A 72,089-nucleotide genomic window follows, 5' to 3' on the forward strand; every position below is an offset into this window, starting at 1 on the left:
GAATCTAAAATCATTAAGGTCAGAAGTGATCATGGAGGAGAATTTCAGAATCATCTCTTTGAGAAGTTCTTCAAAGAAAATGGAATCTCTCACAACTTCTCCTGTCCTAGAACACCTCAGCAGAATGGGGTTGTTGAACGTAAAAATAGAACATTACAAGAAATGGCTAGGACAATGATCAATGAAGCCAATATGGCTAAGAACTTCTGGGCAGAAGCAGTAAACACTGAATGCTATATTCAAAATAGAGTGTCCATAAGACCTATTCTTGATAAAACCCCTTATGAACTATGGAAGAATAGAAAACCTAATATTTCATATTTTCACCCATTTGGTTGTACTTGTTTTATTCTTAACACTAAATAACGTCTGAACAAGTTTGATTCTAAGGCTCAAAAGTGTTTTCTGCTTGGATATTCTGAACGCTCAAAAGGCTACATAGTATATAACACAAAAACATTAATAATTGAGGAATCAATCAATATCAGATTTGATGATAAGCTTGGCCATCAAAAGCCAAAGTAGACTGAAAATCTTGCAGATACAGAAGAACAACCTTTGATTCCTGATGACCCAGAAGACAAAGAAACATCATAAACCACAGAAAACATGAGAACTTCTGTAGAAAATTCATAGAAAAGATTTTCAAGACTAACTACACATCATTCAGAAGATGTCATTCTGGGCAAGAAAGATGATCCTATCAAAACTAGAGCATACTTAAGGAATAATGAAAATTCATTCTTTGAATTAGTATCAATGATAGAGCCAACTTCGGTAGACGAAGCACTCCAAGACACAGATTGGATCATTGCTATGCAAGAAGAGCTAAATAAATTCACCAGGAATGATGTATGGGATCTAGTTCCAAGACCTGAAGGATTCTACATCATTGGAACAAAGTGGGTGTTCAGAAACAAAATGAATGAGCAAGGAGAAGTCATCAGAAACAAGACACGACTGGTTGCTCAAGGGTATAGTCAGCAAGAAGGCATTGACTATAATGAAACCTTTGCTCCATTTCCCAGGTTAGAGTAAATTAGATTATTATTTGCTTATGCTACTCAATTTAACATAACTCTTTATCAAATGGATGTTAAAAGTGAATTTTTAAATGGTTACATCGAAGAAGAAGTGTATGTTCATCAACCCCCTAGTTTTGAAGATCCTAGTTACCCTGAACATGTTTTCAAATTAAAGAAATCTTTATATGGTTTAAAACAAGCTCCCAGAGCTTGGTATGAATGACTTAGTTCATTTCTCCTAGAGAAAGGTTTCACAAGAGGGAAAGTTGATACAACACTCTTTCGAAAATCATTCAAAAATGATATCTTAATCTGTCAAATATATGTGGATACTATTATCTTTGGAACTTCTAATATCTCTCTTGAAAAAGAATTTGCTAAGTCTATGCGGGAAGAATTTGAAATGAGCATGATGGGTGAGTTGAAATTCTTTCTCGGAATTCAAATAAACCAAACTTCTGAAGGCACTTACATTCATCAAGAAAAATATGTCAAAGAACTTCTGAAGAAATTCAAATTATCAGAAAGTAAAGAAGCAAAAACCCCAATGCATCCTACTTGTATTTTAGGCAAGGATGAGGTAAGTAAAAAGGTATATCAGAAGCTCTACAGAGGTATGATTGGATCATTGCTCTATCTAACTGCATCTAGGCCTGATATTCTGTTTAGTGTGTGTTTATGTGCAAGATTCCAATCAGATCCCAGAGAATCACACTTGACTGCTGTCAAGAGGATTCTAAGGCATCTGAAAGGTACTATTAATGTTGGATTATGTTACAGAAAATCCAAAGAGTTCAACTTAGTAGGTTATTATGATGCTGATTTTGCAGGAGATAGAATTGAACGTAAAAGTACATCTGGAAGCTGTCAGTTTCTAGGAAATAATTTGATCTCCTGGTATAGCAAAAAGCAAGCCACCATTGCACTATCAACCACATAAGCAAAATATATTGCTGATGCAGGATGTAGCACTCAAATGCTTTGGATGAGGAGTTAGTTAGAAGATTATCACATCTATGAGCGTAAGATCCCCATTTTCTATGATAACACTTCTGCAATATGCCTTCCAAAAATCCTATTCTTCACTCTAAAGCTAAACACATAGAAATTAAGCATCATTTCATCAGAGACTATATTCACAAAAGGGATATTAAGCTTAAAATTTACTGAAACAGACCATCAGTGGGCTGATATTTTCACAAAACCTCTTTCTGAAGATAGATTCAAGTTCATTCTAAAGAACATTAGTATGGATTTGTGCCCTGAATGAAATCATGGTTAAATTCTGAAGTGCAAGTTGATCATCTAGAAATATCTGACCCCTTGGATCGGAAGTTTGTTTTCTAAGATGAATCAGAAGTTCAACATATAAAACTGCAAATTCACGTATACCTGAGACTGTTGAGCACATGTTTAAAATCTGAAAGGGCGCGCGTGTAAGGCAAAATGAGTAATAAGTCTTGGTAACTGTTGCATTAATTCTTGACGTTATCCCTAACATGTTTTTAATCATAACGCTACTATTTTCTTGGTCATTCCAATATTTCTCTCCTTCTCTTCATTCCATAATGCATGCGAGTTCATACATTGATTATCTTGTCCAAACATTTTATCTTCTCATTAAACTCTATAAAAAGCCTTCCTTCTCTAACATCCATTCATTCAATTCGTATCAGTTTTCTGTTCTCTCTTAACTATTCTTTTTACGGTAAAAAGGAATTCAAAATTGGAAAATATTATGAACTCGTGTTTTACTGCTTGGTTTTGAAGAAATAGGGACTTATAAGTTATAATTATACGAATTATTTTTCAATTAAATTCATTAAAAATAAATACACTATATACACCTAAATACACTATTTACTCAGGAAAGTTCTAGACCCTTCTATCTATTTTACTTATGAGTCTTTTTAAAAGTTAAAGTTAAAATAAAAGCAAATTTTTATTTTTTATTTATAAACACCACTAATTGAAACTAATAGTTTACTATGGTTTATAAATATTTGAAATTCGGTTAATTTTTGTGGTAATAAATATTTGAAGTCTGAATTCTGTTATAACAAACAAAGCGTAACCGTTTTGTTTCTCTTTGTAAGCTTTTTTATTCCTTGGATAAATAGGAACGTCACACTATTCAACAGAAGAAACTTCAAGAAGAATCAGAAAGAGAGAGAGGGAGAGAGAGAGAGAGAGAGAAATCATGAGGAGGTGAAAATTAGGTTGGTTTTGATTCATCTTGTTCTTCTTTCGTGTGCTCTTCTTATGCTTTTTCTGGAAAATAATACAATGCATGTTCATTGATTCATCTCCGTCTTCGCATTTTCTTATGTTTTCTGATTTTTAGTATAAGTTTGTATGCTCTTTTTATGCTATTTTGAAATCCGAATTCTGTTGTAACAAAGTGTAACTCGTTTCTCTTTGTAAGCTACGTGAGGCAGATATTGAAGAAATTTCAAGAATAAAAAAGAGAGAGAGAAATCACGAGGAGGTGAAAATCAGGTTAGTTTGATTCATGTTCTTCTTCTTTTATATTATGTTCTTAGACTATTTTTTGAAAAAATCCAGTGCATGTTGATTGATTCTTGTTCTTGTTCTTCCGTATGCTCTTTTTTTGCTATTTTGAGTTCGGAGTTCTGTTATAACCATTTAGTTTCTCTTTTTATACTGTTTTGTGAGTTTTAGTATGTTCGTTGCTATGCTCTAATTCATGTTGACTGATTCTTGTTGTTCTTCTTCTTTCGTATGTTCATTTTTTGCTATTTTGAATTCCAAATTCTGTTATAACAAGTTTAATTTCTCTTTTTATGTTGTTTTGTGATTTTTAGTATGTTCGTTGATGTGCTCTAATGCATGTTGATTGATTCTTGTTCTTCTTCTTTCGTATGCTCTTTTTTTGCTATTTTGATTTCCAAATTCTGTTATAACAAGTAAAGTTTCTCTTTTTATGTTGTTTTGTTAGTTTTAGTATGTTCATTGTTGTGCTCTAATGCATGTTGATTGATTCTTGTTCTTCTTCTTTCGTATGCTCTTTTTTTGCTATTTTGAATTCCGAATTATGTTATAACAAGTTTAGTTTCTCTTTTTATGTTGTTTTGTGAGTTTTAGTATGTTCGTTGTTGTGCTCTTATGCATGTTGATTGATTCTTGTTCTTCTTCTTTCGTATGCTCATTTTTTGCTATTTTGAATTCTGAATTCTGTTATAACAAGTTTAGTTTCTCTTTTTACGTTGTTTTGTGGGTTTTAGTATGTTCGTTGTTGTGCTCTTATGCATGTTGATTGATTCTTGTTATTCTTCTTTCGTATGCTTTTTTTTTTTGCTATTTTGAATTCCGAATTCTGTTATAACAAGTTCAGTTTCTCTTTTTATGTTGTTCTATGGGTTTTAGTATGTTCGTTTCTGTGCTCTAATGGATGCTGATTGATTCCTGTTGTTCTTCTTTCGTAAGTTCTTTTTTTGCTATTTTGAAATTACGAATTCTTTTATAACCGTTTAGTTTCTCTTTTTATGTTGTTTCGTGGGTTTTAGTATGTTATTGTTGTGCTCTAATGCATGTTGATTGTTTCTTAATCTTCTTCTTTCGTATGCTCTCTTTTTGCTATTTTGAACTCCAAATTCTGTTATAACAAGTTTAGTTTCTCTTTTTATGCTGTTTTGTAAGTTTTAGTGTGTTCATTGTGCTATAGTGCATGTTGATTGATTCTTGTTCTTCTTCTTTCGTATGCTCTTTTTTTTCTATTTTGAATTTTGAATTCTGTTATAACAAGTTTAGTTTCTCTTTTTATGCTATTTTGTGAATTTTAGTATGTTCATTGTTGTACTCTTATGCATGTTGATTGATTATTGTTCTTCTTCTTTCTAATGTTCTTTTTTTTCTATTTTGAAATTCCAAATTATGTTATAACTGTTTAAGTTTATCTTTTTATGCTGTTTTGTGGGTTTTAGTATGTTCGTTGGTGTGCCCTAATGCATGATGATTAATTCTTGTTCTTCTTCTTACGTATGCTTTTTTTTTGTTATTTTGAATTCCGAATTTTTTTGTAACAAGTTTAGTTTCTCTTTTTATGTTGTTCTGTGGGTTTTAGTATGTTCTTTGTTGTGCTCTTATGCATGTTGATTGATTCTTGTTCTTCTTCTTTTGTATGTTCCTTTTTTGCTATTTTGAAATTCTGAATTCTGTTATAAGCGTTTAGTTTCTCTTTTTATGATGTTTTGTGGGTTTTAGAATGATATTGCTGTGCTCTAATGCATGTTGATTGATTCATGTTCTTCTTCTTTCGTACGCTCCTTGTTTGCTATTTTGAATTCCAAATTCTGTTATAACAAGTTTAGTTTCTCTTTTTATGTTGTTTTGTGAGTTTTAGTGTGTTCATTGTTGTGCTATAATGCATGTTGTTTGATTCTTGTTCCTCTTCTTTCGTATGCTCTTTTTTTGCTATTTTGAATTCTGAATAATGTTATAACAAGTTTAGTTTCTCTTTTTATGATGTTTTATGGGTTTTAGTATATTTGTTGTTGTGCTCTTATGCATGTTGATTGATTCTTGTACTTCTTCTTTCGTATGCTCTTTTTTTGCTATTTTGAATTTCGAATTCTGTTATACCAAATTTAGTTTCTCTTTTTATGTTGTTTTGTGGGTTTTAGTATGTTCGTTGTTGTGCTCTTATGCATGTTGATTGTTTCTTGTTCTTCTTCTTTTATATGGTCTTTTTTTCTATTTTGAAATTCCGAATTATGTTATTAACCGTTTAGTTTCTCTTTTTATGTTGTTTTGTGGGTTTTAGTATGTTCGTTGTTTTTCTTTTATGCATGTTGATTGATTCTTGTTCTTCTTCTTTCGTACGCTTTTTTTTTTGCTATTTTGAATTCCGAACTATGTTATAACAAGTTTAGTTTCTCTTTTTATGATGTTCTTTGGGTTTTAGTATGTTCGTTGCTGTGCTCTTATACATGTTGATTTATTCTTGTTCTTCTTTCGAATGTTCTTTTTTTTCTATTTTGAAATTCCGAATTATGTTATAACCGTTTAGTTTCTTTTTTATGCTATTTTGTGGATTTTAGTATGTTATTGCTGTGCTCTAATGCATGTTGATTGATTCTTGTTCTTCTTCTTTCGTATGCTCTTTTTTTGCCATTTTGAATTCCAAATTCTGTTATAACAAGTTTAGTTTCTCTTTTTATGCTGTTTTGTGAGTTTTAGTATGTTTACTGTTGTGCTCTAATGCATGTTGATTAATTCTTGTTCTTCTTCTTCTTCCGTATGCTCTTTTTTTGCTATTTGGAATTCCGAATTATGTTATAACAAGTTTAGTTTCTCTTTTTATGTTGTTTTGTGGGTTTTAGTATGTTCGTTGTTGTGCCCTTATGCATGTTGATTGATTATTGTTCTTCTTCTTTCGTTTGCTTTTTTTTTTGCTATTTTGAATTCCGAATTCTGTTATAACAAGTTCAGTTTCTCTTTTTATGTTGTTCTGGGGGTTTTAGTATATTCGTTGTTGTGCTCTAATGCATGTTGATTGATTCTTGTTCTTCTTCTTTCGTATGTTCTTTTTTTGCTATTTTGAAATTACGAATTCTTTTATAACCGTTTAGTTTCTCATTTTATGTTGTTTTGTAGGTTTTAGTATGTTATTGTTGTGCTCTAATGCATGTTGATTGATTCTTAATCTTGTTTTTTTCGTATGCTCTTTTTTTGCTATTTTGAATTCCAAATTCTTTTATAACATGTTTAGTTTCTCTTTTTATGTTTTTTTGTGAGTTTTAGTGTGTTCATTGTTATGCTCCAATGCATATTGATTTATTCTTGTTCTTCTTCTTTCGTATGCTCTTTTTTTCCTCTTTTGAATTCTGAATTCTGTTATAACAATTTTAGTTTCTCTTTTTATGTTGTTCTGTGGGTATTAGTATGTTTGTTGCAGCGCTCTTATGCATGTTGATTGATTCTTGTTTTTCTTCTTTTGAATGTTCTTTTTTTTCTATTTTGAAATTCTGAATTATGTTATAACCGTTTAGTTTCTCTTTTTATGCTATTTTGTGGGTTTAGTATGTTCGTTGATGTGCTCTTATGCATGTTGATTTATTCTTGTTCTTCTTCTTTCGAATGTTCTTTTTTTTCTTTCTATTTTGAAATTCCGAATTATGTTATAACCGTTTAGTTTCTCTTTTTATGGTGTTTTGTGGGTTTTAGTATGTTCGTTGTTGTGCCCATATGCATGTTGATTGATTCTTGTTCTTCTTTCGTATGCTTTTTTTTTGTTATTTTGAATTCCGAATTTTGTTAGAACAAGTTTAGTTTCTCTTTTTATGTTGTTTTGTGGGTATTAGTATGTTCGTTGTTGTGCCCTTATGCATGTTGATTGATTCTTGTTCTTCTTCTTTCGTATGCTTTTCTTTTTGTTATTTTGAATTCCGAATTTTGTTATAACAAGTTTAGTTTCTCTATTTATGTTGTTCTATGAGTTTTAGTATGTTCTTTGATGTGCTTTTATGCATGTTGATTGATTCTTGTTCTTCTTCTTTCGTATGTTCTTTTTTAGCTATTTTGAAATTCGGAATTCTGTTATAACCGTTTAGTTTCTCTTTTTATGCTGTTTTGTGGGTTTTAGTATGTTATTGTTGTGCTCTAATGCAGGTTGATTGATTCTTGTTCTTCTTCTTTCGTACGCTCTTTGTTTTCTATTTTGAATTCCAAATTCTGTTATAACAAGTTTAGTTTCTCTTTTTATGCTGTTTTATGAGTTTTAATATGTTCATCGTTGTGCTCTAATGCATTTTGATTGATTCTTGTTCTTCTTCTTTCGTATGCTCTTTTTTTACTATTTTGAATTCTGAAATATGTTATAACAAGTTTAGTTTCTCTTTTTATGATGTTTTATGAGTTTTAATATGTTCGTTGTTGTGCTCTTATGCATGTTGATTGATTCTTGTTCTTCTTCTTTCGTATGCTCTTTTTTTGCTATTTTGAATTCCGAATTCTGTTATAATAAATTTAGTTTCTCTTTTTATGTTGTTTTGTGGGTTTTAGTATGTTCGTTGCTGTGCTCTTATGCATGTTGATTGATTCTTGTTTTTCTTCTTTCGTATGTTTTTTTTCTATTTTGAAATTCCGAATTAAGTTATAACCGTTTAGTTTCTCTTTTTATGTTGCATTGTGGGTTTTAGTATGTTCGTTGTTTTGCGCTTATGCATGTTGATTAATTCTTGTTCTTCTTGTTTTGTATGCTTTTTTTGTGCTATTTTGAATTCCGAACTCTGTTATAACAAGTTTAGTTTCTCTTTTTATGTTGTTCTGTAGGTTTTAGTATGTTCGTTGTTGTGCTCTTATGCATGCTGATTTATTCTTGTTCTTCTTCTTTGGAATGTTCTTTTTTTTCTATTTTGAAATTCCGAATTATGATATAACCGTTTAATTTCTCTTTTTATGCTGTATTGTGGGTTATAGTATGTTATTGTTGTGCTCTAATGCATGTTGATTGATTCTTGTTCTTCTTCTTTCGTATGCTCTTTTTTTGCTATTTTGAATTCCAAATTCTGTTATAACAAGTTTAGTTTCTCTTTTTATGTTGTTTTGTGAGTTTTACTATGTTCATTGTTGTGCTCTAATGCATGTTGATTGATTCTTGTTCTTCTTATTTCGTATGCTCTTTTTTTGCTATTTTGAATTCCGAATTATGTTATAACAAGTTTAGTTTCTCTTTTTATGCTGTTTTATGGGTTTTAGTATGTTCGTTGTTGTGCCCTTATGCATGTTGATTGATTCTTGTTCTTCTTCTTTCATATGCTTTTTTTTTGCTATTTTGAATTCCGAATTCTGTTATAACAAGTTTAGTTTCTCTTTTTATGTTGTTCTGTGGGTTTTAGTATGTTTGTTGCTGTGCTCTAATGCATGTTGATTGATTCTTGTTCTTCTTCTTTCGTATGTTCTTTTTTTGATATTTTGAAATTACAAATTCTTTTATAACCGTTTAGTTACTCTTTTTATGCTTTTCTGTGGGTTTTAGAATGTTTGTTGTCGTGCTCTTATGCATGTTGACTTATTCTTGTTCTTCTTTTTTAGTATGTTCTTTTTTTGCTATTTTGAAATTCTGAATTTTGTTATAACCGTTTAGTTTCTCTTTTTATGTTGTTTTGTGGGTTTTACTATGTTCATTAATGTTCTCTTATGCATGTTGATTGATTCTTGTTCTTCTTCTTTCGTATGCTTTTTTTTTTGCTATTTTGAATTCAGAATTCTGTTATAACAAGTTTAGTTTCTCTTTTTATGTTGTTCTGTGGGTTTTAGTATGTTCGTTGTTGTGCTCTTATGCATGTTGATTGATTCTTGTTCTTCTTCTTTCGTATGCTCTTTTTTTTTTAATTCCAAATTCTGTTATAACAAGTTTAGTTTCTCTTTTTATGTTGTTTTGTGAGTTTTAGTATGTTCGTTGCTATGCTCTAATGCATGTTGATTGATTCTTGTTCTTCTTCTTTCGTATGCTTTATTTTGCTATTTTGAATTCTGAATTCTGTTATTACAAGTTTAGTTCCTCTTTTTATGTTGTTTTGTGAGTTTTAGTATGTTCGTTGTTGTGCTCTTATTCATGTTGATTGATTCTTGTTCTTCTTCTTTCGTATGTTTTTTTTGTTGCTATTTTGAATTTCGAATTCTGTTATAACAAGTTTTGTTTCTCTTTTTTTGCTGTTTTGTGATTTTTAGTATGTTATTGTTGTGCTCTAATGCATGTTCATTGATTCTTGTTCTTCTTCTTTCGTATGCTCTTTTTTTGCCATTTTGAATTCCAAATTCTGTTATAACAAGTTTAGTTTCTCTTTTTATGCTGTTTTGTGAGTTTTAGTATGTTCACTGTTGTGCTCTAATGCATGTTGATTAATTCTTGTTCTTCTTCTTCTTCCGTATGCTCTTTTTTTGCTATTTGGAATTCCGAATTATGTTATAACAAGTTTAGTTTCTCTTTTTATGTTGTTTTGTGGGTTTTAGTATGTTCGTTGTTGTGCCCTTATGCATGTTGATTGATTATTGTTCTTCTTCTTTCGTTTGCTTTTTTTTTTGCTATTTTGAATTCCGAATTCTGTTATAACAAGTTCAGTTTCTCTTTTTATGTTGTTCTGGGGGTTTTAGTATATTTGTTGTTGTGCTCTAATGCATGTTGATTGATTCTTGTTCTTCTTCTTTCGTATGTTCTTTTTTTGCTATTTTGAAATTACGAATTCTTTTATAACCGTTTAGTTTCTCATTTTATGTTGTTTTGTAGGTTTTAGTATGTTATTGTTGTGCTCTAATGCATGTTGATTGATTCTTAATCTTGTTTTTTTCGTATGCTCTTTTTTTGCTATTTTGAATTCCAAATTCTTTATAACATGTTTAGTTTCTCTTTTTATGTTTTTTTGTGAGTTTTAGTGTGTTCATTGTTATGCTCCAATGCATATTGATTTATTCTTGTTCTTCTTCTTTCGTATGCTCTTTTTTTCCTCTTTTGAATTCTGAATTCTGTTATAACAATTTTAGTTTCTCTTTTTATGTTGTTTTGTGGGTATTAGTATGTTTGTTGCAGCGCTCTTATGCATGTTGATTGATTCTTGTTTTTCTTCTTTTGAATGTTCTTTTTTTTCTATTTTGAAATTCTGAATTATGTTATAACCGTTTAGTTTCTCTTTTTATGCTATTTTGTGGGTTTAGTATGTTCGTTGATGTGCTCTTATGCATGTTGATTTATTCTTGTTCTTCTTCTTTCGAATGTTCTTTTTTTTCTTTCTATTTTGAAATTCCGAATTATGTTATAACCGTTTAGTTTCTCTTTTTATGGTGTTTTGTGGGTTTTAGTATGTTCGTTGTTGTGCCCATATGCATGTTGATTGATTCTTGTTCTTCTTTCGTATGCTTTTTTTTTGTTATTTTGAATTCAGAATTTTGTTAGAACAAGTTTAGTTTCTCTTTTTATGTTGTTTTGTGGGTTTTAGTATGTTCGTTGTTGTGCCCTTATGCATGTTGATTGATTCTTGTTCTTCTTCTTTCGTATGCTTTTCTTTTTGTTATTTTGAATTCCGAATTTTGTTATAACAAGTTTAGTTTCTCTATTTATGTTGTTCTATGAGTTTTAGTATGTTCTTTGATGTGCTTTTATGCATGTTGATTGATTCTTGTTCTTCTTCTTTCGTATGTTCTTTTTTAGCTATTTTGAAATTCGGAATTCTGTTATAACCGTTTAGTTTCTCTTTTTATGCTGTTTTGTGGGTTTTAGTATGTTATTGTTGTGCTCTAATGCAGGTTGATTGATTCTTGTTCTTCTTCTTTCGTACGCTCTTTGTTTTCTATTTTGAATTCCAAATTCTGTTATAACAAGTTTAGTTTCTCTTTTTATGCTGTTTTATGAGTTTTAATATGTTCATCGTTGTGCTCTAATGCATTTTGATTGATTCTTGTTCTTCTTCTTTCGTATGCTCTTTTTTTACTATTTTGAATTCTGAAATATGTTATAACAAGTTTAGTTTCTCTTTTTATGATGTTTTATGAGTTTTAATATGTTCGTTGTTGTGCTCTTATGCATGTTGATTGATTCTTGTTCTTCTTCTTTCGTATGCTCTTTTTTTGCTATTTTGAATTCCGAATTCTGTTATAATAAATTTAGTTTCTCTTTTTATGTTGTTTTGTGGGTTTTAGTATGTTCGTTGCTGTGCTCTTATGCATGTTGATTGATTCTTGTTTTTCTTCTTTCGTATGTTTTTTTTCTATTTTGAAATTCCGAATTAAGTTATAACCGTTTAGTTTCTCTTTTTATGTTGCATTGTGGGTTTTAGTATGTTCGTTGTTTTGCGCTTATGCATGTTGATTAATTCTTGTTCTTCTTGTTTTGTATGCTTTTCTTGTGCTATTTTGAATTCCGAACTCTGTTATAACAAGTTTAGTTTCTCTTTTTATGTTGTTCTGTAGGTTTTAGTATGTTCGTTGTTGTGCTCTTATGCATGCTGATTTATTCTTGTTCTTCTTCTTTGGAATGTTCTTTTTTTTCTATTTTGAAATTCCGAATTATGATATAACCGTTTAATTTCTCTTTTTATGCTGTATTGTGGGTTATAGTATGTTATTGTTGTGCTCTAATGCATGTTGATTGATTCTTGTTCTTCTTCTTTCGTATGCTCTTTTTTTGCTATTTTGAATTCCAAATTCTGTTATAACAAGTTTAGTTTCTCTTTTTATGTTGTTTTGTGAGTTTTACTATGTTCATTGTTGTGCTCTAATGCATGTTGATTGATTCTTGTTCTTCTTATTTCGTATGCTCTTTTTTTGCTATTTTGAATTCCGAATTATGTTATAACAAGTTTAGTTTCTCTTTTTATGCTGTTTTATGGGTTTTAGTATGTTCGTTGTTGTGCCCTTATGCATGTTGATTGATTCTTGTTCTTCTTCTTTCATATGCTTTTTTTTTGCTATTTTGAATTCCGAATTCTGTTATAACAAGTTTAGTTTCTCTTTTTATGTTGTTCTGTGGGTTTTAGTATGTTTGTTGCTGTGCTCTAATGCATGTTGATTGATTCTTGTTCTTCTTCTTTCGTATGTTCTTTTTTTGATATTTTGAAATTACAAATTCTTTTATAACCGTTTAGTTACTCTTTTTATGCTTTTCTGTGGGTTTTAGAATGTTTGTTGTCGTGCTCTTATGCATGTTGACTTATTCTTGTTCTTCTTTTTTAGTATGTTCTTTTTTTGCTATTTTGAAATTCTGAATTTTGTTATAACCGTTTAGTTTCTCTTTTTATGTTGTTTTGTGGGTTTTACTATGTTCATTAATGTTCTCTTATGCATGTTGATTGATTCTTGTTCTTCTTCTTTCGTATGCTTTTTTTTTTGCTATTTTGAATTCAGAATTCTGTTATAACAAGTTTAGTTTCTCTTTTTATGTTGTTCTGTGGGTTTTAGTATGTTCGTTGTTGTGCTCTTATGCATGTTGATTGATTCTTGTTCTTCTTCTTTCGTATGCTCTTTTTTTTTTAATTCCAAATTCTGTTATAACAAGTTTAGTTTCTCTTTTTATGTTGTTTTGTGAGTTTTAGTATGTTCGTTGCTATGCTCTAATGCATGTTGATTGATTCTTGTTCTTCTTCTTTCCTATGCTTTATTTTGCTATTTTGAATTCTGAATTCTGTTATTACAAGTTTAGTTCCTCTTTTTATGTTGTTTTGTGAGTTTTAGTATGTTCGTTGTTGTGCTCTTATTCATGTTGATTGATTCTTGTTCTTCTTCTTTCGTATGTTTTTTTTGTTGCTATTTTGAATTTCGAATTCTGTTATAACAAGTTTTGTTTCTCTTTTTTTGCTGTTTTGTGATTTTTAGTATGTTATTGTTGTGCTCTAATGCATGTTCATTGATTCTTGTTCTTCTTCTTTCGTATGCTCTTTTTTTGTTATTTTGAATTCTAAATTCTGTTATAACAAGTTTAGTTTCTCTTTTTATGCTGTTTTGTGAGTTTTAGTATGTTCGTTGTTGTGCTCTAATGCATGTTGATTGATTCTTGTTCTTTTTCTTTTGTTTGCTCATTTTTTGCTGTTTTGAATTCCGAATTTTGTTATAACAAGTTTAGTTTCTCTTTTTTATGTTGTTTTGTGGGTTTTAGTATGTTTGTTGTTGTGCGCTTATGCATGTTGATTGATTATTGTTCTTCTTCTTTCGTATGTTCTATTTTTGCTATTTTGAAATTCTAAATTCTGTTATAACCGTTTAGTTTCTCTTTTTATGTTGTTTTGTGGGTTTTAGTATGTTCGTTGTTATGCTCTTATGCATGTTGATTGATTCTTATTCTTCTTCTTTCATATGCTTTTTTTTGCTATTTTGAATTCTGAATTTTGTTATAACAAGTTTAGTTTCTCTTTTTATATTGTTCTGTGGGTTTTAGTATGTTCGTTGATGTGCTCTTATGCATGTTGATTGATTCTTTTTCTTCTTCTTTCGTATGCTCTTTTTTTGCTATTTTGAATTCCGAATTCTATTATAACCGTTTAGTTTCTCTCTTTATGCTTTTTTTTATAGTTTTAATATGTTGATTGTTGTGCTCTTATGCATGTTGATTGTTTCTTCTTCGTATATGTTTTAGTAGGTTGGTTACCAACAAAATTCCATGTAGAACTAGTTTGAACACACAACCCTAACTTTTTCTTCTTGAATTAAGAAAAGGAGTACTAGGGGTACTCCAAGTCCAACCCTTACAAGAATAACAAGATAATCCTAGGCACTTGAATGATCAAACACATAACCCTAACTGATTTTGATTTGGATTATATCTCGTGCATGATGATTAGGTTTATTGTTTCTAGTTTACATGATCACATTTTCTTTAATTTTTGGCTAAATGCAATCTGTTTTAAAGTTTTGACAGTCACCTCATATGTAATTCTCATTTTTCTCTCGATTTTTTCTTTTGCTGAAAAAGTAAGCTATTGCTATATATGATTCTGTTATTAATTATTTTTGTTTACTACTTTTTCAAGTTTTCAAATGGACTTTTCTACTGGAAACACTATTGAAAACCCTGGAAATTACACTGATGGAAACCCTGGAAACACTGTTGGAAATCCTGCTGGAAACCCTGGAAACACTAATGGGAACTCTGCTGGAAACCCTGGAAACACTGATGGGAACCCTGGAAACATTGTTGGAAACCCTGAGAGGAATACTACTATGATGCTGATAAGGAAAATGGAGGCAAAGATGGTGGAGACGATGTTGAAAATTCCATGCCTATTGAATATGACTTTGCCGAGCCACGCCAAAAAGTTCCTGTTCCAACTGAAATCGACTATACTGCGATATTTGAGAAAGTTGAGGAAAATAGAGACTTCAGCTTAGACAAATATGTTCCTGAACCTGATATGGATGCTGCACCTGAACATGAAAGTATGTTGGAGTACGATGCACGAGTTCTTGATCGTGAAATTAAGCATTTGAATATGAAAAGGGAATTCATTGAAGAAGAACTCGAGCCTCGGTTGTATGCTGAAAGAGAAGAAGTTCTACAACAACTAGAAGACTTACATTGATATTGTTGGTATTAATTCTTGTTTTGGAATTAGACAGCATTTACTTTCCCACTATCTCTTCCCCCTGGACTACACAGTACTTGCATGCATTTGGCAATGCTTTTTTTCCTTTTTTCTGCTACTAATGTGAACTCCTAGTGATTGTATTACATTGAGTTACATTTTCTAGTGGTACAAATGGCCGTACAGATAATGTTTGCAATTAATATCGGTTGCTTTGAAAAAGTGCTTCGTTGGTAGTTTTGTGATCAACATATGGATGGTGGTCCTGTGTTAGGAGACCATGATTCACAATATTGGTGACAACATTGGATTTCTATTCAATATTTACTGCTTCATTTCAAGTTTTATTTTATGTTAAGTTACAACTTTGAATATAACATGTTGGACATAATTGCTAGTTGAGGATTATGAACAATTTTGGAAGACTCTAGAATCATAACATCTTTGTGTTTGATAAACTAATATTAAACTTTAGAAGTATCTAAGAAAAGAAAGACAATGGAATAACATAGGGGAAAAAAGCAGTCCAAGCTACCCACCAAAGACATGATTTTAAAGTAAGCAGAAATCATTTCATTAAAACATATATCATATATCTCGCTTTATAGGATCCCAACAAGTCAATGCAAGGTTTAAAAAAATATAAGTTTACATATTATTTATCTCAAGACCATTTGAACCTATTCAACTTCAAATCCCTATATAATAATAAATTCAAACTAATTTACTAGAATGAGTACTCCAACTCCATATTCTCAAATGAAATAACCCTTTAATTGCATTGACTCGAAACCATGGTTATATTAACTTAAAGAGATAAGGTATGTCTACATTCGGCACATGAGAGTCTCATTGTCTTCCACATTACACCCTCCATGATGTTGATATCAGTAGTACTGAAAACTAAAGGGTTGAATAACTCATTGTTACAGAAAGTTGTTGGCGATATTGAGAAGCCATTACAATATCTAAAATTCAAAAGTAGTCTATATTAGGATTATATGTTCCAGCAATAAATAATTCCAATTGTCTAAGATTTTGATATTGATCCATATATTCCTTCATTAACTTGGATATCTGTTTACACATGTGAAAGGCTCGTATGCATAGTGAAATTTTCAAGCTGATTTAATCTTGCAATTGTAGCAAAGCTATATGATCTTACCGAGCAGATCAGATGGCCGGCAACAATGAAGGCTTGAAGTTCGGGATGACAAATATGGAGAAAAAGGTGTTGTACCTGCAAGGCACTCCGATGCCAAAGTAAGTACGTATTCCACAAGGTACAATAGTGTAATGGGGTTTTAGTAGTAAGAAAAAGATTACCCTGCCCTCTGTATGTAGAGGGGTATTTATAGGATGTTTGGAACGGATTAGACGCCTCCTTTTACGGCGGATATTCAGGAGACGTGTGGACTGGTTGTTTACCGAGCACGAGGGGTCCTCGTGGTCGGTTACTTGGCACGTTTGCCCAGTCCGGTCGGATGGAAACCACTACGTGCGTTCTGAAGCATTTTGGGCCGAAGGCGAGAATGGCCCAATTGTTGGATTGGGCCGGTCCAGAACACTATATATATTTATCTTGTTAAAACCTGCATCCCAAAAAACCTTCAATAACTCTGGAGCCTCAAGAGAGATTATGCTCCTCATGAGCTTGTGACCTCTATATTCAAAGGATAGTATATTCGAAGCATGAATATCCATCTTACAAGAACGGTAATTCCCATGGCGACAATGAACTATGCTCAAATGACACAACTTTGCACTGATAATTTTTAAATCACATGTGAACCGACACATGCTAATGGAGACATCTTCCCGTTGGAGACATTTTGAAAACAAATGAGTTAAAACATCATCATCTTCACGGAGTCCATCCAACACAATTGTTGTAATAAAACTCAAGATTAAATATTTTAGCACATCTGTAGGTAAGGTTGGATAGCGTATGAGAGTTAATGTTCACATTGTGTAATAGATGAATGTAAAACTTTGAAGAATATTCAATGGATAAGAGATTTGATGCAATGATATCAATATTCCTCCTTTTTGTCCTGATACGACCTTAGTTAATGTTCAAATGAAGCAATGATGTACTAGTTATATTTAAGTCAGATAGGAACAAACATTGATTAAGAGTCAAGTTCTCAAGATGGAAGCAGTTAAAACACAGATGTTGAATCATATTCTGCGACACAGGAACTAGATGCAACACAAGAGTTGTCAAATTTTTTAATCCAGAAAATTCCATAGTTGCTGCAATATGGCAGTTCTGTAGGTGTAGATATGTGAGAGAATTAGGGCCAGACAAGAAAGGAAATGAGAATTTGTATGGCTTTATTTTATAATCAGTTTTATATGCGAAGAGAAGCTCAATACGATTGGCACCCTTAAAAACTCCTTTGTGAATCAATCCATCAATGGCATAAGTATGATCGACACCTAATGGAAAATTTATTCGAATTGAACTGATCATGTCACCGGGATATTTCTGCATGAATGTATCCAAACTTGCGGCAAATTGAGATTGAAGTTGTTGAAAGTGTGGAAGGGTTATTGGTAATTCTGGAACTGTATTATAATCAAAGATGTTATGGAGATCAAAAGTGAGGTCCTTCCTTAATCCCCATTCGTGATACCATTGTTTAGACAAAGTACTAGTTTTCACCAAATTCTTCAAACTTAACTTGGAAAAATATGCGACATAACACAATAAGGCAACTCAGTTAACTCACTCTTGAGTTTTTTAACCCTCGTCATTGTTGCTGCAAAAAAGAACGAACAAACTTTAGAATTTGCATAAACAACATGTTGTAATTATTATTGTTAAACCGGAAATTAAATTTCATATTCCAATTAGAAGCTGGAAAAGACAATTGAGTTACAGGAATGATCACGACCTACCTCAGAAGTCAGAAGTGGTGGTCAAATCTACAAGGCTGTTGTTGATGGTGATTATTTAAGAGTAATTCAATATTCAGAAGATGAGCATCAGAAGTTCTGATGTGGGCTGATCTTCTGATGGTTACTCAGAAGATAGTGTTGACCAGAAGATGTTACCTTCTGGGTCCCATTAGCTTAGTTGTTTAGTAGTAAGGGTACTTTAGTATTTCTTAGTATTGTATTGTTTGTACCTTAAACTTGTTCACTAAGTTTATGCTGTTAAGGCTGATGTGGCGAAAATTTTCTTTTGTATAAATAACCTTGTAGTAGCTATCATTTATTATCAACAACTTTATTCTCTCTCATTAATCTTTGCGCCGTTATTTTTTTTGTCATCATCTTTATTCTTTGTGCACCAACAACAATGATGTTTTGCGCTCTGCATAGACAAGTATTAGGATTTGTATCGGTCTACAGTTAGGGTTTATTTCTTTCAGATTAAATTTGTACTGGGTAAATTACTAGTGAAAAAGTAATGACATATAATATAGTTCGGTTCTCAACTACTCACTCACTATATTATTAATGTAAACTTTTAATTAATAAATTAATTTAGTTAAATTTTTTATCAACGGTTATTTTCATATTATTTTTTTAAAAGATTTTTTTTCACAACTATCACTTTTTTCATATTCTTTAACTTTTACTCAAAAAAACATGTGAATATGGTGAGTAGGGATGTTAATGGGGCGGGGCGGAGGCGAAGAATTCATTCTTATTATAATCTCCGCTCTCGAATCTATTCTCCGTCCGTCTCTGCTACGGGGAGATCTTGTCCCCCATCCCCGTCCCCGCGGATCTCTGTGGGTTCCCACAGATCCCCAAGATTCACGCGGAGATCCATAGACATGATTTTTTATTTTTTATTTTAAACCAAATTAATAGTAAAAGTTTAAAAAACTAACTATGAGAAATTTAAAAGTTATTCATTTATGATAAATATATTGTTTTAATAATATTTAATCTATAATATTGAGTGTCATGGGCACCAAAATTTCAAACTTAAAAAAAAACTTGAAATAATCATTTAGATCTCATTTAGATCCCCGCTAATAGAGGCAAGTTGACATCCCTACTCGTGAGTGCTTGAGAACATGTGAAGAGAGAGAAACTCTCTTCTCTCCTCTCTCTAATTTTTTCAAAATCATTAAATTTCTAGCAACGAAAATGGCAATAGGCAAACAGGTGGTAATAAATAATGATGATTGGTACAAAGTTTCTACTAAGCAAACAACAAGGAGAAGAGGTAGGTTGGAAGCATAAAGAGGAAGTCATGGAAGGGGAGATATGAATACAACAATTTTCTTCGTCATTGAGTTCTCGGAGAAGATGAGGGCGAAATATTTGTACAAGTACCTCAAGAATTTTAGGGAGACTGATGAAGTGGTGATTCCGACAAAAAAAGATAAAAGAGGGAAGAAGTATGGATTCGTTTGTTATTTTTACGTGGTAGACGAAAGTAGGATGGCGACGAAACTAGATAATATATTCATAGAGAGGAGGAAGTTGTTCGCGAAACTCCCTAGGTTTCTAAGGAAAGTGTTGAAAGGGGATCAAAGGGAGATCTAAGGAGGCAAGGGAGGAATAAGGAGGACGAGGTAGAGTATATTCAAAATACAACGGTTAACAGGTTGCAGGGAGATTATCATGGAACACATAAAATATCATATGCAGAGGTAACAAAGGAAAGAGTCATGGTTGGTATTATAGGGGAGGGTCAATTCACAAACCATCCAAAAGAATATTTAGGCTTTGTTTGCGATTTTGGAGTGAAATGAATGGAAGGGCCTTGGAAAATAGGAAGAATTGAGTGAAAAAAATAGAAATTTTTTGGATAGGAGGGTTTGATTTTATTCATAAAACAAAAAACCCCCTGTTAGTTGGCATTTTCGACACCACATTATTGTTGAATAAATGAAATTTCTATTGAGAAGATTAAAACTTTTGACAAGATGACATGATTAAGGAAAACCTGTCGAAGTGTTTTTTGATAAGAAAAGTCGTTGGACATGGACTTAGAAATATTTTCTAAGTTTTGATATTTGGTTCGACGGAAACGAGCCTTCGATAGGAAGTTATGTCTAGACGAAGGATTATTTCGAATTAATATATATATATATATATATATATATATATATATATATATATATAGGAGTTTTAGCGTTTAGATTCAAGGTGTTCATTTTGTATAAAATCTCAATAATTTACTCAAAGTACCTGTGTGAGAAACGAGTCATACTGAGAATGTACGTATAAAAACACCACTTTTATATCTTTTTTTTTACAATTTTATACAGTTTTAACATTTCTAGAATTTTATATTCTTTTCTTTTACATTACTGCAATTTATCCTTCCACTGCCTTTACGTTGTTTGTTTTACAAGTTACAACGCTATTTTAAAAAGATTTGTGTAGATCAAACAAACTTCAAAATGAGAACGTGATTCGTGTTGAATTGTTCTTCACTTTCTATGAGAATATTTAGAATATAAAGCACATGTCCTATGATCAATCTAGTCGATCCTGTGAGTAACCAAAAGCTTTTCACTTTTGGAAGACAAACACTTGTTTACCAATTTTCACGGTAAATAAATTGGCACACCTGGTGGGACATGTGCTTTAATTTTCCAAATTTTCTTTATTTTGTACGGTTTGTTACGAAACTCTTTAGTATTCCTTTAGTATTTACATCTTTGCATGAGACTTAGGAGTGGTAAACTAGCTGCACACAACGAACGAATACCTAAGAGAAGATACATTAGGAAAATGGCAAGTCAACCACAGCCAACGTATCAAAATTCTCCTAACAATAATCAAATACCACCCCCAATTTCTTCGATAGGGGAACTAAGGTTTCAACGCCTGTATCAGGTGCTATACCACCCTTGACAAGTTCGGTGCCAGCACAGTTGAACACACAACTTGGTCCCATTTTGACCTACATAGTACCACAAGGTTCCGGCTCTATTGTCAATTCGGGTCGAATTAGCCAACCCTTTGAGGAAGGGTTTTCGTCCCAAATGCCGAACTTTACAAATAATCCAGCGACAGTCATTAGGCAGCAAATGGACGAAAGTAATCATGACATGGTCCAGATGCTTGCGCAAACAATGAGTACAATTTTCAACCCTTTGATTCAAAATACAACACGGGCGAACCAACCGATGGCAGCGCACATAACGCGTCTTAAGTCAACCATTTAAAGTCATACTACCTAGTGCTAATAGAGAATAATTTCCTAGTGCTAATGGGTACATTAAAGTGAATGAATATTTTTAAGCCAATCATTTAATAAACACATTATCTTAAGTCAAGTCATAATACCTAGTGCTAATAGAGAATAATTTCCTAAATTCATTCTATAAATGATCAATATGTAAAAAGCATTAAACACAAGATATAACTAAAAATTGTAAGCTTTCTATGTGATTGTAGTCATACTAGACAATTCAACAATTACATCGTTCAGGTAAATTTAAGAAATTCATCTAGAGTTCATGCATATACCCAACTTGAAAGGAGGAAAATAAAACGAATTTGTTTTGTAATGAAAACTAAAAATAAAAATAAAAGAATTTACAAGTAACAATGACATAATGACATATTTAAATCCATACTATATAAATAAATAAAATATATATAAAGCTATATACATGTACTTTTCTTCTTCCTCCTAGGAGAACAAGTCCGTTACAGTGTATATTTTCTTACACTTTAATTCGATACTGTATATATTTAAGACACTTCGTTGACTTATTTAATGAAGTCATACATAGACAGGTTCAATTGAAAATTCCTCCTTTAGGAAAAGTTCACCTTATACATCTATAGTTGTTGATGTCTTTGACTACTTCAACAAATATTAAGCTCACCTTATACATCTATATAAGCCCAATGATGCAGATACAAAGAAAATATCATGTAACACATTGCTTAAATTCAAAGTTGTTTTCATAATTAATGATGACAGATTCTTTGAGCGAAGATCAAATTGCTGAAATCTTCGAAGCATTTTGTCTCATTGACAAGAATAATGATGGTGTGTATTTTTATATGGGATTTTAATTTCTTCAATTCCATTTTTGGTGCAACTATATATAACTGATTCTGACTTTCTATAATTCTTGGTGCTTTTGATGATGTGTAGGGTTTATTACAGCGGATGAATTAACAGTCACAATCCGAACATTAGATGGAAATCCAAGAAAAGAAGAAATTCATGATATGATTAGTGAAGTGGATATTGATGGAAAAGGATTTATTGATTTTGAAGAGTTCTTGAATATTATGAGTACCAAAATAAAGGTAAGATATTATTGCGTGCACCAAATATATGACTAAACCCTAAATCATAAACTTATACTGTATATTAAATTGATTAATTAAAGATTTGTTGTTGCTTGATGCTAATGATATTATATTACTGTAAAATAAATTTTTAATAGGAAAATATGTCTGATGAATTGAAAGAAGCATTCAAAGTATTTGATAGAGATCAAGATGGCTATATTTCTGCAAGGGAGGTAAACATGCAAATAAACTTAAGCATTTTTTAATCTATTAATAATTGTTTAGAGAAATTAATTTTCTTTGTTACTTTTGTTAAGTAAAAAATTGTTTTGCTGTGTAGTTGAGATTCGTAATGATTAATTTGGGAGAGAAGCTAACGTATGAAGAGGCTAAACAAATGATTAGAGAAGCGGATTTGGATGGCGATGGTAAACTTAACTATGAAGAATTTGCAAAGATGATGATGATGCTAAAGTGTTGAAGTTTTTAGAGAGGAAATGAAAATAATTTAAATGTCCAAAGGTTCATTTGGCGTCACTAGCCCAATACAATACACCAATATTTACAAATACATGAATTAGAGAAGTGTTAAACAATGCTTTCTTTTTTAATATTTTGTTTTTTTTTAAACAATTAAATTAGATTAAAAGGAATATTAGGGATACTCCAACTCAATTATACCTAAAACATGATAAAAATAAAACTATAGTCATATAAACATAGACCTAGAAAACTACATCAGTCAACTCAAACAATCTCATTACAGGCTTTATAAAACAAACCACTTCCAAAATCTTAATAAAAATAAAATTATTATTTGACTAAAATAATAGAATATTATATTTTTTTAATATAAAAAATGAATTAGGGTAATATAAATAGAAAAGTTAGACGGAATTTTTCGAGAACATAAATTATAGAAAAGAGAAAGCGGCAGAAAAATCTAAGGAAAGTGATCGTAGGAAGGCGAATGAGGTAGAATCTCAACAGCAAGAAAACTCAACGATCATCACTTTTGAGGTAGGGGGAATTATTTACATGTTGGATGTTTAGGCATTCGGATGGCGAGGGGTCCTGACTCTCTTATCTTCTTATTCCCCATTCTTTTCTGTATTTTGGTTGATCGTATATATATGTGGTCAAAAGGGGTTTAGGCACCCTTTGAGGTGATCGATTGCTCTATGTTTGTATTCCCATGATCATGATTTGAATATATATATATATATATATATATATATATATATATAACTTCTATGTTTGAATCCATGTTGATATTAGGGGTGGCAAAACGGGTCGTGGTCTGCCGGGCCGGCCCGCGCATCCGTCAAAAATTGGTGGGTTGTGTTGGGATTTTGAGTCTGTCGTCCATCAAAGTCCGTCCGCCAATGCTCGTCCCGCCAAAGCCCGCTGCCAACCAAAACTCGCCTCGCGTATTCGTTCAGTCTGTCTCGCCTTAAGTCTGTCCTATTTTAATTAATTCTAGTAATTTCAATTCTTGATGGTTTTATTTTATACATTTATTTGTAAATATATGTATTAATTTTCTAAGTAAATTTTATTAAAAAGATGCTTTTATAAAAAATTGTTTTAAAAAATAAGTGAATAATTTAATTAAAAAAAACTATTAATCTATTAAAAAATATAATAAAAGATGCTTTTATGCCTGTTTCACTTGGCGGGCTCGCCCGCCCCGCTAGTTTTTTTGAAGGGCGGGCGACCTGTTTTGCCACCCCTAGTTGATATTGATGATATTGTTGCATTGATATGTGACTGTGTCCCTTGGGGGATTTTTGTTGATATTTGAATCATGATCTGCCTGTGTTGTGTATTTGTTTAGTTTTGAGCGATCAATAACCGAGTTAGGTTAAGGCAACAAAAATTCCAAATGACATATTTTTCATGGAAAAGCAATAAATAAATCACACACAAAAATTATCATGGTTTCTCTATAACGAGAGTAGTCTATTCTTTGTATATTCTTTAAAGATCTTCATTTTTGGAAGGAAATAATGTGTTTCAGAGCGGACTTAGTGAGCCAAAGCGCGCTTAGAGAGCATTTGGCAATTGGAATCACGCTAAGCGCTCTATTTCCACGCTTATCTCACTTTAAGTCATTTTGATGTGCAATAATTGGATCCGCATTAAGAAAGCTCTGATTGGGCTTAGCGCGGTCTGCGATTTTTGAGTGTATAAATTCATTTATTCATATTTTTTTAGCTTATGGTTTTGGATATTTTTTTCCTAACTCCATTACAAACAATTTTTGGTAGAGAGACTTAGAAAACAACATTGGAAGTTGTATCTTGAAGATCCAAAGGTGGATTTGTAACAATCGTGTTGACACCGCGAGTTGTTGGTTCATTTTATCTCTTCTTTTTGTATTATCCATTGTTGGGTTTTTTATGTAAGTTTACTTTGATTTATGTATATGTATTGATCATGGCGTTGTATAATATCTATTTTACAAAGCTTTATCGATGTTGTTCTTGTTTACTTACTTTATGTTTGGATTTGAGTTGCTATAGACATATACTCTTCAAATATGGATCTAGGATGAACATCTATTAGGTTCTAAACTCTAGACTTAGATTTAGATATAATATTCACAGTAGGTATCGATTCTTAATGCTCCTTGTTGTTTAATGGGTTGAGACATTGTTGATTAAGTAATAAGGTAGAATTCTCGTCGGTGCTACAGACATGGGCACTAATGTGAGTGTTGCGTGATGATATTGATGAGTATTTTAGGTTGCTTACAACTAATCGATAGATTTAAGTCTTTGACGGGTATATGAAATCCAAAGCTCGATAAGTTCTCTATTCACTAAGGAATGCATTTATTTTCTTGTTCATAATTTTACTTTATGTATTTTACTCTTTTAAACCATTCAAAACCAATCTCAGAAACGTGAAGATTGTTGAACGACATTCTTTCCCTCGCACTAATCCATGTGGAGACGTTAAAACAAAAAAACTTACTTTTGCTTGCTGCTTTACCGCAACAACAAAATGGAGTCGTTGTCGGAGATTCGTGTTTAGATATTGAATTGCATCGCAATAATTTCTATGTTTTTGAGCTTTATACATATTTGTATATGTTTTTCATATTTATATATTTGTACATGTTTTCTATACTTGTGTATATTTTATATATTTTTGTTCTATTCACGTTTGCTAAAGTGATTGGTTAGGAGTAGCCATTGGTGAACAACTAGCCAAGCAAAAAGACAACATGAAGGAGCGTTTTTGCATACATAAAGGTGTAACACCCTATTTTCTACCCGACATTTATAATAAAATCAGAGTTTCAAATTTTTTTCTACAAACACGAGATGTCATATTTTAACATAACACGACAACAATCAGATACATAACACTTTATTTTGGAGGATCACATAACAACTTTTATTAATTAAGCAGTGGAACTCAAGATATTCACCATATACAGCATATTGATCTTCGTTTAATAACGACAACTTAAACAACATTGTACTTATTAATTTCAATCTTTAATTATCATAAACAAGTCAACAAGGAACAAGCAACATAAACAACTAAGTATCCCCCGAGTACTACGTATCAGAGCAACTGAACCGACTTGGACTAACAACAACTAAGTCTTTATTCTTGATTCACCTGCGCGTTACCAACAGAGGGCAACATTAGAACAGAAGGGGTGAGATTCTCAAACCATATAAATAGGTTGATGATAAATAATATATTAGATTGAATTATATAAAATCATGTCTCACAAACATTTCAGAGCAACGCATTTAACCACATAATCATCAACATGTTATAATAACAACTCACCAAAATATATACACATCAATTCAAATACAACACAAGGAAAGATAACTCCAAGGCATAAAACCACGCCTCACAACATTCTAGGGCAACACTTTTCAACTCAAAAATGTCAACCAAATATAACAACAACTCATTAAAATAACACAATTCAACCATGTGACTCTATGCAATGCTTATGCATGTGGTACCATTGGAGCAGAACTCCCAACGTAAAAATATTGCCAATTAATAAAGACATCAAGGCATAAGCCTTCGTCGCTAATTTGCCAATCCAGGCCAACGTGGGTGCCATAATTTTAGGCCAACATGGGTGCCATAATTTCAGGCCAACATAATAATGACATGCTATGAATGCATCAACAAGAAAAATCATCTACAAAACTTAAATACACATCAACTCAAATCCACAACAATTTCAACATCAATATCAACAACGTAGTAACAACTCAACAACTTCTTCAACGTTGTGCCAATAAATAAAGGCACTCATCACATTTCAACGTTGGCCAAAGACCTACAACTTATATCAACATGTCAACAACAACATACATCAACAACCACATATTACAACAATATTAATCAACAACAAATAACCTAATCATTTACCGGAACATATTTAACGGCTTACTCATCAACAAATTATAATAACAACTTTTCAACATATTATAACGGCGATTTATCAACAAATTATAATAGCAACTTTTCAACATATTATAACAGCAACTCATCAACAATTATAATAACAATTTTTCAACATAATATAGCAGTAACTCATTAACAAATTGAAATAACAACTTTTCAACATATTATAATAACACACATCAACAAATTATAATAACAACTTTTCAACATAATATAGCAGCAACTCATCTACAATTTATAATAACAACTTTTTAACATATTAGGGTTAAATATACAAAAACCCCTGTAATATAGGCGAAATTCGCTTTACCCCATGTAAAAAAAATTTCGAACACCCCTTGAAATATAAAAATATTATGTCTTTTGGCCCATAAGTGTAAAGTTTACCCCCTGTAATATTTTTTTGTTTGATTTCCCCCCAGATTTGGTGTTTAAATTGCACGCTTAGGGGGTAATCTAAACAAAAAATATTACAGGTTTGACTCAAGTAATATAATTAATTCATCAAACATATATTCAACTATTAATTTACTCTACAGACATTTCTTGTGAACTTAATTGGTTAATGGTCTGACTCAAGTAATAATAAAACCATTTCAAAAGGGTTAAATACCTTTAATTATCTGCCATATATACCACCATACCCTTACATTGGATTGAAGATCGCTCTATTCCACCGGTCGAATCTTTGTTCTTTGCCTCTTTGCCCTTTTTCTTTGCAACAACTTTTCCACGATCTCTTTTTCTCCTCCCAATCCTTATTTTTCTTCCTTCAAAACCTTTCCTTCGTTTACTGATAACCAAAACCTAATAGTTTTGTTTATTCAACTTAATCCTAATAATAATAATTATTATAATATTCTTATTGGGCCTAATATTTGCATACTCCCACTTTTACTTTTTCCGACACGACCAACTAAGTTCACTTAATTACTCTCATATAATTAAATAATATTATTTATAATATTATTTTCTACAACTTCATCAATCCATCAATTTAAATAATACTTCTTAGTAATAAGCCAACAATTCCCAACTTCGATACCTTCAATAATTAAATTCCGCAATAATTTAATTAAATAATTAATTAAATTATCGTGGCGTTACAAAAGGCGTCGAGCTAATGACGTAAAACAAGTGTTTGTTGGGAGGCAACCCAATGTTTACTTACTGTAACAACTTTGTATATATGTATTATAGGTAGTGTAAGTGAAAGTGGAGGCAAAACATGGAATTTAAGTGCAAACTTGAGTTTCAAATTAGACCTGTACGCACTAAGCGCGAGTCTGATAGCGCTAAGCGCCACCTAGCTCTGTGTACATTAAGCGCACTCTGGTGTCGCTAAGCGCGCCCTGCTGTTGTGCCAGTGAAAATTCTTTTCACCTGACCCTCTTACCATTTTCAAGCTTACACAACTTTATTTTACCTTTTTCAAATGTTACACCCTTGAACTCAAAGACTGGCATACAATGCTTGCCAATTTTGTTTTCTTTCAACGCTTTTCTTTTTTCTTTTCTTTTATTTTTCTTTTTCTTTTTCTTTATTTTTCAACCACTTTCTTATTCAAAACTTATCAACTAATCTTTTTCTCCCCTACTTGAATACAACCATACATTATAACAAGAATGCTCCCAAATTTTCTAAGGCAAGGGAAATAATTAAGCACAATTTATAGTTGATGGTTCTAGAAACAAAATCAAAATCCATTAAAAAATGAACAAACTAATTACTCGTGCACAAGTACCATAGTTAAACTACAACATGAATCTTTGACAAAAAGGCTTAAAGGAGTTATCAAATTCTCGCTCACTCACAAGGTAGGTTATTTTATTTGGTCAAGTGGTTGTGCTCAATATTAAAAAAATGGCTTGATCATTTTCATGTTTTCAAACAATTCAACACAAATGTAAGATTAAACATAATAAAGTCTAGCTAAAACAAACACACTCAAACTTGAACAACCACACCATGTCTCTTCGAGCCAATAAAAAACAAGCTTTTGGACAAACACAAAATAAAATTCTAACAACCTAATAAAATTCAAATTATACTAAACTACTAAACACAAATCTATAAAAACTTAAAAACCGCGTTGGGTTGCCTTCGAACAAGCGTTTGTTTTACGTCGTTAACTTGACACCTTTATTTATTGTCACTCCTCCATGTTTCCTCTTTGCAGGCTAGTTGTTCACCAACGACTACTCCTATCCAACACTTTAGAAAACGTGAAGGGAAATAAAATATATACAATATATACAAGTATGGAAAACATGTACAAATATACACGTATGAAAAATATAGACAAGTAAATGTACAACTTATAAGTATACATATGCAAGTGTAAATCAATATAACCATTATGTACAAAACTCAAAAACATAGAAACTATTACAATACTTTTAATATCTAAACACCAATCCCCGACAGCGGCGCCATTTTGTTGTTGTACGCAACCTAAGACACTCGTCAATATCATTACGTATCACCCACAACAGAGTTTATGTCTAACGCAAAGTTGAGAGAACAACCATATTATCTCATCAGTGATGTCTCACGCAACTAAATAACACATAAGCATTAAGAATCGATACCCACTATCTAAATCTATTTCTAGAGTTTATAACCTAATAAATGTTCATCCTAAATATAGATTTGAAGAGTATATGTCTAGAGAAACTCAAATCCAAACATAAAGCAAAAAAACAAGGATGACATTCATATAGATTTGTAAAATAGATATTATACAATGCCATGATCAACAAATACACATACAATCAGAGTAAACTTACAAACAAAACCCCAACAATAAAAGAATACAAGGAGAAGAAGAAAGATGAACCAATAGCTCTCGTGGTGTCAAGACGATTGATGGAAATCCAACTCCGGAACATCAAGATGCAACCTCTAATGTTGTTTTCTAAGCCGCTATACTTCAAAGAATGGTGAACACACCTCTAAAAAATAGTAGATGCCTAAAAGAATCTATGTGAATTCTATTTATACACAATTTATAGAGCCAAATTTTCCTGGCGCCCAAAAGCTTCGCCTAACGAATTGTCACTTTAAGTCCACATTAGCCTGCGCAAAACACACAGACTGGCACACAATTTCTGAATTCGCCCAGCGAATAGAAGTTTCGCCCGACGAATTACGGCTACCAACTCGCTCAGTGAGATTTCCTGAATAAAAAAATAGAAGCTACTGGAATTTCACCAAGGTTGGCTCGCTCAACGACCTCAAAGGGAGGAATTCGCTCCTTGCTCGCCCTAGGTTCGCCCTACGAATTTTCTAGGACAAAAGCTTCTTTATTCTTTGCCTCTTTATTCCAAAACTTGCACAATTGAAGCCAAGCTTTTGCCTTTGATTCCAATGATTCAACCATGCATGAATACCTACAAAAATAAGATAAAAATAATCAATCAATACAATATTTATACGAAAATGTGACTATACACAATATGTACATATTTACATACAAGTTGAAGTTTATTTACGATATTCCAACGAAATAAGTCAATAAATGCCACCAAACTATACACAAATTTAACTACAATTTGACATTTATTATAAACCGAATAGAAAGTTGTTGTGATATGATTGATGTATCTCTCCGACTATTTGTTTAGGAGCTCTTTGAACTTTTTGTTGTAGGTTTTTGTTCTCGATATTTTCCTATATTTTGATGGGTTGTGCACCCTTATGCCTTTTAATTAATTTTATTTACCTATAAAAATAATTGTCAATTATTAAATAAATATAACAAAAGCAAATTGAATTTTAAATAAAGAGATTAAAACATTATTATAACTAAAATAGGAATTTCTATAAAATTATATTCATAAAATAGATTTTAAAATAAAAAATCAAAACACATTCAAATTGCTTTCAGAGTGATGTTTGATCCTGTTTATCTATACTATTGAAAAACGCGACACGGAGACGGTTCCGAGGATTTAAAAACGCCATACCGGTATCGGAAGCAGCAGCCGCAGTAGCCACCCTGCGACGGTGTTATCACAATCGAGCATTCAAATTGCTTTTATCACTCGTCGGATTTTCTCAATCATTCTTCTTCAATCTGTACTATTTATCTTTCTCGAGTTCTTCTCTCAATCAAACCAGTCATTCCTTTCAAACCCTAACCCTAACAATGGTGATGGATGCATCCGAAGACCGCACGAATTTCGAAGACGACTACTCACCTTCATCAACCGTTTTCAAATTCGACCGCCCAATCCCCTTACTTCGAGGACCGTTACTGGCAAGTCCTTCCGACGATCCATCCGCGGGTCCTTACGTTCTGGCCTTCCGTGACTCACAAGCTTGGGCCTCTTCATTCATAGCCTGCGAGCGCAAAATCGTTCAGCAATGCGAGGAAGGGGCAAGGATTGGTTGCGCTATCAATGCTTCCAGCAAGTGCAAGCCTCCTTGGTGGAAGGTTCTGTCCGGTCCCAAACTCTCGGATTTGAAGGAACGGGAGATTTGTGAAGTGCGTGAGATGGAAGAGTGTTTCAATGTGGCGAAAGAGAAATGTGTTGGGTTGGCTAGGGAGAAGTGTTTGGCTCCTTTTAGGGATGCGAGGATTAAGGTTGGGAAAGGGGTTTTGAGTTCGAAGGAAGCTGTGAAGTTGATTGGATGGACTTCAATGCCAACGAGTAAAATGAGTTCTAAGTGTTTGATTGGTGGTGAATTTGGCGTGACTAATCGAAGGGCTAGTGAATTGTTGGATTATAATGATTTTGTGAAACGAATTTTGGATGAGAGACAACACGGGACCGAAAGTTAAAACAATGGATCGAGTAAGCACGTCCTGCATGATTTTGTCATCTAATGTGTCAGGTAGCAGTTCCATGTTCTAATGTTTGTTTAAACTTATTAGTTTGGTTCTTTGTTATGCCGTGCATGTAGGAAGAACTAGTGATAATACGAAACTTGTTGGTTAGTTGTAATGAAAATCAAGAAATCTCTATTGCATTTGAGCTTTGTGTATATTATACTGTAGACAGGCATTTTCATACTAAGGAAACCTAGATGCCATTGTTTTAAATGATAGTAGCATGAGAAATTGGGAATGTTGGATTGGATTACTAGGAATCTATGATTTCTATACTTGGGGGTATTCTATGTTTGTGTTGAACAGTTTTTGTTTTAAATTTGAAACCAAAGCATGTTTTTGAAATCCCAGGAATTGATGTCTAATATGGTGCTCTGGTGTGAAAATAACTTTTCACTACCAAGCACCCTAAGTTTATTTGTATAAATAAATTGATGTCACACATTGAGTGGTAATATCCCTCATTGTCATAGACATTTAATTGTATTTGCAATTGAGATAACTTCAACATATAATATTTTGCGTCTTCATTGACTGATGCTATTCAATCTATCACATTTTCTGGTATGCTTGAAAATGTCAACCACGTTCAAGTGTTTTTTGACTTCAACCACTCATCTCATTGACCATTTGACCTATTGGGTTACTTACAAACTTACAACAATAGGTTTGTTGACATTTTCTTCTTCGTGACTTTGGTTATGTTAGGAGCTATGGGATCGCATTGGGATGTTAGATGCATCTATGGAGTTGAGTGCTACAATTGTTAGGTTAACGTATAATGAATTATGGACCCATATCATTTGGTTGGTGCATTTTGGGCCTTCTAAAAATACAATGAACCACTATCATTTTAGGCATGTAAAGGGAAAATTTTCATTATGGTGTTAACTCGGTCAATCATCCTCAATTTCACAATTCTGTAGTTCATACAAGCTACCCAACTTTATTCAGGAACAATTAATAAGTGAATTAACTTTTGGGTGCTTAGGGTTTATAACTCGTAACATTTTGAAAATTATTATAGCATTGCGGAATTTAGACAAACCGCTATTGTAAATGGCATCTAATTTACTTCCCAAACCTCGTAGTGTGTAGTAGTCCCTTCAACATTAAAGAAAAATCATGCTCATATAGAGCGTTGAATGGTACTATTTTGGTTGTAGCAATGCAGTTTGTATTGAACCAGAATTCAGTCACACATAACCTGCCTCGTGCTTGTCATGCAGTGCAATAAAGTTTCATACAATGATTGATCATTCTTGATTGTCTGTTTGTTGACGTCACATAGTACTAAATTATAATTGTGTGCGTGCCTTCTTAAATTGCTAACTACAAAAATGACTCATGAAAATCTGGTCTCTTTTCGAAATTATGGATCAGGGAAACCCATTTAGTTGGACAATTTTCTTTGAATTACATTAGTATCCACCAGTGTCCCATAACTTGAAGTAGAGTGACAGAGAAAGGTCTGAAACATGAGAACATATGCTTGGATCAGATACTCTATTTCTATTTTGAATAGAGCTTGAAACAACACACGTCTTTTGGCAAAAAACATGGACTGTGATGTGCTACTTTTGGCTCGAAAACAGAGTTTGACTGCTTCTTTTCTATTTTGAATAGTGCAGAATTTCTGTGTTTTCTGAATTCGTGTTTGGCTGAGTAGATTTTAAACTTAACTTTTTTTGGACAACATACTAATCTTTGGGCTGAGTCCATCATGTAAAAAAAATATAAGTCAACTTTGCGTAAACCTTTCCATTGCTCACCTTCCTTATCACGTCTGCGCGTGCACGGTTTGTCGCAATTCTGGGATGTTCATACTTACAATCACACATATCTTACTTTCAAGAGGTTTCAACAATGATGACTGCTGGTCTAGCCGTTCAGGCGGTGGACACTCAGTCGGTCCATTTCTGAACCATATGTCTCTAATTTTCAATTTCGCAAGCTTTCTTAAGTGCAATGGTCATGTTAACGTCAGCGGATTGCCGAACATGCTTCAAACCCGCACTTCGAAGCAACATTTGTCTACCATCTGACATCTCATTGCTTCTTTCTCTGGATCCAATACAATAACCTTCTATTTTTCTTCAATATTTTCCTTCATCTTGATTATTCCTTTGCAATACTTAAATTGGTCTTCGCACAACACATTCTGCGCTGTCTTCTTTATTGTTGTATTTCCTGATATTTGTCATTTCATATTCCTCTTCACTTCTGATTTTCGCTTCAGTTTCAGATGCTTCTAGTTCTTGTTTCTTGTCTTGAATTTCATATATGCCTCTGTCTGTGTCCTTCATTTTATGAATCTAGCTTGCACGCCCACAACTCTGGTTCAAATTTCTTTATGACCTTCTCAAAAACTTCCATAGTTGCCTTCTGATTACACTCTTTAATTTCCACTACTGCTCTGTTTACTGCCATCTATTGTTTCTGCATTCTGGGTTCACATCACAGTCCCCTCTTAATCTTGTCTTGCACTCCAGCTTCATATTGCCTTGCATCTCATCCTTGTTGACCAGCCCATTGTTATTACTGGACCTGGTCGATCTCTTGTCTGCACTACAGAACCCTTTCAGCCACCGAATCTGTCTTAAGTTCAAGAGATCCTCAAAGTGATTCTGAGTCATTGCAACCTTAAGCCCCTCTCAAGATATGTTGGGTTTGCAACCAATGAAGCCAACTGAGAGATCTTCCTTCTAGTGCTATCATGACCACCACCATTTCCTCTTAATATAGTTCCTTTAATGCGAGAGTACCACTCTAATTTGTTGACCCAATTACATAATCTCCTGAAAACTTAGGAATACCAGTTTTTTTAATGATGCTTATCGACATATTAACTAACACCTTCTCCTCCTGATACAATGTGCTTCTCTGCCATGGCTTAATATCAGAGCCTCTCCTGCCTCTTGGGTCTTCTGCTCACCAATTGGGTGAGCTTTTCCATCATTTCTTCAAACTTCTTTAGCCTTTGCAAATCCTACTTGGTCTCTTGAATTTCTCCATGCCGCCTTGCTTGAACTTGTTCTTTCTCTCTTTATCTCATGCAATTCCATTCCCTGAGCACCATCTTCATGGACCCTAATCTTCCCCCCATTCTTATGCCAACTATGAATCCCGCTTCACATGATACCCACGACTTCTAGATGGATGGATCTATGATACCAGTTTACAAAATTATACTAATAACTGGATTAGAAAAGCAAGAATTGAAATTTTATTGAAGAACCCTAATTCACAAATTCTATACTGGCAGGGTAGTAGAACTAGGCTAGGGTAAAAGATATAATGAATACCTTTACCAATGGTATTCGAGTGACCAGGACTCCCACAACAATGATCACACTCAATGTCCTCCCCTTTTCTTCTCTTCCCCTTTTATTTCTCTCTCGTGTCCCTCAACCAGACTTACACGTTCTGTTACACTTTATAACTATCTTAACTAATTCATAAGACAGGGATCACCTATTTGCTTTCTGTTTCCTCATACACACCCTCTTAATTGGAGGCCTCTGCTTGTCATAGAACAATTTTAAATTTTTTCATAATCTGAAAAAATTATTTTTTTAAAGCCCGAGGCTAGATAGGTAACTTATTTCTTCTTTGGTTGGTGCAGAACCTTATCAGAATTGCCATTTCATAGAGCTTGGCGTAACAAAGTATCCAGGTTTTTCTTCCCTCTAATTTTTACTATTGCTGGCTTTTTTGGGTAATAAATAACAAAGATGTATTTGTTTATTTAGTGGCATTATAACTTGAAATCAAATGCTCCATAGTTCCATCTATTTTGATATTTCACATGGTAACACATAGATTCTAATCTCTGTATTCTAGAGTCTAACTGAATTGAATCTGTTAATCAAAATTTCCATGTACTTCCTTTATACAATGATGTCTTAATGTTCTTCAATATGGCCAGTTTTAACCCTAATATATGGAAACTCGAATTTTATGGAGTGCAACCATAATGTGTTCACCGCCCCACCATATACACGGACATAATGATGAAAGGGATTTTGAAGGGAACTTTAATTATTTATTCTTGTATATGTATAAATCGACTTGGTAGGTTAACTCAAGGACAAGGTGCAAGTTTACATTTCAATTTTACTTGCTCTAGCTGTTTGATTGCATTTGGAATGGAGCTTCATTGTTTGTCTATCAATGAATGCTAGTTAAGTAGAAGATATTCTGTCTTACTAGCCTTGCTAGTGTCTTTGGTCAAGAGTTCAGCCTTATACTCAGATGTGAAATTTGTTGTATTTTGTACTTTTATTGACTGATATACTGGTTCTGTCTGAGTTGTCTTCCTGACCATGTCCATTTGTATCTGATGGACAAAGATTTATGGTGTTTTTAATTGAGAAGTTAACTAATTTAGTGGTACCTTTTAGCCACTTGGGAATAGCTCAAGTTATAAGGGACAATTAAAGGTTGGGTCAGAATGCTTCCCTTTATGAGCGAAATGTTGGTGAATATGTGGTATACTTTATGGGCCAGATCTACTTTGCAAGTTTTGACCCATTAAATAAGTGAATTACTAATCCCACCCTATGAAAATCTGAAAATGCCCCTCTGATTCCAGAGATGTATCTCCGGACGCACCTCAAGTATACCAAATACATGTGTAATTAAACCACACCTTCATTTTGCAAAAAAAATCTGGAAATATACTTCCGGAATCTGGAAATACATTTCCAATTTGTTTTGCCCATGTACTGTTTATCTTTATCTTCATAAACTCACCTTTTGAAGAAAATAGATGTCAGGAAGTTGAAGCCAATACCTAATAATTTATGTTGAGAGAACATTTTCACATATTGAATAGAACTTTATGCATTTACAATTTGACAGTATATGACTTTTTGTTGCAGTCATCTTAATCAGATAGTTTTACACACTAAGTACATTATTTAAGTTTTGAGATTCATAATTTGACAGATAGGTTGATGTTAATAGGGGAAATCATACAAAAGTATATTTCATGATTTTGGTTTCGATTACTCCACGTAAGCAATTCAGAAATTGCCGGAGTTGCTGCCATCGTTTTTGGACCCAAGAAATTTGAAGCCACTACCAAATGAGAATGATAAAGATAAACCTTACATGGGCTAGCAATGAAAACAAATTCTACGGAAATGTATTTCGGACTATTTTATTTTTACAAAATGAAAGTGTGATTTATTTATGCATGAATTCGATGTATTTGGGGTGCATCCAGAAGTGTATCTTTGGAAGTCTTAATCATGACGAATTAATTTGCGAAATAAAAAAGCAAGTCTTAATCCAAGCATTATTGGCACATAGCAATCATTTTGAAGATGATGTCTATGTTTGTGGTGGTGATGATTTAATAGCAACCTAGTCTAAATTCCAAAGTTTGTTTTTTTGCCATGCCCCTTTGTTCCGTTCTTCTCACATCGCAAAGGGCATGTTGTATGAAATAGATGAGTAAAATGGTTTTTTTTAATAGAAGTAAAATTGGGTTTCTTCTCATACTTTAATGTAGAACGGTTTATTATCTTATCAGTCATTTTTTTACAATAGCAATCTAATCCGTTCGCATGTTATAAAATATTTTTATTAACTAAATTTGAAGATAGATAATTCATAACTTTAAGTAAAATTTCTCCGAATGTTCTACATAGGACTGCGAGTGAGGGTGTATAAAATGAATTACGGCACAACTTTAAATATTTTAAGATAAAATTGTGGGTAAATAAATCCTCATAATAGTCTCTCAAGGTTAAATCATAACTAAATAAGATCTCTATTTTTTTTGTCATGGTTAATCAATACAAAATCTCTAAAAACTTAAGACGATCTTGGTTGGACACGTGCATAACCGAGCCTTCATTTAAGTTTTTTCTTTGACTATTTTCTAATATGACCATTTGTTTCATAACGGTCATGCTAGTCCTCTGTTTATGGACTTCCATTAGATTTTTCTGAGCTCCTTCACATATGTCTATTTGTTAAGTTTTTAAATTATTTCTTTGTCGTATTTGGAAGTATTTTTTTATGGAGAGAAATTGGCTTTGCAAATTGTTTCTTCGAGAAAGTTGGGTTCAGAAAATTTTTTCATGAAAAATAATCGATATTGAGAGATTTCTTATTTTCTGAGAAATTATTATCAGTGATATTAGTACTATATTTGAAGATTTAATTTTAGAATGGTTATTTTACATATACATTTAGTCAATAGATTTTCTTGGTACATTCATCCTACAACATTTAGTCAATATTTTTTCTTGGTTAATGTATATCTTTGTTATTGGATTATATACTTTTCCTCCTTATTGGTGTTTAGAGGGCATTCTTTGGCTCAATCAAAAAACAAAAAGAGAAGAAGAGAGTATTCCTTTGCACATTCTCAAACAACCTATAACAACCTTTTCATTTTTTTTCCACAAAGGTGGAATTGTAATTTTTGACTCAAACAATTTAATTTTTAGTCTTGTCTTGAGCAAACATTTATCTATTGCAACACTCTCATGTGTGAAACCATGCTTCTTTTTCGGCTAATTGTTTAAGTGACTATTATTTACTTTCATTCGACAATATGAATCTTATAGTCGGGGTAGTAAATTTACAATATACGATAAATCCAAACTTTATTATATTAAATAGGGTCGGTTACATGAATTAATTTCTGTCATAATGTTCTATCAAAGCTCATGTTTTTTTACAAATTCCTAATTTTAAAATCTTTTTTAATAACTATTCTTATTGTTTTTGTAGGTTTTCTTATATCTCTAGGTGTTTGATTCATCTCAATCTGATTTACTGTACACAACTTATTAAGAATATTATAATTGCTGATGCAATTTTTTTTTTACGTGTGGTGGGGATACTAGAATTCCCATGATTTATGTTAATTATTAGAAAACAAAGAATGGGTCATGTTGAAAGGGATGTTTCCTTTATTATTTCATATGCTGTCGACATTGTAAGGTGCTGCGAAGTTGCACTGAAGACAACAGGGCATTTATATTGCTTGGCATGTTCCAAGTCTTATTCCAGCTTGACATTTCAAAAATATCATTTTCTTTAGATTACTTGTTTTTACTAGCTTCTTTTTTGGAAGTCCGAATATACTGCTAAATATGTAAAAAAGTCAATAAATTTTTAGGTACGAAGTTACTAGGTAGTTTCTCCTAGTCAAACAAAGACTGCCTATCTATCATAATCATAGTCCCTTGTCATGCAATTACATAGTGATCACTAGCTAGTGTTTGAAGGGGTACAAATGGAAATATGAACATGTGATATGACAATATGACACATCACTCCTTTTAATCGTAGTGCAATTAGGGCAATCTTTGGAAAGTAGGATAGAAAATAGAGTTCTAGATGAAATTAAACTTGTAGAAGTAATAGATATCACGGATGGAAAAAGGCATTGTACTTGTACAATTAATGTATGACCTAACTTGTTTCATTGTGAAGATTTGTTTAACTTGTGATATGCGAGATAGTTAAGTCAATTGCGTGGTCTTTATGGTAGTTGTTGATCTTCTCATGTAAATTCATTGCATTTTTTATTTAAAATTTCATTGCATTTTTCTACCTACTACACATGTCATGTTTTCGATCATTATTACCAGCCTTTTCATAGTTGAAATGACTTGTTTTATAAGTAAACGGGTAACAAACATGTGCGTTTGCACGAGTTCAGGTATGTGACGCGTATTTTTTTTAAGTCTATATTTTTTTAATAAAAAAATGTTTGGTACGCGTGAAAAAATAATAATTGAATGTATAAAAAAATGTCTGGTAACCATGCAAAAATAATAATTGAATGTATAGAAAAATGTATAGAACCCGTGAAAAAATAATAATTAAATGTATAGAAAAATATCTGGTACCCATGAAAAATAATAATTGAATGTATAGAAAAATGTTTGGTACCTGGGAAAAAAATAATAATTTAATGTATAAAAAAAGTCTGGTAACCGTAAAAAATAAATAATTGCATGTATAAAAAAAAAGTCTGATATCTGTGAAATAAATAATAATTGAATGTATAAAAAAATGTCTGACACCCGTAAAAAAAATGAATGTATAGAAAAATGTATGGTATCCGTAAAAACATTTAGATCAATAAAATTTTTTAATACAAAATATAATTCTGTTATTAAAAATGTTAGATGAATTGTTAGGTATGTAAAAAAAGTGGTGATTTGAAGTCCAAATGCCTTAAGATTACTTCCTCACACTAATAAAAAATGTTAGTAATGGAATATAAAAATAGTGGATGAGAAGTAGCGCAATGTGAAACAAATAATGGTAAAGAATAACAAAAGAAAATCTAAAAAATAGAGTTTAATTTGTTTTTATTTAATTTGCAAAATACTATATATATATATATATATATATATATATATATATATATATATATATATATATATATATATATATATATATATATATATATATATATATATATATATAATTTTGCGAATTAAATAAAAACTAATTAAACTCTATTATTTTTTTGGATTTTTGTAATTCAATATTTTTTTTTGCAAACAAAAATAAATATCCTAATAATTACATGGAGTGTTACTATTTTTTGTATTTTTTATAATACTTAAACTAAATTAAATGGTCCACTAATATAAAATATATTTTTGGTATTTATTAAATTAATAACGATCAATTAGAGACTTGAATTAATAAAATAATACAAAATAAATAAGGACAATCTTAAACTACATAAAAATAAGATAAGTTAATATAAAATTTATAGAAGTGCAATTATCAATATGACCCAAATAAAAATTAATTAACTTGAATTAAATTATAGTAATAGCAAGTAAAAACTACATGAAAGTTGTAATTTGAAAGAAAGAGTGTGAAGTTGGAAAAAGGATGTGGTTATCAAGACCAAAATCAAAAAGTCACTTTATGAGTTGATTAGAAAAGTTTAAAAGCAAAACAATAAGAAATGAATAAGAAATGAGTAGAGAACAAAACAATTGAAATTTAAATGGAGAAGACATCCACTTGTCAAGCTTAGATGCAATAAGGACAGTTTGGTATTTTCCAGAACACTGAATTTTCTTATATGATAGATTGTTGAAACTATAATGATGTATTTTTAAGCTTTATTTGTTTTTTTCTCTCTCAAAATTGAGTTGAAGGGATTGTTGTTTATAAGGTGATACTATTAAAAAAAAATTTGATAAGCACGAATTTACTTAGTTTATGATTGGTTTCACGTTTGAGACATTCAGAATTGATTCCGGATGCTTAGAATTGATCTTGACATGTTTGGTTGTTTTCAAACATAATTGATTATACTTTCAAGAATTGATTCTATTTGAAGTTAGGATTTGTAGCTTTTGATCAAACGTGATTTTTACAATTAAATTTATTGTTCAACTCATTTTTGCAAGAATTTCTCTAAACATAAATCACTTTACCTTTAATTCACTTTTATCCAGAATCAATTTTACATAATCAATTGACTCAAAATCAATTTTTTTCACCGTAGAACCAATCACATGCTTAGTGCATGTTTGGTTTGGCTTTTGGAAAGGCCAAAAGCAATTTTAGAGATATAAAATTGATTTTGGGTGATTTTAAGATGTTTGGTTAGACAAAAGTAGAATTAATTTTGTCTCCAGAATTGATTCTACTTGAAGCTATAATTTGTATCTTCTGCATTCAGAATTGATTCTGGATGATTTTTATACTCTAATTTATTGTTCAACTCACTTTTACATAAATGTATTTAAACATAAATCAATTATGCTAAACTCAATTATGATAAAATCAATTCTACCAAATTCAATTATGCTAGAATCAATTCTGTCCACCGTCAATCCAAACACACCCTTAGTCATCAATTTGACGGGTAATCTATTGTGAACCGTATAATAAATACTCCCAATTTATAAAGAGAAGTGTTTTAAAGATTGAATCGTCATCATATATATGAGGTTATTGAGTCCATGCACTAGTCGAATCAAATGGCTAACCGAATTATATTGGATGATTCGGTTGATAAATCCGTCCATATAACAAAATTATATAGTTATTAAATCGGTCGAATCAAATGACTCAATCTCTAAAAGGTTACAACACTAACAAAATTTTAAAATATTATAATATTACAAGTTTATTCTTTAAATTCAAATATAATGAACATAACATCACATACAAATCTAAATAAATTATGAACAAAAATATAATTGCAAGATAAGTTGATAGAAAGTTGTTTCAAATAAGATTTCAACAACCTCTACTTATATTTTAATTTTATTTTTTATAAAAAATTATAAAAAACGGTGTCATTTTATCTAAGAAAAGAAACAAGCATTTGATCTGTCGAATTTCCAAAATCGTCGGTTTATTATTTTTTATTAGTTTTGACCAATTTTGTCCCGTTCTCATTGGTTCAATAGCTTATTCGATTGAACAATCAGACCACATCAATCCTTTTGATTTTTGGTTTAATCGGTTCGACTAGCTGATTCAATCTAGTTTTTAAAACATTATTGATTTGGAACGTTTTAAAAATCGACCTAAACCAGTGATCAAAATGTTTTAAAAATAGGCTAAAACATTATTGATCGGTTCAAATTTTGGTTAACATTTTTCTGTCAATAATATTCATTATCTAAACCTTTTTATTTATAATCTTATCCTCTTTTATTTGAACATAATCTTAATCGTAAATTTGAACCAAATTGAATCTTAACAAATCAAATTTACACCTATCCTATTTCTTTTGAGTAATAGAATTTCTTCTAAAACTAAGTTTAGTTTTTGTTATGATACAAATCGTCTATGGTTCAACACATAATTTTTTTTCTTAACAAATAAGAAGTTTGCTTTTTTTCCACGACCTCTAAAAACTGGTCTCTGGCGTGAAGTTTCTTTAACTCAACATTCTCTGCAATAAGAATGGCAATCCTATTTTCGATCCTTTGCAATTGTTCTTCAACAATTTTCTTTTGCCTTGAAAAATTGGCCACTAAGGAATCAAATCCTTATTTCTTCTCATAGAGAAGAGAAATTGGTCTCTCACGTCTTCTTGATCCCATACTTCCCTCTTACAAAACTTATACTTTTCATTCGTCACCTCTAGAACCTCCAGACAAAGTTGCAATCCGTTTCTCCTTTCAACGAAGTTAGCATGCAATTTCTATACTAAAGCAGTAGAGGTTTGATAATATTTGAATTTGCGCAAGGTTATTTTTAATTCGTTCCTCGTTAGAAGAAACTCACCCTTCAAAGGTTAATATAGGACATGTAAGGTCTATCTGACAAGCCACGTAAGTGATTCATTTTACTATTGTTGTTTGACACTCCAAGTGAACCTGATTGGCCACCATATTAGTGTGTGTATCAAATACTAAGCAGCGTAGTCCCTAGGGGTAAAATGAAGCATAACAAAAACCATAGACAACATTTTCCTCGATTCGACGACCATGTTGGCCGGTCTTGATGAACTGGCAAACCAAGGCGTCTCCATTGCACATGAGACACACCCTTATTTAGTCTCTTAGAAGAAACCAATCCATGTTTCTAGGCAGAGAGTTAGAATGAGTGAGATGATAAGGCTCTATTGAAAAGACCTAGTTTTCCTTTCATGGATCATCTAAGGCTCTATTGACATTAGATGAAATGAGGAACCCAGATAATAAACTTACTTGGCTTAATAATTTATACAATATCTTAGTATTAACCTAAATGTCTTTCAAGGCTGAAAAATAATTAAGACTATAATGTATTTACCTTTTTTTTACCTTTTTTAAGAGTTATAGATAAAATAAGATTATACAATTGGGGTTATGATTGTTTGGTGTATTTTTATAGATCTCAGTGTAAAACTGCAAAGGTAGGTTATCTACCTTTGCAGCATGTGTCGTATTGCTTCAAGTATGGAGTTGGTCGAGAATGTTGTCCATTGCTCCAATCAATCATCGCAATTTTAGATTTCCATATGCATCAAAATAAGTTTCTAACGTCATAAATATATCTATTTACTTAATTTGTATTATTAACTATAAATAATTTACTTTAATTTTGGTTTAGTTGATCCACTCATGGGATAGATTACGAAAGATGTCATCGACACTATATAATGGCTTATCGATCTCTCATAAATCATCTAGGACTATATAATGGCTTATCGATCTCTCATAAATCATCTGAGACTAAACGATGTATCACCGCTAAACGGTTGATTTCTTAATAATTTATTTTTAATATTAACTTAATAAACAAATAAATATATTTTTACGCTCTAATTTATTTCGAAGCCGAATCTTAGTCTAAAAATGCACCACAGTGATAGTGGCAAACTACAAATCTAGATGCATTACGACATTCAAGTCCTCAAGGTGCTTTAAAAAACACCAGAATGAAACTTCTACTAAAGCACTTTGGAAAAATGAAACTAAGGCACCTTCAACATTTATAATTTCGTCAGTGCGGAAGCAGTGGCCACTACAATGCACCGCGTCATAATTGATACTGTAGAAACAGTTCTCACATTTGTAATCCAACTATAATCAACAGGTGTCAGAATATAATAGCTTTAGCCATTCGGTTTGGCTTTGGCTGGTGTGAAACATGCCGCAAATTTTGATGTTGCATCCTGCAGAATGTAGATACTGCTGTTGTAAGCAAAATCACCACACGGACACGGTTTTTTAACAAATGTTCTTAAGACTTAAGTTATAAATTGTTTTTATATTTCATTTCTAACATCAACTAAAATAAATAAATAAATATTATTCAATAAAAAAAAACATAAAAAAATTCCATGTAACTTAGTACTTATCGCGTGTACGCGAACTTCACGCGCAATCCATGTCCGTCCAGGACGGCACCCATTACTCAAAACTATTTACAAACTTTTCATTATCATCAAAAGGAAATTAATTAACTTAATCTTACAATTAAACGTGCAGCCACTTTACTTTACAAACAACAATTTAAAACCATTTTTATTCTTGATTAAAATATTAATCATCTTTTAATATTTAATTTTAAAAAAATTAATAAAAAAAATTGTCTCTTCACTCCACCTAGATTGTGCTCTATGTATTGACTATTGAAAAATGAAATAGAGATAATGGTTAAGAACAACTCATGAAAATGCATCCCACTAACTTTTTCTTTTCTTTCATCCCACACATTGAAACTTGCATTTTCATGTGAATTAGTATCAAAGTTCTTACTCTCTTCTTAGAAAAAACCATTTAAATTGCATAGCAACAATGTGTATATATTAAAATACTCCTTTTTGCAATATTTGACCAAACTATAGATAACAACAAAAACAACATTGTATTTCTAGGAAGTTACATGGAAACTGTTTCATCATGTACTCTTTAACACGAAATATATCAAACTGTTTTTGTATATATATAGGTGAGATTATTCTTGTATCTATAGAATGAAGTTCTTTCCTAGTATTTTCCTCTAGTTACCACTAAAATTCCACCATGTCTAACAATCATAATCTACAATATGATGGTACTTCATTCATCATTGATATCACCAATACCTTCACAAAAGTCACTTCTCAATACACCAACAATGCAAAAAGAAGGTGGCGTTTTGCATATACAGCTATTTATTCTAGAAGGGTTATGCTTTCTCTTGCAAAAGAAGTTATATCCAGAAAAAATTCAAAACTCTTTCATACACAGTCTTCTAGCACCACTCTTGATGTAATTGAGCCACTGATCACTCGACGCTACGGAACTGATCATTACTCGTTGGTTTCTCATGATGTTGATAGGATCAAGCTCGCTGATATGGTTAAGGACAAAAACTTGAAGTCATTAGGTGAGTTTGGAGGAGTTGAAGGAGTTGGAAATGTTCTTGGAACGGTTCCGAATAAGGGGATTGTAGGAAGTGATGAAGATGTTTCGAGACGGATTGAGCTTTTTGGTTCGAATACTTACAAGAAGCCGCCCCCGAAAGGGCTTTTACATTTTGTGCTTGAAGCTTTCAATGATACAACTATTATTATTCTTCTGGTTTGTGCTGGTCTTTCCCTTGGTTTTGGTATTAAGGAGCATGGACCGGGGGAAGGTTGGTATGAAGGTGGAAGTATATTTCTAGCGGTTTTTCTTGTCGTGGTTGTAAGTGCATTGAGCAACTTCAGACAAGAGAGACAGTTTCATAAACTGTCTAAGATAAGTAACAATATTAAAGTGAAAGCTGTGAGAAACGGAAGGCCGCAGAATATATCGATTTTTGACGTTCTTGTGGGAGATATTGTGTCTCTCAAGATTGGTGATCAGATTCCAGCTGATGGAGTTTTTTTATCAGGTCATTCATTGCAGGTGGATGAGTCTAGCATGACAGGTGAGAGCGACCATGTAGAGATTGAGCCATTAAGAGCGCCTTTTTTGTTGTCCGGCGCGAAAGTGGTGGACGGATATGCTCAGATGCTTGTAACATCTGTTGGGAAAAACACGTCGTGGGGGCAAATGATGAGCTCGATATCGCGAGATACTAATGAGAGGACGCCACTGCAAGCTCGCCTTGACAAGTTAACGTCTTCGATCGGGAAGGTTGGACTTGCGGTAGCGTTTCTTGTACTTCTAGTATTGTTGGTTCGTTATTTTACAGGTAATTCGCAAGAGAAGAAAGGGAATAAGAAGTTTCAAGGAAGTGACAGCGATGTAAACGATGTTTTGAATTCTGTTGTGAGTATTGTTGCGGCTGCGGTTACTATTGTGGTTGTGGCGATCCCCGAGGGTTTGCCGTTGGCCGTGACGCTCACGCTTGCTTACTCGATGAAAAGAATGATGGCAGATCATGCCATGGTGAGGAAACTTTCTGCTTGTGAAACTATGGGATCTGCAACAGTTATCTGTACTGATAAAACAGGTACATTGACATTGAATCAAATGAGGGTGACCAAGTTTTCTCTTGGCCTCGAAAATTTTATCGAAAATTTTTCCAATGCAATGGCTCCAAAAGTTCTCGAGTTATTCCACCAAGGGGTGGGCCTTAATACAACCGGAAGCGTCTATAAGCCGCCATCAGGATCTGAACCTGAGATTTCAGGTAGTCCAACGGAGAAAGCTATACTTATGTGGGCGGTATCGGATTTAGGTATGGACATGGATGAAATGAAACAGAAACATAAAGTCCTTCATGTTGAAACGTTTAACTCGGAGAAGAAACGAAGTGGCGTTGCAATAAGGAAGGACAGCGACAACCGAGTTCATGTACATTGGAAAGGAGCTGCAGAGATGATACTTGCAATGTGTACAAACTATATTGATAGTAACGGCGCGAGGAAGTCCCTCGACAGAGAAGAACGGTATAAAATCGAGAAGATGATTCAAAGCATGGCTGCTAGTAGCCTAAGATGCATTGCTTTTGCTCATATAGAGATTTCAGATTCAGAAGATAAAGATTATATGATCGAAAGCGAGAAAAAGACACTACGAGAAGATGGATTGACCTTGCTTGGCATTGTTGGTCTCAAGGATCCATGCAGACCAAACACAAAGAAAGCTGTGGAAACTTGCAAAGCTGCAGGAGTTGAAATTAAGATGATCACCGGCGATAACATATTCACCGCAAAGGCAATAGCAACAGAATGTGGAATATTAGATCCTAAGGATCATGCAAATGCTGGAGAAGTAGTAGAAGGTGTTGAATTCAGAAACTATACAGAAGAAGAGAGAATGGAGAAAGTCGATAAGATCCGAGTAATGGCAAGATCGTCTCCTATGGACAAACTTCTGATGGTACAATGCCTGCGAAAGAAAGGCCATGTAGTTGCAGTCACAGGCGACGGTACAAACGATGCACCTGCATTAAAAGAAGCCGATATAGGACTCTCAATGGGAATCCAAGGAACCGAAGTCGCCAAAGAAAGCTCCGATATCGTTATCTTAGACGACAATTTCAATTCCGTCGCAACTGTTTTAAGATGGGGAAGATGCGTTTACAACAACATCCAGAAATTCATTCAGTTTCAACTAACTGTCAATGTCGCAGCACTCGTGATAAACTTCATCGCAGCAGTTTCGTCCGGCGATGTTCCCTTAACAACAGTTCAACTTCTTTGGGTGAATCTCATTATGGACACACTAGGTGCACTGGCACTGGCAACAGAAAGGCCTACAAAGGAGTTAATGAAGAAAAAACCGATCGGTAGAACCGAGCCTCTTATCACAAACATCATGTGGAGAAACCTTCTAGCGCAAGCTTCATATCAGATCGCGGTCCTTCTGATTATGCAGTTCTACGGAAAATCAATCTTCAACGTAAGTAAAGAGGTAAAGGATACACTAATTTTCAACACTTTTGTTCTCTGCCAAGTTTTCAACGAGTTCAACTCGAGAAGCATGGAGAAACTATACGTATTCGAAGGCATTCTGAGAAACCATCTTTTTCTCGGAATTGTTGGGATAACCATTGTTCTTCAAATCCTGATGGTGGAACTGCTAAGGAAGTTTGCTGATACAGAAAGATTAACATGGGAGCAATGGGGAATTTGTACCGGTATCGCAGTTCTTTCTTGGCCTCTTGCTTGCATAGTAAAGCTCATACCTGTTTCAAATCAACATTCATTCAACTATGCTAAGTGGGTTAAGTTATTAGTCTTCAAGATTAAGAAAGCTTTTTAAGTTTATCTTAAATAGCACTCAAATTTCAAGTATCTTAGCAAAAACCTTTATTTAGGCTTGAGAGTGTATAATAAGTATAACTACCTGTATCTATTTTTTTTGTGAAATTGAGTGGGTAGGAATTAAGATATAGGTGATATATTCATGTTAACTTGAATCAAGTGTACCAAAAAGTATATAAGCTATTAGAGTTGAAACATTCAAATTGGTATGAGTAGAAATGCATTCATACATTTAAAATATATTATTCAGCAAGTCCTTCAAGTAATTCTGACAATGGGAACTAATAGATACTACACTTTACAATGGGAGATATCTATACAATAATTGGCCACACTTGTGTCAAAATGTAGGATTGATGAGCAAGTTTATGGAACAATCCAAAGTATCTCATCTTCTAGATGCAAAGTGGATATTAAAATATGTTAGACACTTAATTGATTATGGAAATTTGATGTCAATATAGAATAATGTCAAAAGAGATACAGTGACATAAGCCTACCAATTTCATTTAAACTACTGTCTACTATACCTAAAACAGTTAATGTAATTTAAAAAATTAACTACATAGCAAAACATGAATAGAAAACAAAATTTAAAAAACTTATCAAATGAAATTGATCGATGAGAAATAGAAGTTTGAATGTCATGACATGTTGAAAAAGTGAAAAAAAACTCCAATCTTGAATGAATAAATGAGAAGTAAAATCGTTGCAGAGTTCACAAATAAATTTTTTTTTTTAGATTTTTTTTAGAAAATGAAGAGGGAGAATGAGTTTTTTTTTAGATTTTTTTTAGTAAATGAAGAGGGAGAAAGAGAGAAGAATCTAGCGCAAGATATGTGTTAAAAGGTGCATCTTTGAACCACTCATAGCTGTTTGAATAAATAATTTTTACGGAGATGTATTTCGAACATATTTTTATGTATACGGAAATGTATTTTCAGATTAAATTTTGATATAATACAAGTGTCTCTTCAATTTAATCAGCAAAATATTTAAAATAAATACTTCTGAATATACATCTCTTTAATGCTAAGATCATTCCAAACATTTTATAATGGTGTGGAATAAAGAGTATTTCCTTAAAATAATTAAGGAATATCAGCACCCGTGAGACAGGTGGCAGTGGTCCAAGCAAGCATATTTAAAATTTTATCATGATTCAATACCGATCCATCAAAAGCTTTGAGTACTTCAAATAGTTTATACATACATCAACCAAAGAGAAAGTGCAAACCACTAACTATATGACTTCGTGGGGACCATATACTTGGCTTCTTAAAAATGTGACACAAGAGGAAAAGTGTTTCAACCTTATTAACAATGTCTTTTCTCTCTCTTTTGATTTGGAGTAATTAACAAAGGTTTTGTTGGGAACGGAATTATTTAAAATCAACTAAACATAATCATGCATCACTTATTTTATATATACTCCCCTTACCATGTTAAGTGTCACTTAAAAAACATTATCGCATCTTCATCTTATGTTTTTCTTTTACATATAGGTATTATGATTAACCTTCAATGTTGTCCATGTTGTTCTTCGACAAATTCAAGTAAGAAAATATAGGAAATTAAAAAGGCACTTTAAGCTGTTCTTTTTTCCTTTTATTGAATTTGACTATTTACATGCCTCGGGTGTATATGGCATGGAGGTGTTTGTGGTGCGGTTTAGGCAATTTTGACGTAAAAAATTATCCTCATTGCAAAAGGAAAAAGTGTGCGTTTTGATACAGTTCTGTTGACTTTTAGAAATAAAATCGAACTGAACTAAATCAAACCAATGTAATTTGGATTTGTTTGGTTGGTTCGGTTTTTTTACAAAAAAATATTGAGTTATACATACACATATTGATGAAAAGATAACTTTGTATATAGTCATTTATGCGTTATCAAATAACAACAAAATTCATCATATTTGAATAACAATTTTTCACTTAATATACAAAAATAATATTAGATAAAAATGGAATAAAAAACATAAAATAGTAGCATAAAATAATATAAAAAACATTATAATGAAATAGAAAAAAAGGAGATGAAATATTAGAGAAGATGAAAAGGAAAGAGCAGAAGAGATGCAATTAGATAAGAAGAGAAACATTAAAAACGTAATTGGAAGAGAGCGCAGTAGAATAAAAATAATAAGATGAAAAAGAAAGAATTTAAGAGATGAAAGACTAGAAAAGAATATGTGATATGTATTTGGAAAAGAAGATGAGAAGAATGTGCAATACCGCAATGAGAGATTTAAGAAGATTTAAACTGAAATCTTAAGTGCGAGGAAGAGAAAATCATTCGTAATTGAAAGGCTAAGGCATAATAGGTTTGAGTTTGGATTGGATATAAGTTAATTGAAGTTAGGGGAGTTGTAACATAATGCGGTTTGGTTCGGTTTATAAAATACAAACCGCAAATCGAACCGAATCGCGCGGTTTGTTAAATAGTGACTCAAACACATCTGAATCAAATGTAGTTTTTTGCGGTTTCGATTTTGTTTAGTTTAGTTTTACAGTTTTCTATTGGGCCGATTTAGTTTTGAAAACTCCTACATTTAAATAACCGATCAAATTATTTGTTTTTAAATCATTCAATCATTTAGTATTACATTTTTTTATTTTAATTTATAAAAAAATAAGTTAAAATTTTAAGTTATTTTCTCTAAAAGGATATAGATGTTCTTCTTGACTTGACTTGAGTACTATTTATGGTAGGGGTGCTTGCGGTGCGGTTTGGGCGGTTTTGACGAAAAAAATCATCCGAACCGCAAAAGAAAAAATAGTGCGGTTTGGTTTGGTTCGGTTGGCTTTTAAAAAAAATCCGAACCAAACCAAACCAAACTAATGCGGTTTGGTTCGGCTTGGTTGGTTCGGTTTTTTACAAATATTTCATTGAGCCATACATAAACATATAGATGACAATATAATTTTGTATATAGACATTCATACACTATCAAATAACAACAAAACTCGTCATATTTTGACAACAATTTTCCATTTAATATGTAAAAATTAAATTAGACAAAAGTGAAATATTAAACATAAAATAATAGCAAAAAATAATATAAAAATTCTTATAATGAAACAAAAAATTGAAGAGACGAAAGATTAGTGAAGGTGAAAAAGAAAAAAAAAATGTTGAGAGATTAGATAAGAAGATGTGCGATAAAAATGAAACCGAAATACAGAACATTTACATAAAAATGAGAAGTTGAAAAAGAAAGAATATAAAAGAGTACAGAGACTATAGAAGAAGAGAGAAGATGTATGTAGCAAAGAATGTGCGATAATATTATTAGAGGTTTGAGAAGATCAGGACTGAAATTATATGTGTAAGAATGAGAAAATTGTTCGTAATCATAAGGCTACTGTATAATAGGTTTAAGTTTGGGTTGGATGTGAGTTAAGTAAATTTTAGGTTGTAACATAATGCGGTTTGATTCGGTTTGGTTTGGTTTACAAAATACAAACCGCAAACCGAACCGAACCATGCGGTTTTGTTAAAAAATGACCCAAACTAATCCGAACCAAATGCGGTTTTTTGCGGTTTCGGTTTGGTTTGGTTTGATTTGCGATTTTCTATTGGGTTGGTTTGGTTTTGAGCATCCCTAATTTATGGTGAGTTTTTTTTTGTGACAATCAAAATAACTATTTATTTCAAAAACTTTATTAGTTATTTCAAAAAGTTTTTTATCTTTGATAACTCTTTTTGCGAATTTATTTTGAAATAACCATGTATTAAAATTAATTGCATAATTAACCATATTTCGAAAAAAATTACGCAAATAACCATGTTTCGGAAATGGTTAAAGTGGATCATACATGTGGGATGGTGCCTGCCATTGAACCTTTTAGAGGAGACGTCATCTTAGATGGCACCTAGGTGCATTTTGTGGCATTTTTAAATTTTTTTTAAAAAATATATGACAATTTTGTGGAGAAATGAAACTTCAATTTTTATTAATACAAAACGATTACATCATAGGAATAAAAGTTACATAGAATTTACCGGTTGCCCGAATTTTGATAACGACCAAAGCTCGCTAAGCAAACTCGCAAAAAATTAGAAATTCTGCTTTCAGGCAGCATTTTGTCCAACACAAACTTGTCTCCAAAAACCATCCAAAACAACAATTTGATCATAGAAATGAAATACTATAACATATACATAACATGTAAAATCATTTAGCATCATTAAAACCAGAATTCATGACATTAATTTCTTCACCTCATTTTCATACCCTAACATTCAAAACTTTGAAAATATGAACAGTTCACAATCCCATGAAATAGAAACATTCTAACATATATACCTCATATAACAACAAATATTAACATCAAAACATGCTTCAATCTCCAATTTTATGGAATTTGAACCAAAACCTAACATGTTAAAACTAAAATCAACAAATTTCTCAATCCTAACATATTTCTAACCATTACATATAATTATACAAACCCATAAATCAACAAATTTCTCAATCCTAACATATTTCTAACCATTACATATAATTATACAAACCCATAAATCAACAAATTTCTCTTTTCCCTTTTTCCTCTTTTCTTCTATTTCCTTACTATCTTTCTTTTTTTCTTAGTTTTAGTTTTTTTTTGTTGAACAAAAGCCAAATAATTCCATTACCAAAGCACAAGAAGTGCATATTACAACGCATCCAGCTCCTCAGTATATATTTGTTACATGACAAAAAAAGAAGAAGCTGCAATTCACCTATAAAGTCATCCTAATTACCAAATCAGTATCTGAATTTACCCCAACCTTAAAAGATAAAAGCAAACCATCACCCAGTTCCACTTCTGTAATTTAAAACCTATCTTGATAAAACAAATTCTACACATCCATCAGCATAAAACCAAAGATACATCAGGTTACTACCGCAGCGAATACCGAGCATATACCATAACACAACAACACAAGTTCACGATGTTACGCAGACAGCAATCCCATACCAGCCCAACTGCCAAAAACCTGAAAGCCATGCATAGCATAAGTCCCCGACGACGCATTTATTCCACTGCCACCCAATACTAGAAACAGCAAGCGATGCAGTTAACCGAAATGGATTCCAAGACATGTCGTAGGATTCCCACACCACGTGCCAATGTCATCCGAAATTAACTTTGATTTAATTTTGAGCCATTTCCATGCTAGGATTTTAGCCTCTTCTACTATTTTCTCAGTCCAGATTTCCCCATCTCGGAATACTTTCCCGTTCCTCGATTTCCAAATACACCAAACGCACGCAAACCAAATTACAGAAACTTTCTTTGCTACCGTTTTATCTCTGCCTAGCAGACATTCGAATTGATCCAAATGCTTCCACCCCTCGTTGTGCAATACCGCCTGAACTCCAATCCACTTACAAATGGACCCCCATGTACCTGCATATAACGGACACTCAAAAAATATGTGAGAAGCCGTCTCCTCACTCCCGCATTCTCCTGCACAGCCAGTCTGCCCTTGGATTAACACACCCCTCCTTTCTAAATTATCTTTAGTAGGGATTTTGTTATGCATCAATCACCATACCAAGCACGCCACTTTCGCTGGGATTGCCTTGTTCCAAACTTTCGCCCACGACCAGTTGAGAGCTGTTTGGTCGGCTGCCACTAAGTTCTTATAAACCTCTTTCACCGAATATTCATTTGAAGTGTGAACCCTACCTATATCCAATTGGCAAAAAGTCTTCCACCATTTTGAAGCACCATTAGATTCTAAGATCGAAGCCCCAATATTCTCCCCGTACCTATTCACTAATGCTTCGTACCAAATGTCGTTTCTTTCTGATTTGACTTTCCACTCCCACTTACCTAACAGTGCTATGTTGAACAGCCTAAGACCTCTAATCCCCAATCCCCCTTCTTTGATCGGCCTACACACCTTTTCCCACCTCACCCAATTGATTTTTCTTATTTCCTCACACCCTCCCCAAAGAAACAGTTTAAACAGAGATTCAAGTTTAGAGATAATACCTGTTGGCGCCTTGAAGAACGAGAGGAAATAAACCGGGATCGCAAACAAGACCGATTTTAATAACACAATCCTACCGCCTATAGATAGATGTTTGTTCTTCCATTGGTTTAACCGAGATTTCACCAAATTAACCATTGAGTTCTAAGTATCTAGCCTATTTGAATTTGCCCCAATCGGAAAGCCGAGATATTTTAGGGGGAAAGAACCAACACTGCATTTTAGAATGCTTGCTGCCTCGGAAATCCAGAACTTGGGAACATTTACTCCAACAATTGAACTCTTGTGAAAATTTACCTTTAATCCAGACATTACTTCAAACAGAAGTATAATTGTTTTTATACTGCGGATGTTTGTCCAACTTTTCTCACAAATGATCATTGTATCGTCGGCATATTGGGGATGCGGAAATCGATACTCACCTCTGTTAAATTTGAAACCCATCAATTTCCTAGAGTTTACAGCTTTCTTCGTCAGCAGACTAAAACCTTCAGTTACAATTAAGAAAAGGAAAGGAGATAGGGGATCTCCCTGTCGTAAACCTCAGCCCGTGTTAAATTCCTTAGTCGAACTACCGTTTAATAGCACTGAAATTGAGGAAGAACTTAAACATTCATAGATCCATTTTCTCCATTTTTCGTGAAATCCCATTTTTTCCATCGCGGACAATAGGAAGCCTGAATCCACTGAATTGTATGCTTTCTCGAAATCCACTTTAAATAGGATAACTTCTTTTTTCTTCTTCCTAGCCTTATTGACTATTTCGTTAGCGACCAACACCCCGTCTAAGATTTGCCTACCTTTGATAAATGCAGACTATGATTCGGAAATTATATTGTCCAACACCTTTTTCAGTCTGTTGGCCAATATATTTGAAATAACTTTATATATGCATCCTATTAAAGATATTGGCCTATAGTTGAAAATTGATGTCAGATTACTTTTTTTTTGGAATAAGAACCATAGACGAACAATTTGCTCCTTTAACCATACGCCGGTGGCTGTGAAATTCTGACAGGATCCTCATAAAATCGCCTTTCAAAATCTCCCAGAATTGTTTGATGAACTCAAAATTAATTTCGTCTGGCCAGAGCTCTTTGAGCTCTCACAATCCCAAACAGCAGAGCAGACTTCTTCTTTTGTAAACTCGAGTATCATGCCGTCCCTCTCCATTACGTCCAATTTTGTGAACTCAATATTGGCTGGAATAAGTCTTGAGCCCCTACACGCAAACTGATTTTGGAAATGCTCGCAAACTTCTTTTTTTATCTCTTATGCCTTCTTCAGTAATCTTCCATTGATCTCTATTGCCAATATTTCGTTGGCCTTTCTTCTCTTATTGATGCATCCGTGGAAAAATTTAGAGTTTGCGTCTCCTTCTCCCAACCATCTGTTTCTAGATCTTTGGCACTGAATGTTGCAGTGGAGATTCGCTAGATTGCGTAATTCTGCAGAAGCTTTCCTTTTGCGATCAACCTCCTTCGGAGATTACGCTACTAATTCGTCCTTATGTTCTAGTAAGTTGATTTCCTCTTTTGCCGCTTTAATTTTTCCATCCAGATTTTGCGTATGGGTATCATGCCACGCTTTTAATTTCCTATTGAGCAATTTTAACTTTTCCTTCAGTACAAACATCCCCCAACCTTCCACCTTCATATTAAGCCATTGTTCTTTAACAAAGTAGTGATATCCCTCCATGTGCTTCCAGCAGTTTAAAATTCAGAAAGGCTTTGGCCCCAATTTTGCGTTGTACCTTCAAGCATGATTGGGAAATGATCCGATAACCCCTTGTCTAAAGCCCATTGAGAGCAACTGGGCTATAATCTAAACCACTCTTATGAAATCAAGAACCTGTCCAAGCGACTCATCGAAGTTCCCCCAAGCCTAGACCAAGTGAAACTTCTCCCATGTAATGGTAGATCAATTAATTCTAAATTAGAAATAAATTCATCGAAATCATCCATTTCTTCTCTTAGGTTATTATCAATTGCTCCTCTTCTTTCTTATTCATTCCTTATTGAATTAAAGTCTCCTAATTCACATATTCGTTCTCCGTTCTTCTCCCTAATTCTCCCAGAGATCTCCGCCCATAAGTCTCGCTTTTTCCTGATGTCACAAGGTGCATAGACGTTCACTATGATCACTTTGGTCTTGTCTTCTCCCCACTCCCATTCTATCCAAATAGCAGAATTAAGAGTTTCAATACTTTTAGCTGAAAATACCCGATTATCCCACATCGAAAGAATTCCTCCAGACCTCTTTATCGACGACTTGCTTACATATTCAAACTCGTCTGAGCCCCAAATCTGAGAACAAATTTGTCTGTCTAAAACTTCCATCTTAGTTTCTTGGATGCACATAAATGTTGGTTTTTGTGATTGGATTAGATTGCAGATTTCTTTTTTCTTTGCCAAACCTCCTACCCCCCAATGTTGTAGCTAATTAACTTCATTAAATAGATATTTTGGACACCATTCAGCCTCTGATTTCTTAACAATCAAGGGCTCCTTCTTCTCTTTTCACACCATCTTCTAATTCTTGAATAATTTCTCCCTCCTCGCCTCTGTGAATTAACCCGAATTATTTTCCTAAGTCCCACACATCTTTTGCCACTTCTCTAGCATCACCATGTAAAAGTACCCAACTCTTTTTTTCCATCTCACTCTGATCGGTCACCATTTCTACTTAATTTCGTCATAAATTCGGCATAAGATCGTCATACTCGGTAACACTTTGTGGTTGTTTTCAAGAGTTTTTCGTTGATTCCTTTAATATTAGTTAATTGCTTGCATTATGTTTTTGTGCCCTTTATCATGTCTTTTTAGATGCTTTTGATCTCTCTACTTGGTGGTTGTAGGTTAATTCTGGATCAGATGGAAATTGCACAAGTGTTGGTGTAAAAGAAGCTGAAAATCGTGACATGCATGTAGTATTTTGATCATAACTGGAGCTTCGTAACTCAGAATGACGCGGTTCCGGTGGCAAAATTTCGCTAACGAAAAGGGCTACAACTTTGATTTTGAAGTCAAAACCAAAAGAGGCAGAGACGGACACGGTCAGACCGTGTCAAGTGACACGGCCGTGTCAGCTGTGCGGACAGAATTTCTGAATTTTGGTTTTTTCCAATTTTTAAAGTTCCAGGGGCAGTTTGGGTATTACGGCTGAGATCTGAAAACCTAGAGGGATTAAAAGAAGATTGAAAGACAAGGAGAGGGCACTTTTGATCGTACGAAAGAATTCCAGAAGAGAGCAAGATAGCGTTATCAAGGTTGTGGAAGACGAAGAGATTCAACGGTGGAAACCATTGAAGATCAGAGTTCTCCTAATCTTTTGTAAATGTCTAAACTTTCTGATTTTGGTTTCTTGAATATTATGAGAGGCTAAACCCCCCAATGCCAGGGGGTGTCCCTGATTTGCATTGTAATGACTCTGAATATCGTTGTTCTTTAATCAAGCTTTCATATTTTGCAATTTAATTGTTTAATGTTTTTATTGCTTTCTTTGTCGGCAAAACAAGATTGATCCACGGTTAACAATCTGTAGGACTACGGTTGTTAAGGTTTTTAAACAATTAAATCTTATTGTTATCACCTAGGCCTAGGGATACCGTAAGGTTATTTGAAAAATTCTTGATTATTTACATCTTTGGTTCACAAACCTTTGTTTCTAAGGACTTAGGCATTAGGATTGCAAACCAAAAGGTTTTCACTAAGGACTTAGGAAAACACCCTTAAGAACAAATAGTTGCATCATATGAACTTGTTAAAGAGATCTTATTACAGAGTCAATAGAAGGCTGATCATACACCTACCTTGGCATTACTCTAAATTTATACACAAAAGCTATTTTACTTTCAGCTTATTTATTTGAATTTTATTATTCCAATATAAAAACCCCATATGCTCTTTTGTTTAATTGACTGTTTACAATAATTTATCTTTCCTACGCAATCCTCGTGATCGATACTTGGGGTAAAACCCATTATTACTACATCGGTGAAAATAGTACACTTGCTATTTTTCCGATCAAGTTTTTGGCGCCGTTGCCGGGGATTGCCAAAATATAAGTTATTATTCAGTCAATTAAAATTTTATTGCTCTGCAATTAAAATTTTATTTTTTTGCAAAAATTTGATTTTTATTTACTTATTTATTTTTATTGTTTACTCCCAACTAATAACTGTCTAACCTTGTATGCGAGGTAAGACCTCAGCTGAACTTCTTTTTGACGCAGAACCCGAAAGATTATTGCGAGCATGACTCCGAGAAATTAAGCGGAAAAGACTGGCATCGAAAGAAGAATCACCTGTAGTTTCAGAATCAGAAGACGAAGAAGTAATATCTATTCAGTCCGAGCAGTCAGATTCTGAGCCTGAAACTATGGCAGCTGATCCACCTCCTCCAGAGAGACTTTTAGGTGATTATGGAAGGGCTAATGCACCACTTGGAAGAATGACCATATTAAATCAACCGGTTAACGTGGCACACTTCCAACTACATCCTTCCACTATCCGTCAGTTAGAAAGCAAGCCCTTTGCTGGAAGAATCAATGAAGATGCAAATAAGCATTTACAGAGATTCCTCACCACAACAACATCATTAAAAATAGAAGGCCATTCTGAAGAAGCCAAGAGACTTGTGATGTTCCCATTTACTTTATCCGAAGATGCAGAAGAATGGTTTTACTCACTTCCAGCTGGAAGCATCACAACATGGCAACAGATGGAAACCGCCTTCTTGAATGAGTATTTCCCTGCTTCAGTCTTCATTCGAAAAAGATATGATATCGTGAATTTCAAGCAGAAAGAAGGGGAATCGCTGGGAGATGCATATAAAAGGTTTAAGAGGTGTTTGGTTGCTTGTCCTACTCATAACATGGACCCAACCGAACAAATGCAGACTTTTGTTAATGGTCTCCGACTTAAGACTAAACAGCTTATCGATACTGCCGCCGGTGGCTCAACAAATTTTTCAACAGCCACTGGTATCAAGAGAATCATAGAAGCTATTGCCGCTAATGAGCACATTGAGTTATATGACCGTGCAATGAGTCAACCGGAAGGTAAAATTGATTTGAAGCTTGCTGATCAGGTAGTTAAAATGTAAGAACAAATTGCGGTTGAAGTAGAAAGAAGATTGAAGAAGATGAATATTAGTGAACAGAATGTAGCACAAGTTGAGCCAGTCGCCTCAGTTGTTTGTGAAATATGTAGTGGACCGCATTTTGCGATGCATTGTGTGGCAACGCAAGAACAGGTGGAGCAGATTCATATGTTGAGGCAAAATAATCCATATGCCAATACATATAATCCAGGTTGGAAAAATCAGCCTAATTTCGCATGGAAAGAACAACAAGGAAACTTTCAAAAGCAAGGATCAACTCAACAACAACCTCCATATCAGCAACAATTCCAACACCATCCACAACAGTTCCAAACTCAAGGGCAACAACAAGTACAAAAAAAAGCAGATTGGGAGATCGCTATTGAAATAATGGCAGCTCAAAATTCTCAGTTTCAAGAAGAGACAAGAACCAACCTCAGGAACACCACAGCTTCAATCAAAAATCTGGAAGTTCAAATGGGTCAAATAACACATCATCTCACTCTACAGGCACAAGGTACCCTTCCAAGCTCAACTGTGAAAAATCCGAAAGGCGAAGAGAAGATTAATGCTGTTACTACAAGGAGTAAGAAAGTGGCAGAATCAGAAAAAGAAGAAGAGGAAATGGATGATCCCTTGATGATTGAGGTAGATTTGGAGATAAGAGAGAATGTGAAAGAGGCCGAAATTGTGATACCACCGGTTAAGCAACTTGAAGAGAAAAATAAGCAAAATGCTAAACCGACAATCAAGCTACCTTTTCCTTCTAGAGTGACAAAGAAGAATTCAACAAAAAAGGATTTTGAGAAGTTTGCAGCTTTGTTTAAAAAGTTAGAAGTCAACCTCCCCTTCTTTGAAGCACTTGAGCACATGCCGTTGTATAAGAAATTTATGAAGGAGGTGATTGCTAAAAAGAGACCCGTGGGAGGAGAACCAGAAATTGCAACTGAAAAGTGTGGTATAGTCTCGCCAGCAAGGAAGATCCCCATCAAGAAGAAAGATCCTGGAGCAGTGGCGATACCATGCAAAATCAAGAACAGAATGTTTAAAAAGGTACTCATTGATTCTGGTTCTAGTGTGAGTTTAATGCCACTATCTATCTTCAAAAAGCTTGAATTGGGAAAGATAAGCGAAAGTGAGACAAAATTAAAGTTCGCTGATCACACCATCAAGAAATCTCATGGGGTAGCTGAAGATGTACTGGTGGAGATTGATAAGTTTGTATTCCCTGTTGACTTCCACATCATGGACATTCCTGAAGATGAAGAAACTCCTATCCTTCTTGGGAGACCCTTTTTGTTAACAAGTCGTTGCAACTTTGACATTGAGAAAGGGACACTAACGGTGAAATCATTTGATGAAGAAGTAACCTTGAAGATGTTAGAAGTCAAGAAACAAAGTGCAGGTGTACATGATCAAGCTTCGGTTGGTATGATCGAAAGTGAGGGAGAAGACAAAAGTCCTAAACATCTCCAAGAAAAAGTTTCAAGCATAGCCTCTAGGGTGGAACCAAATTATGTAACTATCAAAAGTCCTAAGAAGGCTAAGGAAGTCAAGAAGAATGTGGGAAGTGAATTGAAGAGAAAAGTTGTCCATGCTTTTCATCTTCATGAGTTCGTGGTTGCGGAAGTGGCAAGCAACAAGGTTTGGAAAAGGAAATACCCTCCATAATAAAGGGTAATGGACCGTCGAGCCATGCGACGTTAAACGAAGCGCTCCGTGGGAGGCAACCCACGGTTTTAATAATTAATTTCTCTATTTGTTTGTTTTATTTTCAGGAAATAAAAGAGGAAATCTCTAGTGAAAGCTCGGAAGTTATCATTGGAGTGCAATACCCTCTGTAAGTAACCTCTCCAAGGCTTGTTCTAAAACATTGAGGCCAATGTTTAGTTCAAGTGTGGGAGGGGTTCTTTGCATTTGCTTTTAGTTGTTTTCCATTTTTGTTTTTGTTTGTGTGTTGTGTTGACATTGTGTTATAGATTGAGTGATGGATGCCAAATGAATGATGATTGGTAGTTAGTGGATGAAAGGTGCAACCTGAACTTAATCTCTCGAGGTACTTTGGAAGTGGACATAGCCGAAAGTGTCGGACGCAACTTGAAGAACTGGACTGAGAAGGTAAGTGGTGAAATCGAGCCGGAAAGGAAAGTCACATGATATAAAGGGTGTGTTGAAGCTGCAAACTTAGCCTACATGGTGAGGAACATAAAATAGCAAACACATGTAAAGATCATCATGAGAGTGAAATCTGGTATGACTTTATCTCTCTAATTTTGCGTTTGTCCTACCGACACAGTACAAATATGAAATCACACACTGAGGCACTTGTTTGTTCTCCCCAGAGCCCTTCCGTCCTTCATTTATTTTTGTTTTATCCCTCGTTAAACCCGTTGAGCCATTCCCCCTTGTTTGTTTCACCCCACACATGTCATCCTAAACCATAATTCTATCATCTTTGTTTGGCACTTATGTAATTATTGTTTCTTTTGAATCTGTGTGAAATTGTAAGTTTGGGGTAGTGCTTAAGAAAATAAAGGTCAAGTGTGATATGAAAAAAAAAGAAAAGAAAAGTGTGTAAAGCACAAGAAAAAAAAAAGAGAAAAAAAATAGTTTGTAACACTTGCCTAAAAAGATTTGAAAGACTCGAACGATGTTGATTACTCGGTAATTAGGTAAAAAGGAGAGTCTAAGAAGAAACCCCCTCACACAAAATCGAACACAAAGACAAGAAAAATAACATAAGTGCTAGTTCATAAACCATTTGCATATAAATTCCTTGTTTATCCTTCCTTCCACCTTAGCCCCGTTACAACCTAAAAAGTCCTCAAAAGTGTGTGAATTATTTTTGTGTAGTGAAAGTAGGATGTATGCAAAGTCAAGGGTTGATATTGCATATCGTGATGTTGAGCGAAAAGCACTCTAACCCCGAGAGACAATGTGAGAAGTGTGAAAAGTTTGCAGGTGAAATACACTCTGTTGTGAAGTGTGATGGACAACAAGGTTCGATAAGTCCAAAAGCTTAATCAAGAAAGGGAAGTAAGTTGCGAAAGACATCGACTATGTTGTGGAAAAGAAAAGTTTAAGGTGACCTCGGTTTGATCTCTTGCATCACTTGAGGACAAGCAATGAGATAAGTTTGGGGTTGTGAACGGTCACCATTTCTACTTAATTTCGTCATAAATTCGGCATAAGATCGTCATACTTGGTAACACTTTGTGGTTGTTTTCAAGAGTTTTTCGTTGATTCCTTTAATATTAGTTAATTGCTTGCATTATGTTTTTGTGCCCTTTATCATGTCTTTTTAGATGCTTTTGATCTCTCTACTTGGTGGTTGTAGGTTAATTCTGGATCAGATGGAAATTGCACAAGTGTTGGTGTAAAAGAAGCTGAAAATCGTGACATGCATGTAGTATTTTGATCATAACTGGAGCTTCGTAACTCAGAATGACGCGGTTCCGGTGGCAAAATTTCGCTAACGAAAAGGGCTACAACTTTGATTTTGAAGTCAAAACCAAAAGAGGCAGAGACGGACACGGTCAGACCGTGTCAAGTGACACGGCCGTGTCAGCTGTGCGGACAGAATTTCTGAATTTTGGTTTTTTCCAATTTTTAAAGTTCCAGGGGCAGTTTGGGTATTACGGCTGAGATCTGAAAACCTAGAGGGATTAAAAGAAGATTGAAAGACAAGGAGAGGGCACTTTTGATCGTACGAAAGAATTCCAGAAGAGAGCAAGATAGCGTTATCAAGGTTGTGGAAGACGAAGAGATTCAACGGTGGAAACCATTGAAGATCAGAGTTCTCCTAATCTTTTGTAAATGTCTAAACTTTCTGATTTTGGTTTCTTGAATATTATGAGAGGCTAAACCCCCCAATGCCAGGGGGTGTCCCTGATTTGCATTGTAATGACTCTGAATATCGTTGTTCTTTAATCAAGCTTTCATATTTTGCAATTTAATTGTTTAATGTTTTTATTGCTTTCTTTGTCGGCAAAACAAGATTGATCCACGGTTAACAATCTGTAGGACTACGGTTGTTAAGGTTTTTAAACAATTAAATCTTATTGTTATCACCTAGGCCTAGGGATACCGTAAGGTTATTTGAAAAATTCTTGATTATTTACATCTTTGGTTCACAAACCTTTGTTTCTAAGGACTTAGGCATTAGGATTGCAAACCAAAAGGTTTTCACTAAGGACTTAGGAAAACACCCTTAAGAACAAATAGTTGCATCATATGAACTTGTTAAAGAGATCTTATTACAGAGTCAATAGAAGGCTGATCATACACCTACCTTGGCATTACTCTAAATTTATACACAAAAGCTATTTTACTTTCAGCTTATTTATTTGAATTTTATTATTCCAATATAAAAACCCCATATGCTCTTTTGTTTAATTGACTGTTTACAATAATTTATCTTTCCTACGCAATCCTCGTGATCGATACTTGGGGTAAAACCCATTATTACTACATCGGTGAAAATAGTACACTTGCCCCTACAAAATTCAGAGCAGCATTAAGATTTACCTGGTTTGAGCACCTGATTATGGGATACAGTTGCAAGTAGCTGACACCCTCTTCTTCTTCTTCTTCTTCTTCTTCTTCCTTTTTTCTTTCTTTTTGCCTTCAAAATCTCTGTCCTCCTTCTTCTTTCCTTGCACACCTGGGGCTCCGTCGTACCTAAATGATCCATCAATGACTTAGAGTGAATCTGAGCACCACCCACCTGCATCTTGACAGAACTCGTTGTTGTTCCTTGTAGTGTCGACTTTTGTGTTTCTTCTTGGCGATGGCATAGGTTTTCAGAAATGGGGGCGTGGAATAGTGTTGGGACGCAAGACTCATCTTTATTGCACTTATTCTGTTTGTTGGTTCCCAGAGTTAGACCATTCAATTGGCTGTCTTTCGGTAACCCTTTATGGCCCAAAACCATTTCACACTCCTTTTTTTTCTTTTTTATAATTAAATTGGCTTTTTGTAGATTCTTGGACCAGATTACCCATTGAGGGAATTCTTACTATATCCTGACCATAATTTCTTGTACTAGTAACTTCACATTGCTCGAGATGTGGACCCTCGGAGCCTTCTGCCTCTCTATTTGCACCATTTGATGTATCGTTTTTGTTCACCAATTCTCTCTCCTCATTTATGTTGGCTATCATCACTAATGAGTTTCTTTCTTTCTCTCAATCATTCCTTGGTCTACTTTCTTTCTCTTTTATTACCACTTCTTCATTGAGCGTATCAATTTCATTATTTCCCATATTTTCCTCTCTCTGCAATAATTGCCAATAATTGATTTCTAACCTCTTCCTTGACTCTTCGTCTTCCATGGATGACCGTGATGGTGGTATGAACGATTCGTCAGAGTTTTCTGAACCACTGCCATCTTCCACTTCTGATTTCCTCCATTATGTTGCTTTTCTATCACTATTATTGTGACGACAATTGCACATCTCTTCCATCATCGTGATATCAAAGTTTTCCTTGTTGATCTAAATTTTCTGGACTTGTTGATGTATTCCATATATGGCGTCCTGACAAGAACTCTTGCTATGTCTAGCTTGTCTGCATTCTCAGTTGCTTGGTCAATTTTTATGTATCTTCTGATAGATGATACCATGGTTGCGAACACATTCCTCCTCCATGCATGGACGGGTACGCCATAGACACGACACCATACCTATCTAGCTGCTGCAACATCTTTTGTTTCCCATTCTCTGACAACACTGAACCATTTACTAAAAATATGATTTGAATGTTTTATCAAAACTCGGATGTCTTCTCCTTCATCAACTTGCATGAATACTTTCTCCCCCCCATGGGAATGACTTTTACCGTGGCAATGTCTTCGTCAAATAAACTCTTCTGCAAAAAGGGAATGTCTTCAACGTTTCTGACGCTCCCCACGAAGCCTCTCTTTGCCCATGTCATTTCTTCTTCGTTCACCGTTAACGATAACCCTAGGACCTCTCGCACTTCATCCTTCTTGCTATCTTTGTGTCTCCATTCTGTTTTTTCTACATTGTGTTTATGGCCTGCGTTGTTTCTGATTGCGTCGGTATATGATAAACCTTCCCTTCTTTTAGTGTGATATCTCCCGTCCATTTCTCTAGGGTTATTTGCTCTGAAATTTGGTCTGGTATACCTAGCTGTATGAAGCTTGAATGACTTTGTTTGTTGTCTATCAGTTCTTGCAAAGCGTGAAATATTAACCAATATCTTGAACGTTCCAAACCATATGTCATTTAGTTGTTCTTCTAGCCATGCTTCATCGCCTATACCCTCAAACCTTACAAAACTGAAGAACTTCCCCATTCTGTTTCTTTTTTTTTTGCTATGTAAATGTCAACTACCTTTCCCCATTTCGCAAAGACTCTCTTCATCTCTATTCCGGTTATATCTCCTGGTAAGTTGTTAACATAACATGTAGTTATGCCATCTTTGGTCGTTGTGTCTCTGTCTGTCTTTATGCGATCCGGTTCACTCGCTCTCCTCCTTCTTGCGTTCACTTGAATCCAACCCTCGCTCTCTCTCTCTCTCTCTCTCTCTCTCATTTCGGTTTCTTAAATTTGTTGTAAGTTTATATGGACTTAGTTTTAGTTAACCCTTACTAACTTCTATCTCACCAATGAGCTTAATAAATAACACCTCTATATTTCTCACACTAACCCGATTAATTATTTTCTCGTGTTCACACTTCTAACACAAAACTACCTATATTACAAATATATCACAAAACATAAATTTAATCAATTATCATTCCACGTGATAATTAATAAAATAAATAGTAAAATAATTAATACTAAAAACAAGATGTTACATCGGATCTAGACACCGGTGGGCAGTTGTGTGGAAGAGACAAGTGGCACCAACCTAGACTCCAACGGGAGGTTGTATGGAGGAGACAAGCATAGACATACACTTGTCATTTTATTTCTATGTGAAACTATTTCTTTTATTATCATTTCCTCAATTCTACTTTCTTGTCATTTTAAAACATACTCTTTTTTTATTATATCAAAAAAAAAACATACTCTTCTGTAATTAATTCTCATAAATTACAACAAAAAAATCTACTTGCTTTTTAATTGAATTTTGATAAAGCATGTGAATTTGTGAATTAGGGTTTCCTAGACTATGCGTTGGGAAAGCCAAGTTCACTGCAAAATAGAGATCTTAGTTGAAGACATAAACTTTTACGGGTTATTTGTAGGTTTTGGTCATGTAGAAGTCCAACTGTAATTTTGAATAACGGGCGATTTGTTGGTACCGTAGTTATATTTGCTGGTAGCGGGACGTTTTTGGAGGGTTCATGGCTCATGGGATGACAAACATTTCATTGACAAGAGAAAATGCTTAATATTTAACATGTTTTCTTCAATTATATTATTAATTCAATCAATTCAGTTTTTTGGCATAAAGAAAGTATTTTATTTTATAGCAAATAATATAAGTTTTAGCCATTTAATTTAACACACAAAATGTAATAAGATACTTGTAATTAACTAAATCATTTAAAATTAATGATACTTTCAGATCCATCTGAAAGAATGGAATATAAATAACAGTAGTTATGTGTACATCTTGAACTATCACTTCACCAGAAAAGAGCTAAAGAAAAAACCAATATAGTTAATCCATTACTTTGACATCATTCATCTTTCAACACCATAAAAGAAACAAATTCCATATATACAATAACAATCCTACTCTGATCCTAAATTTAGAAATAATAGGTTTCATATTGTTGACCAAAACCCTAGCATAAATTTTCCTCCCAAGTAACCATTAAAGTAAAAACAAAACTTAAGACCCAAAGCAACCAAGAATCTTCAAAACCTGCTTTTGGGAAACACTATAAAGAAATCCATCATATACAAAATTAAGGCATAAGAAAAATACAAGACAATTTAGAATATAACCTGCAGTGCTATATTTTATTTGGAACCAAATCATAACATCATTAAATAAACAATAAACATGAATCATAAATAACAATTTATCTTGATAAAAACAAAACCCAAAGAGAGCATTCATTCATGCATACAATGAACCAAGACCTAAAAAAAACCAAAGGGACCATTAACCCTTTAGGTCAAGTAACCAAAAGCAAAGGACAATACAACAATAAACTATTCACATTAGTCAACAAGCAACAGTAAAACCAGGTTGGCATGAAATAACAAGAGAAAGAAAAAGTAGAGGCAGACAAAAAAGGTGGTAATAACAACGCACGCCTGCCAGAAACAACAGATCACAGTAACACAGAAAAAGGAATAAACACGAGATGCTTCTTCTAACAGTAATTTCACTCACCTTTTATGTTTAAAGTTTCTTGTGTCTTTCAGTTGTTGGAAGAGATCGTTAGGATTTAGGTTTGGAAAAATGTGGTCCACAAAATAGGAAAGAGTGAGGCTGTCACAGCATGACCTAGTCACGGTTAGGGCTTGTTACTCCATTTCTAAAGGAAAGCTCTCTAACCAAAGCTTAGATCATGCTGGCAGCTTCACTTTTTCCTTTGTGAACTTTCTTGAATCAATCTTCACTCTCTCTAGGGTTATATGAATATTTTACAGCAAAAACCTTCTGCAGAAACAATCAAAGAAATATAGAAAGGACAAAACCCTAACTTGAGAAAAAAGAAGATGCATGAAGGCTATTTGAGAGCTAAGAAAGAACAAATGAAAGGAAAGGAGAAAACAAAAGGAGAAAACTAGGGTATTACTAGAAACAAATACAAGTGCAAGAAGGAATCTAGAAAAGGAGAATATATATAGGGAAGGAAGAAAGAAAGGATAGTAGTACAAGAGAGGGTAGATACAATAGTAAAGAAGGAATCATAAAGACATAACCCATCTTGTGAAACAGTGAATTTAAAAGGAAAGAAATATACATGCACAGTTGGGAAGAAAAGGAAGAAATTGAATTCAAAAAATAACAACAGCTAAGAGAGCTATAAAGGGAATAGCAGACGCATGATGATTGATCAAGAGCTGTGTTATAGGAATAGGGTAGTAGAGTATAGGTCAGATATTATATTATGATATGTAGTTGTAGAGAGCTGCTATATAGCAGAGTCTTGTGTATGTGTAGCTAGCAAGAGACTAGTAGTAGAGTAGAACACAGTGGTGGATCCTTTCTCTCTTTCTGCCACCTATTCCACTGCACTCTCCTCTCATATTTAATTATTATGCACATTACAATATATAATCACTTTTAATTTCTTAATCACTAAAGTTGTTGAGAAAAATGTTACTAACATTTGCCCTAATGACAAATGTGAATTATAGTATGTGTGTATTTATTTCTTTGTAATTTTGAAAGTTAATTTATTTTATTTTTATTTTTATTTTTTTTAACTTTTGGAATTCTTTTTAAGTGCTATATGGGCATAGAGCATAATTTAGCAAATATACCATTTATTTAATTTTCAAATCTTATGAAAACTCATCTAAGTAAATTCATAAGGTCTATATATAAAATAAGCATGCAGTGGTCACATGGTATTAGTTGTGGGGAATGCTAAATTATGCCTTAAAAACACATACTATATGTTAACCAGCTCAATATAAAAATGTTCTTCTTAAAGTCATGTATAGTTTTTTTAGAGAATTTTTTTTTTTAATGATAAAGTTTTTCTCTTAAATGTCTGACTTAAGTTTTTATAACACAAACAAGAATCTGAAATAAATATTCTTGTATTGATACATAAGTTATTTTATTACTGATTATAATCTATAATTGTAAAAATAGGTTCATACATTTAGAAATGTTACATTTTATAAATATTTTTAAATTTATCTCTTATTAATATGGAATTTGGATTTCTATCTATTCAAATTTTCATCTCCATAACTAATTATATATAAATAGTAAAGAGATGTATCAATGGCTAGAGTCAACAAAACAAACCTACAAATGAAATAAAATAATAATAAAAAAATACAAAGCATATTTTTCTCTTAAAAAATAAGCTATTTAGTATCAGATCAATTCTTTTAACGGTTGAGATTTGGTGTCAAATTAAACTTTAACACCTTAGTGTCATTTGATCCTATCCTTATATATATATATATATATATATATATATATATATATATATATATATATATATATATATATATACCACATTGAATATTCAATAAATTTAAAAACTAAATTATCTCATATAAAGCAATTTATGTGGTGTTGTTTAGCAGGAATATCAGTATATCTGCTCAGAAGGGTTTGGCTAACATCATGGGAGTGCGTCTTGTTCTTGGCACTGGAACCTATTTGGGGCTCCCATCCCTTATTGGTCGCAGTAAGAAGGTCATTTTTGGGTATGTGAAGGACAAAATTTGGAAGAAGATCAACTCGTGGAGGGGCAGGCCGGTTTCTAAAGCAGGAAAGGAAGTGATGATAAACTCGGTGCTGCAGTCTATTCCATCTTATGTTATGAGTCGGTTTGTTCTTCCTGATGGCATTATTCATGATATTGAAAATAATGCTTAATGCATTCTGGTGGGGAGGTAGTAGTAACCAAAGTTGTATTAAGTGGATGGCGTGGGATAAGTTAACAGGTTCTAAGAATGAGGGAGGCTTCGATTCCGAGACCTCAAGTCGTTTAATCTGGCCATGGTCGCTAAGAGAGGTTGGCAATTGTTGTTTAAGCCGCATTCTCTTGTGGCAAGAATTTATACAGCAAGGTATTTTCCTCGTTCTTCTTTTTTTGAGGCTAACCTGGGTAATAATCCTAGTTTTGTCTAGCGTAGCATTTGGCAGGCTAGGAGGATTCTTTCTCTTGGTTGTAGGTGGAGTATTGGTGATGGGAGGCATATTCCAGTGATGGGTGCTCCTTGACTTCGGGGCCGTACTGAGGGTATGTTGAATGGGCCTCAACGTCAAGATGTTTATGGCCTTTCTGTTAGTGATCTCTTATCTCCTGTTGGAAAATGTTGGAATGTCCCTTTAATCAGGGAGCTGTTTGATTATGACGTTGGGAATGCTATTCTCCAAGTTCCTTTAATTGATGATGTGATTGAAGATAAGTGGAATTGGAAAGAGGAGCAAAATGGGTGTTATAGTGTCCGATCAGGATACAGGTTATGGAGAAAGGAGGTAGGGTCGCCTTTTCAGGGGGTGGCTGGAGATTGGAGTAGCCTTTGGAATATTAAGGCTCCTCCTAGAGTGAAGCATCTTCTCTGGAGGATTTGTATGGATTGTCTCCCCACAAGAGTTAGGCTACAACAATTTCATGTGCCTTGCCCGACTATTTATCCGTTTTGTGAGTTATATATGGAGGATTCGTGGCATGTGTACTTCGGTTGTGATGTTACGAATAGGTGCTGGCAAAGTGCAGGGTTGGCCCATATTATGGATCCTCGTAAGTATAATTTCCATGATGCCAGATCGTTGATTTTTGATATTTGCTATAAGGAAGATACAATGGTGGCGGGGAGAGTTGCGGTTATGATTGATACTATGTGGAAAAATCGTAATAACATGATTTGGAATAACGAAAATGAGGCTTACACTATTCTCGGCATTCATGCTCTTTGTAATTGGCAAGATTGGTTCAAGGCTCAAACACACATAGCTAGGGAGCATACCCCCTAACTATCACTAGATGGTGTCCCCCGGTGGAAGGGAGATTGAAATGTAATGTTGATGCGGGCTTTAACACTATTAGAGGTACTACGAATAGGGGTTGGTGCATGAGAGACCATTTGGGGAATTTTGTGTACGGAGGAGCAGCTTGGGATTTTGGATCCTTCTCAATTATTGAAGCGGAAGCTTTGGCAATCAAAGAGGCTATCCTTAGCGCTATAGACTCAAATATGGAGAATGTTTCCTCCGAAAGTGATTCCCAAAGAACTATCTAGGCGATTCTTTCATATCAACCCGGTTTGTCCGAATTTAGTTTTATAATTTCTTCTATCCGCACTTTGTTGAATAATTTTCCAAACTTTGAGGTTAAGTTTGTCAAACGCCAAGCGAATTCGGTTGCTCATTCTATAGCAAAAGTGGTCGATTCTTGGACTAGGCGTAGTTGGTTTAATATGATTCCTCCTTGTATTACTACTTTATTGATTAATGATATGAGTTGAATTTCTTTCGGTAAAAAAAAAAACATTGCTATTTAAAACCTTGTGTAACGATTGAAGCATTTGCTTAAATTTTGAATTACATATTTTTTTTAACGAATTCATTTAAGTTAGTTAAAAACGGGTTTATAGTAAAAATCGGCTCTTTGTATCATAGGTCTCTCACATGAAATTTAGTGTATTTTCTTTAGTTGTCCAATTATTTAGCGACGGTTTTAAATCGTCACAACGTTTCAGAATTTATTTTGTGACGGTTTAGAATCGTCACCAAACAACAGTAAAGGTTTTGTGACGATTTGAAACCGTCACAAAGTGAACAGTAACAAATTTTTGACAATTTTACAAATTTGTTAGTGAGAGACCTATTAAAGTCTCTCACCATAGACGACGCCCTAACAAATTTGTTAGTTTGTTCGAGACAATTCTAACTAACTTATACAAACTTTACTCACTTAATTATTACAATACATTTTATGTTTAGACATTGTTAAACTTCAACAATTTCTCTTTGTCGTGTACTTAAATGTTTCTTCTTTCTTTTCTTATCTTCTAATACTCCTTCATGAGATTATGATGCCAATAGAAAGTTAAAACCTCGATCTTGTTCCTCGGATGAGTGAAGGCAAATGTGCCTAAAGGCTTTCTAAGTGTATAAGCAATATGTGCAGAAGCTTACACATGTTTAATGGTTATTTTGTTGGCT

The 72,089-nt window shown here is 33.4% G+C and overlaps 3 protein-coding genes across 3 annotated transcripts; all 3 read left to right on the forward strand.

Moving 5' to 3' along the window:
* The first annotated feature begins 21,958 nt into the window (after positions 1–21,958).
* LOC131614754 (calmodulin-like protein 11) lies at positions 21,959–22,769 on the forward strand. Its single transcript, XM_058886309.1, has 4 exons — positions 21,959–22,037; positions 22,146–22,303; positions 22,444–22,521; positions 22,629–22,769. Exons 1-4 carry the CDS (start codon positions 21,959–21,961, stop codon positions 22,767–22,769), a joined length of 456 nt encoding a protein of 151 aa, XP_058742292.1.
* Positions 22,770–30,639: 7,870 nt separating this feature from the next.
* On the forward strand, positions 30,640–38,284 carry LOC131610137 (uncharacterized). Its single transcript, XM_058882013.1, has 2 exons — positions 30,640–31,579; positions 35,200–38,284. Exon 1 carries the CDS (start codon positions 30,891–30,893, stop codon positions 31,524–31,526), a length of 636 nt encoding a protein of 211 aa, XP_058737996.1. The 5' UTR covers positions 30,640–30,890; the 3' UTR covers positions 31,527–31,579; positions 35,200–38,284.
* Positions 38,285–44,732: 6,448 nt separating this feature from the next.
* On the forward strand, positions 44,733–48,410 carry LOC131610139 (calcium-transporting ATPase 12, plasma membrane-type-like). Its single transcript, XM_058882014.1, has one exon. It carries the CDS (start codon positions 45,050–45,052, stop codon positions 48,203–48,205), a length of 3,156 nt encoding a protein of 1,051 aa, XP_058737997.1. The 5' UTR covers positions 44,733–45,049; the 3' UTR covers positions 48,206–48,410.
* The last annotated feature ends 23,679 nt before the right edge of the window (positions 48,411–72,089 follow it).

The sequence above is a fragment of the Vicia villosa genome, linkage group LG6, assembly GCF_029867415.1.
Source record: "Vicia villosa cultivar HV-30 ecotype Madison, WI linkage group LG6, Vvil1.0, whole genome shotgun sequence".
NCBI lineage: Eukaryota > Viridiplantae > Streptophyta > Magnoliopsida > Fabales > Fabaceae > Vicia > Vicia villosa.

Bases quoted from the DNA above. Each gene is read 5' to 3' on its own strand.
- LOC131614754 (XM_058886309.1), top strand. From the start codon at position 21,959: ATGATGACAGATTCTTTGAGCGAAGATCAAATTGCTGAAATCTTCGAA. The intron at 22,038-22,145 runs GTGTGTATTTTT...GATGATGTGTAG, and splicing joins CATTGACAAGAATAATGATG to GGTTTATTACAGCGGATGAA. The intron at 22,522-22,628 runs GTAAACATGCAA...TTTGCTGTGTAG, and splicing joins GCTATATTTCTGCAAGGGAG to TTGAGATTCGTAATGATTAA.
- LOC131610137 (XM_058882013.1), top strand. From the start codon at position 30,891: ATGGTGATGGATGCATCCGAAGACCGCACGAATTTCGAAGACGACTAC.
- LOC131610139 (XM_058882014.1), top strand. From the start codon at position 45,050: ATGTCTAACAATCATAATCTACAATATGATGGTACTTCATTCATCATT.